Raw genomic sequence first — 71,928 nt, forward strand, 5'->3', positions numbered from 1 at the left:
CATTTTGGCCCTCCTTTGCTTTTCGCAGCAGCATGGAAGACGGGCAAGTCGGGCGGAGACGTTTGCTTCGGCCAGCCGAGTGCGAGGCGACTGCTGTCGTGTGTGGCGCCCCCTAGTGCTGCGCCAAAGAACACATATGAAACGGCTTCCACTTGTCTTGGACTTTACTTAGTTGCAAAATGTTTCCATTTGAGTCTTTCTTGACTCTGAGTCTTTTTTCAAGAAACAATTTTTCCGTCACGGCGACTTCGCTGTGTCATCGAGTCAAATTGACACGGTACTGTTTGCGAGTTGACCGTAATGCTGATTTGTTTCCGTAGGGGGCGGTCAAGATCAATGCGAGCGTCGAGACCAGAGGGAAGCAGAGGCGGAAGAAGAAGAAGCACATTTGAAGACGAGCCGGTATAAAGGACCGCTCTCCTTTCTCATTTGACGTTGGGCTTTGCACCACCTCGGCTAGCCCGTTTTGTTGTGTGGTCTTGACTGTGAGCTTGTGTTTGCGTGGACACGCGGCTTTGGTTTGCCGGCACGCCACCGGATGCTTCCTGCCCGTATGGCCGCTTGCGTGTTGTTCGCTGTCCAACTTGCCTGCGTTGTCTTGGATTTTTTCTAGCGCCACCTTTTGGTTGACACCTGGCAAGCATGTTTTGGCTTGTCCTCGTGGGAGCCTTTTCCCACGCCCCACCTGCTCCCGTCGCTGCCTCCTGGTCATCCCCGGAGACCGGCTGTGGTTTGGGGCCACGCCGCTGAGGTTCGGTCCCTCGCAAGTCTGGGAACGACCCGCCAGGATTTTCCCAGATGCTCGTTTGCGCGACCGGGGCGACACGCGAGAAGCTGGCGACCCGCCGGCCCGGCTCTGCAAGGGTCTCCAAGGCGCGGTGCGGCGCGGTGCGGCGCGGTGCGGCGCGGTGCGGCGCGGTGCGGCGCGGTGCGGCGCGTTGTGGCGCGTTGCAGCGCAATGCGGCGTCCGGGCATGAAGCTTTTTCAATTGTATTCAAGTTGTTGCCGAGTTCTTTGGCCTCCTTCGCTTCACATTTCTTCGTAAACACTGTGATGGGAACATAAAAGGATTCAAGCCAGAAGCAAAAAGCAGCAACGGGTGCAAAACCGACAAAAATCAAACAATTAATTGTATAATAATGATGTTTAATCGTGTCTTTTGTGGTGTCGGCATCTTATTACACGACTTCAACACTCACAGTAAACAATATCAATAATTCATCAGAAGCAGCAGTAATCAAACTTAATTTCATTTCCAATAATGCAAAGCTCCGCAAACCAGAGCTGATGAAATGTTGGAATTCCGGATTTCGCCTTCGTGTCTTATAAGTGAAGGTGCGGAGCGGGTGGCAGGCGAAACGTTCAACGTTGCCTTCGTCGAGGGTGGCTTGATGGGAACCGGAAAAGGGGGACTTCAAATTGCCTTTGAAAGTGGCTCGTGTGTGAGTGTGTACATTTAGGTGTATGATGTGCAGAACAGCATATTTATGTTTGACTTTAAAATAAGAACAATGACAAACAGAATCGAGAAAAGTTCATTTGTTCATCTACTCATCACGCACCAATCACCAATCAATCAAGAAGGTGAGAAGCGTGTGATAGTGGATGCCTGGCTGGGAGCAAACAATCCAAGGAATCCCCCCCCCGGCCATCCTTCTCTGCGGCGTCCCCTGCGGGTGGTGTGGGGATACCTGCTGGCTCCTCCCCCTTCTTCTTGATTGACAGATGGCTTCTTCATTAGATAAGAATGATAAGTGGCTCTCCATTGGAGGAAAGAGCTTCCTCTTGACCTCCGACCCTCCGCAACTGCAACTCTTGACCCCTCTTGAGGTGCCCCCCCCCCCCCGCTCAGTCCAGGAGAAGTGCAAAACTTTGTTGACCTTTGAGCGACACTTGCTTCTACCATCTCACAAAGAGGCTGATGAGCGCACAAGTGAGTGCAGCTTGGTGACGGCCTGCTGTAACAACCTCGCTTGCCGAAAGACTCGATGTCGGTCCGATCAGCGCGAGCGGTCGGAATGCTGAACGGGCGTGACCGCGCAACTTTGAAGGCAAAAGTAGCGCACCAGCGTCCCAGCGAAGGCTTTGCCACATCGCTTTTGTTTACGGTGTCTCGTGGTCTGTTTTCATGACGCCGCCGGCGGCCCGCTCCCTCACAGACTCGCTGCCAGCTGCTGCAAATCACACCTTCAATTACCGAGCTCTGCCTTCACCACACAAATCTTTAGTGCGCTTACCGCTGCCGTGACAAAACAACACCAGAATCATTATGGCGACGAGAAACTGGAGAAGATGCCGGGACTGTAAGGAGGGAAGGAAGGATGGAAGGGGGGGAGAGAAAGGAAGGAAGGAAGGAAGGAAGGAAGGAAGGAAGGAAGGAAGGAAGGAAGGAAGGAAGGAAGGAAGGAAGCCAAGGATTAAGAATTAATAGGTCGATTAAAACAAAGTAGAAATCTCCTGAAACAGAAAGCATTTGAAGAAAGGGAGTCAAAGGTGAGCACCGAAGCGGACGGCATCACCCTGCTGAGGGGTCAAAGGTTACATTGAGACAGGAAGTCCTTGTCTGCTGGCCGGGTGACATCAAGATGTTCCATTCAAACGCAGAAAGTCAGTCAAGAAAGTTTTGCTTTTGCCCCCTCAACGCACCCTGTGAGGGAGAAACCCCCGCCTCCTCTCCCATTAGCGGCAGCTTTGCCGGCGTAGCGAATCATTACTGCCACTGCGAGCCTCTCAGCTCCAAACATGGCCGCTTGTCATCGCCACGCTTGATTGGCAGCAGCCGGGGGGGGGGGGGGGGGGGGGTGATGGGAACACCACTCGAGATGTGAATTGGCTCGGCCACTCCAATCAGGCCGCTGGATGACAAATGAAGTGTGTCTACCCCCCTCCCCACAAACACACGCACACCTTCTTCTTCACACTTTTCGGCCGTCCGGACTAAAGAAGAAAAGGCGAGTTCATGCGGGAGTGCTTGACAGCAACACAATCACATTCCCTTTCAGACCCCCGCCTGCTGCTAGTCCGCTAGCACGCTAAGACGACGACAAGAAGGAACGGCGTGGCCCAATTAGAATCTGTGAAAGACACAAAAGGTCTTTAGAGGTTTGGACAGGTGTCTCATTTTGTCTCATTTGGCCGCAGGACACTTTGGCAGCTTTTTCAATCCCGTTTGTGGGCAGCCGGCGAGGAAAAGTGACGAGAAGGTTATTTGTCGCGCTGTCATGCTGCTTGTCTTCCTCGCTGGCCATGGGAAATGAAATCATCTCCGTCTTTGCGTCAGGTCACATTGCTTTGCTCCGCCAACGGAAAAAAGACAACCAGACGGAAAAGTCCTCACATTGGCACGAGTCACATGTTTTGCCACCTTCGCCTTTTGCTCACGTTCCAACCTCAACCTGATGGCGACAAGTCAAAAAAATCTCAAGAAGTAGAAAAGAAATAAAAGCGCCTCCAACGGGAAACAGAACCTCCTTAAACCAAAAGTTGAATGTTCCAGAAACAGGACGTTAAAGACCTTGAATCGGCAAATGAAACACAAAAGAAAAATAGGACAAATGTCTTTTCAAAAGAAGTGCAATGCTTCTTTTAAAACACATACACACGCACGCACACACACAGATGCACACACACGCACACACACACACACACACACACACACACACACGCAAGTAGGAGGTGGAAGCACCCCAAACAGGAAGTAGAACACTCCCAAATGAGGAAGTGGAGCAGAACAACATTCGATTCAAAAGATGGGCAATGAATCGTTTTTAGTCGTCATAGGTCGATTTAAAAAAAAGGGCAATGAATCATTTTTAGTCGTCGGAGGTCGTTTCAAAGGATGGGCAATGAATCGATTTTAGTCGTCGGAGGTCGATTCAAAAGATGGGCAATGAATCATTTTTAGTTGTCGGAGGTCTTAACCCCCCCACCTCTGCCTGCTCGCTTGCTCGCAACATGCACGACCAGGACAAAAGTAGTGATCTGGGAACTACTTCCCGGCTATTCGAGAAAAGTGGAAGAAGTTCAACTGCTTCTGTGTCACTTCCTGCCAAATAGTGATCCACGTCGCAAGAAATGGGAGTGGTCGCCATTTTGGAGGATGTGTGTGCACATGCAGGTAATTTGTGAGCCTCTGGCCAAGATGATGGCTGGGGGGGTCATGGCTGGGTGGGGGGTTGAGAGGAGGAAATGTGAGAACGCTGGAGGTGACAGGCTTTGTGTGAAGGTGTGAACGGTGGAGACAAGAGCACTGAAAGTTGTTCTTGTCCTGAGAGGAAGAGGACATTCACCCCCTTGGCAACCACCCACCCCAATTAGACAAACATTAAGGTCGATTAAGGGTCCTCACGGGAACGTTGGCTCTATATAATTACCTTAATGGGCGGACTCTTTCTCTCTTTGGGTCTCTTTCTTTGTACCCTCAATGTCTTAAACAAACTTGGAGGGCCCGATGGAGGGTGGGGGGGGGGGTCCTGGGGGGTCAGACAAACGTTGATGGGCAGCGGGGGTGTGGGCGGGGTGTCGGGAACCGGTTTCCCATTAGGCTTTGTGGCAGAACTTGCTCACAAAGGCCTCGCTTGAATCGAAGCTATTGGCCCACAAACAAGGAGCTGTTCTCACCGAGGGCGGGGGAGAGGGACAAAACAGACCCCCGACTGGGAGAGGACCAGGGGAGGGGGTGTGAGGACACTAGTGGGAGGGGAGAGGATGGGGGGATGACAATATCAGGGTCCATGGCGATGTCACATGGGATAGTTTTGACTTCCTGTCAGCCATTTTGCTTCCACTTTGCGATTCGTGATGTGCTCATGTCTCGTCGTGATGATGTCATCAGCATGTCTCACATTATGTCAGTTGCTCGCCTCGTTGCTTGTCAATTGCTTGCTCATGTCTGCTGTTTGAAATCATCCACTGGCCCAAAACGACGCAAGCGGGTGCCGCTGCCAACTCGCGTGAAAAAAAGCCGCGTCAATCCAGAACAAACAAACAAAAGCCTCTTTTTTGGTTTGCTGACAGCTTGCGTTTGCGGCGCGTCCAGGACCGAGCGGCCGGCAAGCGCATCGTCGCTGTCGCCTGATTGACGCGCCGCCATCCATTGTTGAGCCGCCAGCTGTGGCGGGAAAGCGAGCGCCAAGCTTAGGGTCGCTTCCTCCCGTTGGCGGAGGTGTGACATGTCAGCCGATCAGAGACCAGGACATAAAGTGGCAAGTTGGCTTAAAAGAGACACGCTAGCACCACCTGCGGTCAGTCAAACTGCTTGTGTAACGGAAAAGTGATTTTCTAACGTTTGTCATCAAATAATTAAAAAAAACATTTTAAAAATTCAAGCACAACTCTTTTTTTCAAACAGTGACTTCACAATTGGGCGAATTTGCATGACACTGCCCCTGTGCCACAGAGCTTCCCGGCCTAGGCTGGACGGCGTTCCAGAAAGGGAAAGGGGTCTCAAAGTTGGGCATCGCCGGATGAGCTGGCCTACTCGTCGTCATTCATGACAAAAGCGGGCTCGGTATCAGTGAAACGCCAGCGCTTCGCCAATAGGTGGCTGTTGGTCTATTTTGACGACGGCTCGCCACAGACGGATTAACGGGTGACTGTCGGGAAAGAAATTGGGGAAAAAAAACTACCGACGTTGGCGCTTTAACTGTCAGCGCGCTTTAACACTGCTTTTATGCTAATGCTGCTCTCACGCCGGCGCTTTTTGTGTGTGTGCACGCTGATGTGTGAGCATGAGCGTAATGAGACTTGTGCGCCAACAAAGGGCGCTGCTGACGGCCTACTTTGACACCACCCGGGGGGGGGTTTGACAGGAAGTGACGGCAGCACGTGGCCTTTTGTTATCCTTTAGCCATGTTCAAAGTCGATCCTCGATGAAAAAGTGTTTTTTGAGTGGAATGCAGACAAAACGAGCTCCTTAACGCAGCTTTCATATTTGTGGTTTTGCGTGGGGATGCGTCATGTTGTTGGTTGCCATCGTTTGTGATTAAATGTCCTTTTATTTAAAGGGCACATATCATGGAAAATCCACTTGTTTGGTTTTTAAAATAATTTCCGTGTGTATCTGGAGTATCCAGGAGTGTAAAAAAGTGTAATATATCCCTCCAGGTGCTGCAGAGACACTGTTATGATCGTTTTGGGGGGCTATTTTTTACTTTTCTCCGTTTTATATGACTTTTTTTTAATCTATCACATCAAATTCTACTGTTTTACATTTTACTCATTTAGTTGTGGTCTATATAAAGTGGAACAGCGATGCTTTTGTCTGAATTCCTTGTTTTGATACCATCACAGGTCCCTCTTTTCTACTTGTTCTGAGGTGTGGCTCAGAGCAAGCCGTTTCGGTGCGCTCATTAAATGCAAATTAGGTACTTCAAACCCCTCAGGCCGTAAGATGTGTGCCTCCCTTTCCGGTCGCCAATTGTACCTTTTTTAGCCGAGGTAGCGATTACCGTATTTTCACGATCAAAGGGCGCACCGTACTAAAAGGCGCAGTCTCAGTTATGTGTGCCATTCCTGTATTTAACACACACATAGAGCGCAAATCATAGGGTGCATGCATGCCATGATTTACGGTAAACATAAAAAAAACGTCACGGGAACATGAAAGTGAGTTCGGATGTACTTTATTCTACTGGTTAACCATGTACTCTACTGTACTCAAATTATTGTTGATCAATATTCATACGCAAATTCGTCTAAGTCTCCATCTTCTGTATCCAAATTAAACAGTTGGGCAAGTTCGCCATCTGACATACCAATTTCCTTCATCATTGTCTCATCATTGTCTCGTCGTTGTCACGTTGCTCTTCAGCAATGATCCCGGCTTTCCAGGAAGCCTCGTAAGCATGTCTCTTTGTCTCTGCAATTTTAGAGGGTCCTAATGCTGTTTTCTTTGCACAAACGATTGTATTTATTTATCAATGGTAGTGGAGGTACGTACTCTACGTCTTACGTGAAGTCCTCTGATTGGTTTACCGCCCCGATCTACGTAAAACGTAATGTCCTCTGATTGGTTCATCGGGTGCCTGTATATACATCTCTGTGTAGGGGAAGCCACACAAAACAATGGCGGCGAAGGTACGTTCTCATTTACGTGACGCGTCTAGTCCTGTGATTGTTTTTTTTTTGTCCCGGTCTATGTGGTGGAAGCCACACAAAAAAATGGCAGTGAAGGTACGTTCTCCTCTATGTGTTACGTCTAGTCCTCTGATTGTTTTGTTTGTCCCGCTCTACGTCTATGCCTGTATATTACGGAAGCCACACAAAACAACTTTACAGATTTTTGAATTTGGTCCACACCAAAGGCGCACCTTCGTTTTTTTTTAGAAAATTAAAGGCGTTTATGTGCGCCTTATGGTTGTGAAATTACGGTACTTTTTTCCGCTTAATTTAAACGAGGTAGCGTTCACTTGCGCAGCAAACTTTTTGATTGATTAAAAGATATCATCGACAGAAGACTTGTCCATACAACTAGTGATGGGCACATGAGGCTTCCTTGGGCTTTGAGGCTTTCCCACCAAACGGTTTGCAAATAGTTTCATTTCTCGAGGCTTCATGTGCACACAAACACCCCTGCTGGTCAAAAGGAGTAATTTATCCCATCCATCCATCCATCTTCTGTACCGCTTTGTCCCCACGGGGGCACGGGCGTGCTGGAGCCTATCCCAGCGGTCATCGGGCAGTAGGCGGGGGACACCCTGAACCGGTTGCCAGCCAATCGCAGGGCACACAGAGACGAACAACCGTCCGCACTTGCACTCACACCTAGGGGCAATTTAGAGTGCTCAATCGGCCTGTCAAGCATGTTTTTGGGATGTGGGAGGAAACCGGAGTGCCCGGAGAAAAGAAAATGCAAACTTCACACAGGGAGGGTCGGAGGTAGAATCAAACCGGCACCCTCCTAACTGTGAGGCAGACGTGCTAACCAGTGCGCCACCGAGACGCTGTGTAATTTATTCCATCCATCCATTTTCTGTACCGCTTAGTCCCCACGGGGGTCGCGGGCGTGCTGGAGCCTATCCCAGCCATCATCGGGCAGTAGGCGGGGGACACCCTGAACCGGTTGCCAGCCAATCACAGGGCACACAGAGACAAACAACCACACGCACTCACATCTAGGGACAATTTGGAGTGCTCAATCGGCCTACCAAGCATGTTTTTTGGGATGTGGGAGGAAACCGGAGTGCCCGGAGAAAACCCACGTGGGCCCGGGGAGAACATGCAAACTCCACACAGGGAGGGCCGGAGGTGGAATCGAACCCGCACCCTCCTAACTGTGAGGCGGACGTGCTACCCAGTGCCCCACCGAGCCACCTGTAATTTATTCCATTAATGAGAATTACATTCACCTTTATATTTTGCTTCATGTAGCCTGATCAAAATGAATAAAATTTCTTTCTGTATGTGCATTCACGTGTAACATTGTAGGAGGTGGAATATTGTGTTTCAATATGTAAATAAATACCATCAATGTCTACTAAGACACTAAATGTTGACAGAACACATTTTGTTTTGAAGGGCTGCTGTGTTTTAAAGCGTATGTTAAAGTTAAAGTCCCAATGATCGTCACACACACATCTGGGTGTGGTGAAATTTGTCCTCTGCATTTAACGCATCCCCGTGTGATTTTGATCCATCCCCTGGGGGAGAGGGGAGCAGTGAGCAGCAGCGGTGCCGCGCTCGGGAATCATTTGGTGATCTAACCCCCCAATTCCAACCCTTAATGCTGAGTGCCAAGCAGGGAGGCAATGGGTCCCATTTTTATAGTCTTTGGTATGACCCGGCCGGTATGTAAAGGCACCTTTAACATGCTCTAAAAACCACTCAGAATGTTCGATTATATTCACCTGTATCCAAATAATATTTAGAATTTGAAATAAAATTGCATTCGTGAGCCAAACGCAGTCAATTTGTGTGTATTTCTCGATCTTCCCCGCCCCTGTCATGAACCGCTCCATTCTGGATCACGTGGTACCGTGACGTAGATGATAGGACTCCCCCCATTGTTTACCAATTGATAGCGCAAAGAACTACACATTTTCCTGGTGTTTTGTCTCCAATACGTCACATATAAGCTTCATTTAGTTTACAAATTGGTGTTTAAACGTCTGTTCCACGATGGTGAAGGTCTGTGTTGTCGAATTTTGTAGCAATACGCACAAAACCCACAGTTTACATCATTTCCCAGCAACGAAATCTACGACGACAATGGGTTCGTTTTGTCCAAACAAAACGAGCCGATTTTAAGACCCCGCGGCCAGACTCTCAAGCTGTCATTTGTGGAGCTCATTTCACTCCGGAATGTTATCAGGGGTCAATGATGGAGCATCTTGGCTTCAAAACTAAGAAAGTACAATTTAAAATGACACTTTCGAAGTACCCAAAGTTAAACTTACAAAAGAAAAACCATAACAAATAAAACTTACACAAGAAGAGCCATAACGTGGCACTTGAAAGCTGTCAGTGACAAATGCAAAATGTAAACAAGGACCATGTGAAGATTAGGTCAATGCAATCTCCGGTTAGAATATCTTATTTTTTTCCATTTTGCGCGTAGGTATTAACAAGTAGAATAGTTTTAAATTATTCACAATTATTTAGGCAGTTAATTATGGGATATTTTGTTACAAACCAGTCAGTATTTCCAAGCCGATCCGCATTTTACTGACCATGGCCCTGCCCACGACCACGATGATCGCCATTTTCGGTTTGATTTTCTCCCGCTGGGGTACTTCTCACTGGTTCAAATTGGTACCCTTTTACCCCAGGAAAGAAATCCTACTCTTCTTCATTTTCATCTGAAGGTGAAGAATCATCTGAGGGAGATTCGTCAGACGACATCGCTTCCGCTGCTGTATCCGCCATTAGGTTTACATGGGCTAAGTAACTCGGCAACGCTCGGCGTCCTATAATCTACGTCACAGTCACTTCGGCAATTTCCGGGATGAACTTCAACGATCACATACAAACCATTGATTTTTCATCGATTACTCCTCAATTCGCAATTTTATTCAAAAATTAACAACAGTTTCCTAAAATACACGTCCATCTTTATCAAATACATTTTGGGACCCCATAGTGTCTTTACATGCCCTTTAACAAGGAAAGACTGATGTGATTATGGATGAAGATGACTTGTACTTGTGATTGTGCTTGTGAACTGTAAAGAGGAGTGCTTGTGCAGCTGAGGGGTATGGTTATTGGTTTAGTATAAAAAACAATAGTTTTTGCCAAATTACAATAGACTGACATGTGCTCCCCTATGGCTGTATATGGCTCCGTGACAGGGAATCGAAAACAGGCCGCGTGCAGTGAAAGCTCAGCATCCTAACCACTGGACCAGCAGGGACACCTTGGAAAAGAATGCAATACATAAATGCAAACGTCGATGAAATAGGGCACCATACGAACACCTTATTTGGGGAAATGAGATCAAAATGTTCCCACACTGGGGAATGTTTCCTTTTTCTCACAGGCTCCATGAAAACGGTTCGTTTGCAAAGAATCTCGTACTGTAGCACAGAAACTTGAATTGCGCGGGCAATACGCTTTTATCTGTCAGCCAATCACGGCACCCGTCAAGCAGACGAAGCTTCGTCTGTGTGTCAGCCAATCACGGCACCCGTCGAGCAGACGAAGCTCCTCTGTCACCGATGACGTCACTGCTCCCTAATGATACACGCCTCGATATGCCTTTACGCTCCACTAAACACTTCCTGGATTACTCGATACACGCTCCGAAGCATCGGAACCCCACGACCCAACACTACATACAACCATACATGACACGTAATAAAATAAATCCCCCCACAATATTTATGAACGTCTTGTAAACAAGCACTGTCAAGCTACAACGTAAGCTAATGCTAGTGCAGGGGTCGGCAACCCAAAATGTTCAAAGAGCCATATTGGCCCCAAATAAAATAACATACCTGTCTGGAGCCGCAAAAATCTAAAAGCCTTTTATAAGGCAACATAGACTGTCAATACATAAGCTGTATGCCTACTATTAAAATAAATAAGTAGTCTACAAATGCAAAGCGACAATAATGCCAGCAGACTTTGTTGTGCAGCAGGAGATCCGCATATTTGCTGTCAACTTCATCTAGCAATTCACGGAACTAGCGGTGGTTTAATGCTTTTGCGATTATTTTGCTCACAATATGGATGACAAGGTTCATTACCTCCATACACTCCGGTGGAAATGTTTGCGCACACAGAGCCTCTTGGTGCAATATGCAATGGAATGCAAGCAGATTTCGATCCACTGCTTTCTGTACTAAAGTCACAAACCCCTTTTGCGACCCTCTCATACTCGGTGCGCCATCTATAGCGACTGAAATCAGGTGGCCAGCGTGGATCTCTGTCATTTAAACACTGCAGCACAGCCTCGCAGATGTCCTCCCCCCGTGTTTGGTCTTTTAGTGGTATCAATTCGATAATTTCCTATTGCTGCCCATTAGAGTTCACGTACCTGCATAGCGGAGCTGTCTGTTCGATATCGGTCACGTCACACGACTCATCACAGGCAACTGAGAAAGCTGGAGCTGAATTGATATCCTTGATTTGCTGATCGGTTGCCAACTTGCCATTTTAATTTCCCTTTCCTTCACTGTTTTTGCGGAGAGAGGCATGTCTTTAATTTTCTGAATGATCTTGGTTTTGTTTTTGAAGTCCGAAAATAGGCACTCTGATATTTTAATGAATGAATCCTTCATGTACTCGCCATTGGTGAATGGTTTTCCGCGCTTTATTATCTCCCGGGCTGCAACAAAACTTGCAGCAGTAGTAGAGTTTGGAGATGCAATCCACTTCTTGAAACTGTTTTTTCGGTCCTCAAATTTGTCCACCAGCACTGCAATTGCACCTTTCGTCTCAGTTCCAACTGGGGGATCGGCAGCAAATTTAGCATGCTTTAGCTGAAAATGTCACTCCAAATTGCTCTTCTTGTTATTTGACAACTTCTCATTGCAAATCAAACATGCAGGCAATGAAAGCAAATAATTCAGTCCATTCTTTCTTAAACCCTCTGTTCTCATCAGCAATCTTTCTCTTTTTTCCTTTTGAATCCATGGCCCATCACTCACACACCTGTTTGTTTAAAACTCGCCTGTGCTGTGTTGCAGGCTATGACGCAATCTTGCTATTTGGCGCCATTCTGAAATTCTGTATTTTTAATATATTTACAACTACATACATTTTTACAGCATAAGAATGTTTTTGTCATCATCTAAAAATCATATTTAAAAAAACAACAAACAAAAACCTTTTCCATTTTCACGCATTTTTGCAAAAGCTCCAGGGAGCCGCTAGGGGCGTGCTAAAGAGCCGCATGCGGCTTTGGAGCCGTGGGTTGTCGACCCCTGTGCTAGCGCTAGCGTTAGCGAGAAGCTAACGAATGCATTGAACTCACCGATACTGTCACATCATAGATCAACTTTAAAATTTAAGTGGACCTCAGCGCCGGGCGCTCACTGTCGCATTGCTTTAAGAGCATCTTTGTGTTTTAGGATGGCTTTACTGCTCCCTCTTGTTTTCTTTGGAGGCATGATTAGGGGTTAATACAATCCTCAAAGTAACGAAAATACCAGAACGGACGGAGTCAGTCGGCATCCGGGCCGCGCGGTCGGGTTTTCTTGGGTCCTTTCGGCTCATCTCGCGAGGTTCGACCTCCGAATTTTGTTCGACAACCGAAGCAAAAAAAAAACGAGAACCGGGACGTTTGAAAACCGAGGTTTGACTGTAATTGTCAACTTTTGCACATGTCATCCTGAATGTTGTTAGCTCCCTAAATGTTGTACAGAAGCCGAGATCTACCAGACTCAAATTCCTTGTTTGGTATGCTCAAACTTCGCAAATAAAAGATTGATTGATTGACTGACTGACTGACTGACTGACTGATTGATTGATTGATTGATTAAACACATTGTGTTATCCAAGAATAAAACAGCATCTTCGATGCAATTCATCTGATACAACTACCGTATTTTTCGGACTAAAAGTCGCTCCGGAGTATAAAATGCACAATAACGTGAAAAAAACATATATAAGTCGCTTCGGAGTATAAGTCGCATTTCGGGGGAAATTTATTCGACAAAATCCAACGCCAAGAACAGACATGAACAGGCAACAACAGGCTAAACGATAGGTGACATAAACACAAACGAAGAGCTGAGAACGGGCCTGACGTAACATTCAGAGTTATTCAAATAACTATTACATGAATAACACGTTTATAAAACCATCTGTGTCACTCCAATTCATTAAATCCATCGATCGTCCTTTATGTCAACAATGCCGGCCGGGTGCGCGCCGCTGACGCCGCTTGCACTTCAAAATATTCCACAGGCCCATATAACAATATATAAATTATATATCAAATAACTATTATATAAGCAATAATATTATCAAACCCTGTGTCACTCCAAATCATTAAATCCATCGATCAAATTCCTCGTCCTTTGTCAACAACGCCGTGCGTGCGCCCTGACGTCAGCCTCGTCATTATTCCACAGATCTGGTATATAACTATATTTTAGCGTTAACAAAGTACAAGGAAAGATGTGGGTTTGGTAAACGGCGCTTTATTTAACAAAACAAGTTGCTACACGAAATAAAATATATCAAATAACTATAACATAAATAGTTCACCACCACACGGCCCCAAGCACCGCCGTCGACTTCCAGGCGTGTGGCGGCGTGGACTTCCATCCCCGAAGGTGGCACTTCCAGCCACGGAGTTGGAAGAGAGATCCATAGAATAGGACCGGGCGTGCGTAAAAGCCATGTCCGAGCCCCATCCACCGTCTCCGGACAGCCACCCAGCCGAGCGCCGGCCCCCGACTTCCATCCACGGAGGTGAAAGTGAGCTCCGTAGAGTAGGACCGGGCGTGCGTAAAACCCATGTCCGAGCCCCATCCACCATCCCCGGACAGCCACCCGGCCGAGCGCCGGCCCCCGACTTCCATCCACAAAGGTGAAAGAGAGCTCCGTAGAGTAGGACCGGGCATGCGTAAAAGCCATAATAGTTTTTCAAACCTTCTGTGTCACTCCAAATCATTAAATCCTTCAAACGCTTCGTCCGCCGTGTCACTTACAAACAAAGCCACTAAGGATGCCGGTAGTACGTGGGACCCTTTGTCATCTTCGTCATCCCGTGATCAAATCTTTGTCCTTTATGTAAACAACCGCTGCGCCGCTGGCGTCACTTGAAATTCAAATTACAGTAATCCCTTGCTACATCGCGGTTTGTTTATCGCGGTTTCCCTTTTTTTTTTTTTTTTTTAATTTTGAAAATTTGTGAAAAAATTCACATATGTCGCTCCTCAGTATAAGTCGCCCCCCCACCCAAACTGAAAAAAAAACGCGACTTATAGTCCGAAAAATACGGTACTCAAAATACACCCACAAGAAGTGAAAACATAGAGCACACAACTCCAAAATCAGCAGAAAGACGTAGACACAGAGTCCTGCTTGTTAAGGAGTGTTTCAGAAGAGTTGTTAGGATAGAGCAGATATGGCTCTTTTGGTGACTGCATCTGGCTCATGGACAAATCTGATATTTGTTTACTCAATTAAAGTCATAAATAATTTTGTTGTATTATCCAAGTAAAAAATAGACCTACTGAAATCATAATGTTAAATTGGCTTTCAAAATATAAAATATGATCACGTTTGCAATCCATCCCATTTGTTTTCTACCGCTGAAATCCACGGATGCGTCATATCAGCCAATCCCAGCTGCCCTTCGGTGTACAGAAGGGTGACGCCAGGTCGGACAAAAAAGCGCGATTTTTATTGGACAATACTCCACCTGTCACACACGCACGACCACACCCCTCCAATCTGGCTAGATCACGCACACCTGCTGCTGGTTAGTGGACGGAGCTATTTAAACCCTACCTGTGCTTCTTCTTTGTCAGTCTGTCCCGTGCACACTTTGGGTGTCATTGTCTCAGATTACCCCTAGATGGGACCGGCTCGTTTCTGAGAAACAAACTCAGTGCTCCCACTAATTCAACGTAATTGTGAGTTTTATTTTTAGGTCGTTTATACTTGTTTTTATGCCAGTCATATCATTTTATTTCATCGATTTATATATTCATTATTAATGTATTTATATAAATGTATTTATTTATATAGAGGCCGGTCCGCGAAAATGTTTCTGACACGTAACCGGTCCGTGGCGCAAAAAAGGTTGGGGACCACTGATTTAAACCCTACCTGTGCATTCTTCTTTGTCAGTCTGTCCCGTGATGCTACCCGTATGCTCACTGCTCTCTACCCGTCTGACTCCCGTTGCCGACCTGTTCCGTTCGCTGACTCGTCGACTCGTCTCGTTTTGCCTGCCGCGTGCCCTGACCATCTGCCCGTTGTTGACCACGTTCTGCTCGCCTCCCGTCCTGATCGATCGCTTGCTTCCGACCACTTCCTGCTCGCCGCCCGCCCCGACTCAACGCTCGACCACGACTTTGCTTTTCACAGGCACTTCCCCACGCTACGTGCCTGCCTCGCTGATGGCGAAGAGAAAAAGATCACGGTTACCGAACATTTCAGAGTGAGTGGACCGAAGAATTCGCATTTGTGGAGAGAGGAGGCTCTGCTACGTGCCTCATTTGCAATGACAAAATTTCATCAATGAAACGCTCCAATATCAAGCACCGCTGTGAGACACGACATGCTACATTTGCAACCAAATACCCAGCTGGGGACAGCAGAAAGAAAGCGTGTGAAGAGCTCCAGAGGAAGCTCCAAGCTAGTCAACATATGTATGGACCAGACAAGGTGACTTTAATTCAGCTAGTTTTGCTGGCGCCTTAGCAATTGTGAGGAACGGAAACCCATTCACGGATGGCGAGTATTTCAAAACATTTGCTTGATGTGTTTAATGAACTTTTTGACCAACCTATGGTCACGTCTAACTGATGAGAGCCTCAATGCCTGCAAGAAGCTCAACCTCACCACATATCAACCGGACTACAAAGCCATCAGCAAAACGATGCAGCCCCAGAGGTCTCATTAATGGTGTTTTTTTTGTTTGTTTTTTGTTTTTTTGTAAAAACGTTATTAAGAATACATTTGTACGCTCAAAATCGTTGGTCTTAATTAAAATACATGCATTTAATTGTATTTAGCCTATTGTTTTTTTTTTAAATGGTATGGGTCTTACGGGAAATTATTTTTAAAAAATGGGCATTTATGGCTCTGTCCGCCAAAAAGGTTCCTGACCCCTGGTATAGAGAAAGAATCACCAAAATACTTCATTTCGTTGATGGTTCACTTCCTTCAATCTATGGAAACAACGGACACAATAAAGCGGTAAGTTTGAGATGACAAAAATAATAAACTGTATTTCACTTTAATAATATTGTGTCTGCATCTTTCTGCTGATTTTGGAGCTGTGTTTTCTGTTTTCACTCCATGTGGCTTGACTGCAGTGCTTGTTTACAAGACGTTCATAAATATTGTGGGATTTCTTGTAACTGCATCTGAGGCAGTATTTCAGCTCAAAGTATTTTGGTTCATACATTAATAATTTATTTCCTACCTAGCGAATTTTGGTTCCTACCTATTAATGGTGATCAATGAGGCGGACCTTTGTTCTGTGTCGTTTCACACGGACCCGTTTTAGTGACTGACCACCGGCGAAAATCTCCGCGAGGAAAAGCCAGTTTTGCTAAGCTGTTGACTAGCAACTTATATAGTTTTTCTTAAGCCTTACTAACCACCTCTCACGCCCTACGGAAGAGGATTAGGGCCAGTGAAGAAAAAAAAAAACCGAGGGGTGACAGGATTCTGACGTTTTTCTCAGAATTCTGAGGAAAAAAAGAATTCTGAGGAAAAAAAAGTCAGAATTCTGTCACCCCTCGTTTTTTTTTTTTTTTTTTTTTTTTTTTTCTTCACTGGCCCTAATCCTCTTCCGTACACGCCTGTATATGCAGGTAATGAGGGTGACGTTTTTGTGTTGTTTCATTGCGGAAGTTTGCATTTGATTTATTTACCTTGTTTATCTGTAGCATTGAAGCTTACAGCTAATATAACCACTTGTTTGCTGCAGTATTGTAGTATTGAATATGTTTGCTAGTGGTGGTATATAGTATATGTATATTGTAATGATTATTGTGATGTTTAAAAGTGTATTTGTTTAATAGTCTTACAGGTATTATATGTTTTGTGATTAAGTTTATTAGCAGTAGTGCAATATGATGTGAAAAGAGACCAAAGGAGATTATTTTGAGCATATTTATTTATAGTTAAGAAATGCACTGTATGTTTGTTTTTGTTTGCACAGTTCTCACGGTCTGTAAAGGATGGTATGTATGGTCTGCCAAGTCAAGATAAATCAGATCAGAAACAAAAAGAACTTGAAGCTGTCTTTATAGCCGAGAGGGAGTTATAGTTCTTTTATTATGTGTTATGTATGGTTGTATGGACAAGCCTTCTGCCGTTATCTTTTAATCAGTCAAAAAGTTTGCGGCGCAAGTAAGCTACCTCGTTTAGATAAAGCAAAAAAAGCGCTAGTTCGGCTAAAAAAACTACAAATGTCGACCGGAATGGGAGGCGCACATCTTGTGGCCTGAGGGGTGTGGGGTGTGAAGTATCTCATTTGCATTTAAAGAGACCGCATCAAAACGGCTTGCTCTGAGCCGCACCTCAGAACACGTAGAAAAGAGTGACGGTATCAAAACGAGGAATTCAGACAAAAGCATCGCTGTTCCACTTTATATAGACCACAACTGAATAAGTAAAACGTTAAACAGTAGAATTTATCACCGTGATACTTGGGCTTTAAAGGCAAACAGTATCCCGACATGGACCTCTATGGCAGTTTGCCTTGTTTGTTAGCATTGAGCTGAACAGTCAAAAGTAAGTGGGTCAAGTTGACCCCCACTGACACCCCCCATCAGTGAAGGTTGGGAAAGAGCAAAAAGTTCCGATTTGATAAGTCTTCATGTCTCTTGTCTTACTTTGTCTCATTTTGTCTCGTTTCATCATATGTCATTTTTGCCTGTCATGTCCCTCATTTTTCATTCTGTCATGCCATTTCTCAACATGTCTCATCCCTTACGTGTTTTGTTTCATTTCGTCTCATACTTTTGGTGTCATGTTTCATGTCTGATGTCACCATGTCACTTCACACTCGACACTGCTGTCTCTTGTCCGACAATGTCCTTTGTTAGCCTCCCCCGCCCCCCCCGTGCCTCTACCTGAGTGTGGCTGTCACTCACCCTTGAGTGAAACGGGGTGGGGAGGGCGAGCACAGATGGAAGGTGAGCGAGATGCTGCCACTTGTCTATCTCGTCTGTCTATAAATACTCATCTATATGTACACGCGCCACGTAGATATGTAGACGCCTGCAGATGGAGAGCACGGCCGGGTCACGTTGCCATGGAGATGGAGCTCCATGCGGTGTGGAGGGTGTGTGCGCGTTTGTCGGTATGTCGGTATGGGTGTGTATGTGGGTCTTTCCGTGCCGTATGTGGGTGCACAAGGCGTGTGCATGCCTAAATCTGCGTGTCTTGCATGAATGTACACGTGAGATTGCATGCGTCCACTTGTGTGTGTGCGCGCGTGCATGTGCGTGTGTGCGCAACCCAACTACTAAGAAATACCTCAAGTCAAGCAAAGGAGCTTCCTTATTGATGACTGCATTTTCACCTTCTGTATTTGCCTCCATCGATAAGCGGCCCAACGGCCAAGTTTGAGAGGTTCCGAATACGGCCGTAACGCAAGAACACAAAGAAGTCAAAGAACAAGGCTACACGCACAAAAGTTCAACTTGCGCGCACGCACACGCAGCTGTCAAGTGAGGATTAATCATCACTTCCAGAGTTTGTTTTCTCAGCACAGATTCGATTGATGGACCGTTTGGATCAACATCCGCACGACCCGAAGTGTGCGCGTGCGTGCATGCGAGTGTGTGCAAGGCTACGTGAATGCGGTGTAAAATAAATACACGCGCGCAGAAACAGCTGGAAACGCGCACACATTGCAAGGAGTGACGACAGCTAAGAGAACATCTGCCGCAGGCTTCACAAAATGAGTTTCCCTGTAAGAGTATGCGTCTCCCTTCTGCGCAGATATATGCGAACTGGCGCAAATGCTAACTGGCACCAATGCGGCTCAAACAGCGTAGCTCCAAAACGTCCTCCGAGTTGGTCGTGAATCAAATTCAATGTCGTCAAGCAAGTCGTTGTCAGTGCTGCATTATGTTAGCATCAACATTGTGCTCATGCTAACTACTAATGCTAACATGAGCTGTGACACTAGGGGAGGAGTCCATGTTCCACAAGAGCCCGATTCTGCCTGTTTTCCCGCACGTATCCCCGCTGCAACACACCTGATTCAAGTGTTCGAGACCCTGTCGAGGTTGCAGCTCAGCCGACCATTTCAGTCAGGCGTGTCGGAGGAGAGTGAGGGACATGGCGAGGAGGCAGGTTAGGGCTCTCGGGCGACTCGAGTTCCCTAGCCCTGGACTAGGGCCTCACAGATGAAGAAGGGGTCCTTAACTTCTGGTGCAGAGGGATCGAAATCAAAAATGCTAGGTTAACTTTGTATCGCCAACAAGTACTGCTGATGCTAACTGGTAAATAAGTGGCACAAAGATAGCAAAACTGCGAATCTAAAACCTCCAATGTGTGATCCAAGTTGCTCTTTAGTGAACTTGAATTAAACTGTCAAGCACTCCACTTGACGCACTGGAGCGGTATTTGGGCAATGGCGTGTGGCTAGCTTGAAAGGCTAACCGCTAACATCAGGCGTGACAAGAGTGTTGAGCGCGAGTGTGTGTGTGTGTGTTCCTGCCTTGTGCCTGACCTGACTGCATAAACAAACTGCACATGCACGCACACACACATGCACACACAGTGATGAAGTGCACGTCACACAATGGCAGAACTCAAGTTCTCACTTCGCAAAGCAGTGGATGTGTGCGTGCGTGCGTTCGTGCGTGCATGCGATCTTATCACCTTTGCATCAAACACACCTCAAGGCTAACACGCACACAAGAAAAGCCCAGATGGCCTCACAATCCTGTCTCCTGCCAAACAGATGGACTTAGATGCATTCATTCAACGATGGACACACACACACACACACACGCACACACACACAGAGTAGCGGCCATGCAATCACAGTGCGCTCCGCACACGCAAACAAGTACACACAGACACAGTGGCTGGTGTCCAGCCGCCGTGACCTCGGTGCTTGCGTGTGTGCGTGCGCGTTACTTGCAAAGTCTCATTAGCAGATCAGCATCAATATTGATGAGGGCCATTTCATGACGGGACGTCAATTCGCACTTTACGAGCACTCCAATACTCCGTGCCGTGACACAGGTTCAAGCATTCGAGGAACTCAAATGCATCTCACGTATGCGAAACGCGCTTGAAGGCCGATCCTGTCGTGGCACAAAACATGACTTTGCTTTGTGCAAAGTCGAGCGAAGCCTGGGCGAGAATTAGGCGGGCTCGCAGCGAGCCAATAGCTTGGCGTTTTAAAGCCCACATATCACGGGAATAAATTCTACTGTTTTACATTTTACTCATTTAGTTGTGGTCTATATAAAGTGGAACAGCGATGCTTTTGTCTGAATTTCTCGTTTTGATATCATCGCAGGTCCCTCTTTTCTACTTGTTCTGAGGTGCAGCTCAGAGCAAGCCGTTTTTGCTCTTTCCCAATCTTCACTGATGGGGGGTGTCAGTGGGGGTCAACTTGACCCACTTACTTTTGACTGTTCAGCTCAATGCTAACAAACAAGGCAAACTGCCATAGAGGTCCATGTCGGGATACTGTTTGCCTTTAAAGCCCAAGTATCACGGTGATAAATTCTACTGTTTTACGTTTTACTTATTCAGTTGTGGTCTATATAAAGTGGAACAGCGATGCTTTTGTCTGAATTTCTCGTTTTGATATCATCGCAGGTCCCTCTTTTCTACTTGTTCTGAGGTGCAGCTCAGAGCAAGCCGTTTTGGTGCAGTCTCTTTAAATGCAAATGAGATACTTCACACCCTCCACGCCGCAAGATGTGCGCCTCCCTTTCCAGTCGACATATTTGTAGTTTTTTAGCCAAGGTAGCTTTTACTTACGCCGCAAACTTTTCGATTGATTAAAACAGTGGTCCCCAACCTTTTTTGCGCCACGGTATGAGAAATATTTTCGCGGACCGGCCTTTATATAAATAAATAATACATTTATATAAATAAATAATACATTTATAATAAATATATAAATACGATGAAATAAAATGATATGACTGGCATAAAAACAAGTATAAACGACAAAAATAAAACTCACCATTACGTTGAATTAGTGGGAGCACTGAGCTCGTTTCTCAGAAACGAGCCGGCCCCATCTAGGCGTAATCGGATACAATGACAACCGAAGTGGTTAAGGTTTGTCTTTTAATACAGGATGCTTGGTCTCCATGTGCTGAAGCAGTTTTGAAGGCTTCATTGCCTTGATAGCTAGCCTGTCGCCACATATTATGCATTATAAATCCATATTTTAAGTAGGACTCCAGAAATTTTCTTTTAAATGCAGCTTTCCTTTTCTTAGAAGTCGTAGCCTTTTCTTCTTCCGTCTCCTCATTGGGCTTTTTTCCCTTTCCGAAGAAGCTTTCCAAACATCTCTGTTTCTTGTTCATATTTGCTTGCTTCGTGGGCTCGACTGAGGTGGCATGTCACGTGACTGAGACAAGCGTCTTGACCTGAACCGACGGATGTAATTGGGAGAGAATCAAAAATGTTTTCATATTTTTCAAAATAATTTTTTACTCATTTTTGCTAGCTTTGCGGGCTCGACTGGGGAAACATGTCACATGACCGGGACGAGCGTCTTGACCTGAATTAATTGATCGTCGATTAAAAAAAGTTATTTCTGTGCGGCTTCGCGGCCTGGTACCAAGTGACCCACGGACCGGTACCAGCCCGCGGACCGGGGGTTGGGGACCCCTGGACTAAAAGATGTCAACGGAAGAAGACTTGTCCATAGATACGTAGCACGTAATAAATCCCCTCACAATATTTATGAACACGTCTTGTAAACAAGCACTGCAGTCAAGCTACGAAGTAAGCTAATGCTAGCTTGTTTGGTTTGTCCTGCCCTAATGGATGTGATGTAATAGATACATAAGACTCTCCAACAGCTTCATACTCCAGGCTGTTAGGATCCTGAACTCGCTCCCCCTTTCTGTGTAGCGTCCTGTTCGTTGCGCTATGCTTACTGTCTGCTGTATGCACACTGGCTCGGTTTTGCTCCTCTTATTTATTGGGTTGTTGGTTTATTCTTCTTGTTTTTATTTTGTGTCGTCTGCTTGTATGTCTCGTCACCGTGGGATAGAGGAAACGGAATTTCGGTTTCTTTGTGTGTCTTGACATGAAGGGATTGACAATAAAGCTGACTTTGACTTTGACATAATAGAAAACGGAGAAAACTGAACGGAGTAAAAAATAGCCCCCCCAAACAAATGTTAAAAGTATCTCTGCAGCACCTGGAGGGATATTTTTCACTTTTCTACACTCTACACAAGAAAAAGAATTTAAAAGCAAATAAAAGTGGATTTTCCATGACATGTCTCCGTTTGCCACACTGAGGCGTCGAGCTCGCTCGTCCGGCTTTGAGCTGTCGAGGCTTTGTCGTGACAACGCTTTGCCTGAAATCTGCACTCGTCCTTCGTCCGTCGGCGCCGCCGTCTCGCGGGACCCATGTGAAGTCACACAGTGTGACCAGGAATTAGCAACGTTTGTTTTTCTAGCCCATTGCTTCCACTTACTCACTGACTCACTGACTGACTTACTTACTGACTGAGTGACTCACTTACTCGCACGCACGCACGTACGCACACACTCGCTCGCACGCACGCACGCATGCACGCACACGCACACACGGCTGAAGGGTGTAGAACATTGTTCATACATTCTCTTAGCATTTGTACTTCTGATTGTGCGTTTGCAAATGTGTGTGTGTGTGCGTGCACAGGTGCGTGCGCGTGTGTAATTGCAGTTCGTTGAAAGATGAGAGTGTTCACTTTCAGGCAGGCGGACACAGGATCGCGGGGGCCGGGTCCAAAGGTCACCATCCATCCTTCAAGTGTACCTGCCGAATGCATCAGCTCTGACTAAACGCTGGAGGTCAGATTTTTCATTCTTTAACTTCACATGATTTTTTTTCTTATTTACTTATCCTTGGCTCCCCTGCCTGCATTTGGCTCCACCTCCAAGTCCCCCAGGGCATGCGATTGGTGAGCTGTGCTCAGATTAAAATGTCGCAGGAGAAAAGACGCGTTAATAAACACGTTCGGACTTAAGAGGATTAGGAGTCGCGCTCGCCTCTTCAACGCTCTTCACTCACACCAAGTAGACAAGGTCAACACAACCACAGCTAACGTGTTAACATGCTAACAAGCGGCATATGACTAGTTAAACAACCACAGGCAGTCGCCAAGCCAGTAGACAAGTTAGCTGTGATGCCAGCAGAAAGGCTAGTAGCGAGGCTAGCGGTGAGGTTAGCGGCCTAGCAGTTAGGCAAGGCAAGTAGCAAGGCTCGTGGAAAGCCTGAGTGCTTGTGTGTGTTAACATTAACATGTGAGAAAATGTTTGTTTCTCTGCTCACAATGTGTCTGAGTGGATGTGTTTTACTATTATGTGTTTGTCTATGTACTATGTATTAACATTTTAGCAAAGTTGTCATTAACCACTACGTGTGTGTGTGTGTGTGTGTGTGTGTGTGTGTGTGTGTGTGTGTGTGTGTGTGTGTGTGTGTGTGTGTGTGTGTGTGTGTGTGTGTGTGTGTGTGTGTGTGTGTGTGTGTGTGTGTGTGTGTGTGTGTGTGTGTGTGTGTGTGTGTGTGTGTGTGTGTGTGTGTGTGTGTGTGTGTGTGTGTGTGTGTGTGTGTGTGTTTTTAGCATTAGGTGGCAATAGCATGTTAGCACAGCATTCCTCATTTAGTGCAGCAGGGGTTGAACAAAAGCTAAGCTACGACTAATCTCTGGAGCGCCAATTAGCCTGCCGACGCAGTGACAACAAAATAACGTGGCCGCCTGCTGGCTCGCTTCCTGTCAGGGTCACCCGGGGTCAGGCATCGCAAGTCTACACTCTGTTCGGTGCCGTCGTCCGGGATCAGACCTGTTTCTTCCTTTTCATTTGTTCGGGCCGTTGTTTGGTTTTGGTTTGTTAGCCACCATTTGCATTGTTGTTGCTATTTTCCTTTTGAAGTTTATCATTGTGGAGATCTCGAATAATTATTGTCCTTTTTTTTTTTTTTCCATCTCTCTGTGTTCATTTTGCCTTCATTTTTTTTAATTTCTTTTCCCTATTTTCCCTCGTTGTCAGTCTTTGACAGCCGTGTACATTGTTTGTTGCGGTTGTTTTCCCGGGCCGTTTGTGTTTGTTGCCGGCCGTTGTTTCCCGGCTGTTGTCGGCGTCCGCTTCCCGGGTGTCGCCTTTCGCCGCGTTATGACGCCGCCGTCCGATTGGATCGTGCGGATCAAATGTTGCCGCCAAGGAGCCAATTAGCCGCCGACAGCGACCCAACGCTGACCGCCCTCACCCGCATCTGTTCGCGTATTAGCCGGCCGCCATTAAAAATGAATGCAGGCCTTTTAAAGAGGATGGCGAAGGGGCAAAATATTGTTATTGATCCAGAGTTCTTAGATGTAAGAGGATCTCGACGGCTTCCAAACATCCATCCCTACGAACACGACACCGCCGGAACATCCAGGCGTTCTGGGCGGGGCATGGCGAGGGGTGGGGGTACCGGGCATCCCGGGGGGTGGTCTGTTGTCGCGACAACAAGGACGATGAGTGCAGTTATGAAAATGAAGTGGGCCTAATTGATTGGCTTGGTTACGTTTTTATTCCTGCGTATTGACTGGACGGCCACGACAACAACAACATGGCTGCCGGCAGACCAACACGATGGAAAACATAAAAGTGGGTGGGCGGGCGTTGATGGGGGGGGTCACCGCAAACGAGAACTTGGAAAAAATCAATTAGAAATGAAATTTTACTTGATAAATAATCAAATTTTTCTTTTTTTTGTTTTTTTTTATATATTTTTTTTTACTGTTCGATTTTTCTTTGGGTTAATGACCAAATGAACTATTTCAACATCAGTAGACTTCCAACTCATCGCCTTGGTCGTTGTGTGTGCGTGTGTGATTACAGGTTAGGGTTACATCCTCCTGGCCGCGCCACGCCGAGCTGCACCGCGCTCACCATCTCGCCATCCTGTCAGCCAATAGCGGTGAGTTTGATGTTGTTCTTTGATGCTTTGAGTGTTTCTGCGCTCGATGCAAATCTCATCAGCGGGCTCGCACGCACGCACGCACGTGCGTGAGCACGCACCCGGACGCATTAGAACTTCTGGAAGGAAGCGAGGAGGAAGAGTAAATATGGCGTCAGGTTTCCGACGTTTGGAAATGTTGCAAAATTGGATCAAAAATGTGCAAAGTGACTCCCACAACAAGTTTATTTTATGCACACACACACACACACACACAGACACACGCACACACGTGAGTGCATGTCTGTGCGTGTGTGCGTGCGTGTCTTAAAGCAGCAGACAGACATTTGGTATCGAGTCGGACTCGGAACCTCCTCTTAAAGCGAGCTGGCAAATGAGGTTGCTGGCGTGTTAGCATATTCTTTTCGGCCCTCGGCGAAACGTCACGCTTCCTACTGAAGAGGGAGCAACAGCAATGTGTACATACTCTTATTAGTTTATACAAACTTATATACATTATCATATTGATTCTTATTAATTTATACAAACTAAGTTACTCAATCAGAACACTGACTGATTTTGTAACTTTGTCACACAGAGCTTTGTAACTTTCCATTACACATTGGCACAGAGCTCAGTATTTCTCCTTGACACATAGACACAAAACATTCAGTAGATAACAGAACATTCAGGTGATAACAGAACAGATGTTTACCTTATAAGGACATGTTTTCCCTCCCCTTCCCTTCACTTCCTAGTTCCTGCTCGCGGACAGTATAAAACCTTCTGATCTGGAGTATAACGTTGTTGTTTCATTTGCTGAAGTGCCTTGTGTACTGACCGCCATTAAACAACCCAAGATCTTGCAAGTAAAGAACCAACTGTACTGTGCGTGTGTGCGCGTGTGTGTATGCGTGTGTGTGTGCGCGCGCGCGCGCATAATGGACTCCCAGTATGACTAAGTAGTGTGTAAGTAGTGCGCATGGCGTGCGATGAAGTCGCCGCGGTCGATTTGCCAGCCGCACTGTTGACTTCCTGTCAGGGCTGCACAAGACATTTATTAAAGCGAGAGGGCTGGAAATCAATGCTAATCAATGCTAACGGCACTAGCGCCACATTACTGCCCGCCGTCTTGCTGTGCGTGTGCGCTCGCACACGCATGTGTTACAAGTGTCTCCGTACAGTTGGCAGCATCAATGTTGATGCGAAACTATGAAAATAAATGTTGACATTGTGTAGCTAAACATGCTGCTCGACTTAAAGCAAACAAATGAATGTGACTAAAACTATGAATCAAGCTGTTGTTTAAGATGCAAATAATCAAGCTAATAAACATGCTATTCAATGTGCCACTCTACATGCTACTAAAGATGCAAATAGTCCGCTTATGAAAAATGCAACTGCCCTTCCCGCCGCGCAGCAGCCAATTGTAGCGCAGCGGACGTGTGTCCCGCCTAGAAGTCAAGTGGGATCAGAATAACACATCCTTTTCTGTCACCAGCGTATTCAGGGTCCACTGGAAAACAAAAGCTTCCGCCCTTTCTCTTCTTTCTTTCTTTCTTTGTGTTTTTTTTCTTTGCTTTCTACACACACACAAGCACTCGGTAGCGGTCGCCTAGCAACAGAGTGGTCGTCCTCCTGTTTACTTGAGATGTTTGTTGTGGCGTGGCGGCGGGCGAGGACGGGCTGCTAAGCTATTAGCAGGTGACGGTGCGTTCAAGTGACCCACGCCCACAAATCTATTATTATCCAAAACAAAGCACTCTGCGGACACGCTACCCCCCCCTCCGAGGGACTCTTGGACCGGCAGTACCGTACACCTACCCCCACCACCCCACCCCCTGCCGTCGTCGGACCCCCAGCTGCGATTAAGTAGCATTCGCCAACAACTTGTGATAATTAGCACTCTGAAATGCCAGAGCGCGGCGGGGCGACGCTAGGGCGGCATGCTAGCGTTTGCTAATGGCTAAACAACATGATGAGTCCTTCAGGGGCTGCGCATAATTACAGCCTAGCGCACGCGGATGCCTAGCATGTACGCCAGCTGGTTAGCCATTAGCTCGGCCTTAAGGTGGTCATTAGCGCGTAGCGTTTTCTCCGTTAAGGTGGCGCGTTCGCATGATTGACGGCGTTGACCTCGTTAAAGAGCTGAACGTGGGAAGTGACCGCCACCGCCTGACCGTGTCGGCGTTGCAGAACAGGTATCAGGACTTTGTCATTACCTCCATCAAGGAAAACATTGTGTTGTAATGTTTGTTTTTGTTTTTTGAGCGTAAGCACATTCTTGGTGGAGGTGTTTTCCTCATTGTCAACATCAGCGTTTGCCTCAGCTGAATTTGCATCATGGTTCTGGTCCACGGTTGTGTTTGGTTCTTTGTTATGTTACTGGTGTATGTTTAGGGGCCATGTTTCTGGATTATAGTTCCATTGGTTCTGGATCTTAGTTATTGTGTTTGGTTGCGAGTCTTTATTCTGTTTGGTTCTGGATGTCGGTCACGGTTGTGTTGTCTTGTGTTGTGTTTGCTCGATTGGGTGTGTTCTTTTCCCGCCCACTCGCGTGTTTGGGTGCACCAGTCACTGTGTGCGTCCTCGCCATATTTATTTGATACGTGGCCATATTTGCGCGTGTGTGTGTGTGTGTGTGTGTGTGTGTGTGTGTGTGTGTGTGTGTGTGTGTGTGTGTGTGTGTGTGTGTGTGTGTGTGTGTGTGTGTGTGTGCGTGTGTGTGTGTGTGCGTGCGTGCGTGCGTGCGTGCGTGCGTGCGCGTGCGCGTGCGCGCGCGCGTGCGTGCGTGCGTGCGTGCGCGCGCGTGCCCGTCAATCTTTCCGGCGCATGTGTGTAAAGTGTGAATTGAAGGAGCCGCGAGCAGATGGGCTCTGGAGATCGGGTTACCTGTTTATAGAGCAGCATCTGTCCATCCTGTCAATCAAACGCAGACATGGGGGGGTGCACGCATTCAAGGTGGGTGGGAAAAGCAAAGAGGAGCGGGGGTGGCTTCTCTGGGTTAAGTGTTAAAATCTATAAGCAGTCACACTCCATGCCAGCAAGGGGCAGGATGTTTACTTTGAAAAGTACAGTCCACAACGAAGAACATGAAGCGCATCCACGTAATAGTAAACATACCATTTAAAGTGTTATCAAACATGCTACTTAACATGATCAAAACATGCTAAAATGCTGTCAATGTGCGTAAACATGAATGAACAGCACACTAAACACAACTCAACACAACATGTAATGACAAACATGAATAGATATTGAACATAATAGTTAACACGCTAAAAAGTGCCAACAAACGTACTACCAACCGTGCGACTTAACATTCAAGTTGAAGTGCACTGAAAGTAGATCAGTAACACACAAACAATGTACACAAATGCCAATGGCGCTAAAGTTGCACCAAGCCTGCATTTTAAGGTATGCAAAGCGTCTTCATCACAAGTTTATGTTCATATTTCCCATATTGATTTTCCACAATCGTGCATATATTGCCCCCCCACCCCCGTGGCGGAGTCCGTCATTATGCGGCTGATTGCTACGTTTAGGCTGGTAATTGAAATAATGAGAGTAGATCACCAGCACGCTTTTAGTCACCGCATCCAATCCACCAATCAGCTGTCGGACAGTGCGGCATGCGAGTGTGGAGCCCCCGAGCAGACAGCCGACCACATCATTAACACCTGCCCCCTATATAGACCACCCTCAGAGGCCGGCCTCTTCGACCTGGGACCAGAGATGCTGGCGTGGCTCCACGACACCAAGTTGGAGCTCTGACGTTACACGAGAGAGAGAGAGCTGTCGGCAGGTCAACATACAGCTTGCACAGCGCATGTGTGTGAGTTTGGTGTGTGTCATGTTAGGAGCTCGTGTTTGGCATGTTGGCGTGTGCAGCAGCCAGAGCAGAAAAAGAGGAAATCGATGCAGGCGTTCCCGATGAAACAAATCGACTGGGGGGGTGGGCAGCTGAATGTTCACACTATGGCTAGGCACATGGTCTCCTGCACAGTGAGATGATGAGCAGATGGACGGACGAACACTCATAAGTGAATGGATGGAGAGAAGGTTGAATGGATTTATGTAGCGTTTGCACCAAATTTCCCAAATAACCTTTTATTGGGTTAGTTGTCATCAAGTTGACAAAGGTTCCGCCAAAAACGTCACATTGAAAAACACAAACAAAAGCTTGACGCATGTTTGGGATTTATCTTCCACTTTGAACTTTGGCGTGTGGTCACGGCGTCCTTGCAAGCGGTGTCATCGGGCCGAAGGTTTTGCCTCCGGAAGCCGTCCCCGCGGGAGGAAGCTTTTAGCAGCGCGCTAGCTGCACGTGGCTAGCTGAGCGCCGGCGCCTCATAAAGGCTCCTGGCTGTTCCACCAAATGTCGACACACATAAGCGCATAATTAAGAGTGAACGACGCCCAATGTAAATGCGAAGCACTTTGAGGCGAGGCGAGAGCGCCCGGGAGCTTCAATCTAATTGAGCCATATCAATTTATTTCACATTTGCCAAATATCACGCCTTGATGTGAAGTCATTTGCATAAGAGCGCTGCGTGTTGTTAGCTCGCCGCCGCGTGTGGAGCAAATACGCCGCCTCAAATAAATAATGCCACAGCGCTAAGGCACTCGCTGAGTGCGTGCGTGCATGCGTGCACGCGAGTCAATTCTCAGCCGGCGTCTGGTGGCCGGCGTCCACGTCTGTCAATCAACCCCCACAACACTTCCTCCGGAGTACTGCGAGAGGCGCTGCAAAGGACAACACTAAAAGCCATAAGGAGAGCGACATGCGCACTCTGGCGCCCCAATATGCAAATCCCTGTGCAACGCCATGCAAGGATGCTAGCAAACATAGCAACTGCTACCTTTCCAGCTTTCGTCTTGCTATGTCAAGCTGCCACTTGACATCTCGGTCCGAGTTACATCTCTGGTTCCGCCTCCCGTCTCGGTCGCAGACAAGATAGCCGACAACAATCATGCGGACTCGCAAGTTATGTCATCGCTCGTACGAGTCAAATCTTCTCGAGAGAGTTCACCATCAACATCTACGAGCTCCGGGTGGTCCCGTGTGGTCGGAAGTGACAAGCGGCAACGGAGTTAGGCTTAGGTGGCTCGCTTAACTAACGTAAATTTCGGGCTATAAGCCGCACCGGACTATAAGCCGCTCCAGCTAAAATTCGTGATTTTTTTTGTTTGTTTTATACTTATATAAGCCGCACCGGACTATAAGCCGCACGTGCGCATGAGTTATTTACAAAGAAAGACAGTACACAGAAAGCCTTTTTAAAGTTTTAATCACACTAACAGCACTAACTAGACGGGTAAAAAAAAAAACATACCATTCAACAAAGTCACTGAGAGCCCTTTTTGTCTTCCTCCTGTCCACTGAAACCAGCAAAATCTTCCTCCTCCGTGTCCGATTGGAATAGCGCCAGATGTACGTCGCAACACTCTTTCTCATTCTCTCTTTCGTTGTCTTTCATCGTCACTCTCGTCCTGAGGCAAATTCACTCCTGAGCTTGTGCTCTCCTCTCCGTCACGCAGCAGACCGGCTTTTCGAAACCCGTTGGTGATGGTGGATTTTTTCACACTGCTCCACGCTGTCAGGATCCACTGGCAGACTTGTAAGAAAGTTGCTCTTCACATGCGTCCAGTTTTTGTAAACGATTTCTCCCCACTGGTCATCCAAGCCTCCCATTCAAGTCGGAGGGCCACTTCAAATCGATTCATTTATTCCAAGTTTACGTGCAACCGCTCTGTTCCCTTCTTTATCAGCCAGCTCAATGGCTTTTAACTTGAAAGCTGCGTCATACGCACGCCTTCCAGTGTCTTCCATCATTGGGCTCTGTTTACGCTCACTTTCCTCGTGCACAACGCGCCACTGCTGTCTTCCTCGACGCATATATTCCACCTCTCTCATTTTTACCTTTTCTGCTCAAGCCCCCCCTGATGGCCGTTAGAAAAAATGCTTGTAAAGTCGCCGCATGATCGCGTAAGGTTTTTAATGTTTAATTACCATTTGTAAAAGAATATACACAAAGATGATTGTCAGGAAAGAGACGATTATTTAGGGACACATAACTTTTATTGACATAACAGCACAACAGCGGTCCACAGCCTTTTTATGAGTGTATAAGTGTATTAGTCATGAGAAAAATCACGGAAAAAAACCTATATAAGCCGCACCGGACTATAAGCCGCAGGGTTAAAAATATGAGAAAAAAGTACCGCCTTATAGTCTGAAATTTACGGTAGTGAAACTAATCGACGGCTCACATTACGTCTCCGTTTATTCCTCTTTGCGCCTCTTGGTGTCGTCCTTGAGGCCACGTCGTAAAATCAATCCTGGGCCGCCGCCAGGAGGCCACTGCCGGCGACGCGCATGCGAACGCACGTTGCCGGGACAAATGTTCTTCTTCACATGTCGAGGACGTCAGGTTTGCATGGTTAGCCTCCTTGTTAGCATGGAGCTACACGCAGCTAACGATTCTGTCGGCGTGCGCTCGCACCTCCGGCTTTTTAGTTTCTTTGGGAATTCCGACAGTACACACGCACGCGCAGAAACGCACACACCTGTTGGCAGGCGGATCAGGTTCAGCTGTTGAGAAAGTCGACGTGTCAGATCTTTTATTCTTCCCCTCCCTCCGATTCATCCTTCAACTCTTTTGTTGTCCAACTTTCCTCCTCCAGCGCACACAAACATGACCCCTACACCACGCACGCACGCACGCACGCACGCACGCACGCACGCACGCACGCACGCACGCACGCACACACACAGTGTTACCCGAGTGGCTGTAATTACACGTGGAGTGCGAACAGCAGTTGTCTCACCTCAGCGGGATGCGGCCTGCAAATGCGCATGTGGCGCAATTGTTTCGACAAATTGCTTTTGTGCCTTTTGCACAACTTTTTCCTTGTCCAAAAACACACAAATCAAACCCTCCCGCCTGCAGAATGTGCAACCGCTTGGCGCTACCCGTTTGTTACGTGCAACGTGGTCACATGTCACCTTATTGACATCCTTGAGCGACACGCGTGTTGGCCTTGGAGCGAACAAGCGCTCTGCGTTGTCACGAATCACTCGACTCACCTCTGAGAAAATTTTGCCTCATTCATGCTGCCAACAACACAAAGGCTGAATAAGCGCTCCCTCATATGCGCTGCTCAGACATGCACGTGCGTTTGTGCTGACATACGACCTGACTCATACCCCCCTTTGCCTAAACCTCCCCCCCCACACATACACACTCAAACACATACACATGCACAAAACAAGTGCTCCCTCTCTTGTTCATCTTTCTCTGAAACACGCATGCATGTCTCTCGCTCTTTCACACTTTGGTATACACATGCACAGGAATCAGGTGAATTAATGACAGCAAGTGTCACAAGCATGCAGTTAAAAGGTCAAACGTTGTTGGAGGTCTGACTGAAGAGAATTAGCGAGAAGAAGCGCAGTCATCAGCACGCAGGCGTGCTTACAAATCCAAAGGATGCAAAAAAGGAGCGCTTGTTTTGTGTTGCGGCTGTTGGAGGTCGGAATCAGGTGAATTAGTCACAGGAAGTATGTCAGCACGCGCACGCACGCACGCACACACACACACACACACACACACACACACACACACACACACACACACACACACACACACACACACACACACACACACACACACACACACACACACACACACATACATACACACACACATGCAGGGACAAAGCTTGTGTTGCTTTTCAGGGTGAGTCCGAAGGTGCTCGTGTTACCTTCTTGTCTTCAAGTCATTTGTAAGTGCCCCCCCAAGCACCATCATTAACAGCTTAAGTTACTCCCCCCTCCCCCTCCCTCCCAGCTAAACACGCTCATCACTGTCCAGTGCACCATGTGCGTTCCGTGCCGCCATGCGAGCTAGTCTTTCCCTTTAAAAAATGCCATCTCACGAGAGCGAGGCGCATGTGCCCGCATTCGTATTCATGAGTGCGTGCCAATATTCGTCGGTGTGGTCGCCTTACATCAAAACAGGCTTCAAGATTTTCGTTTTGATTTTCAAACAACAACAAAAGAGGAACATAGGGTTCACTTTGCATCACGTACAAACATCTTGAACCCAAGGGCACACGCAAATGCACACTGCTGAAAGTCAGCTTTAATCTCTTGTTTTTCTTTTCTTCTTTGTTTTGACTGCGTTAATCCTCGACACCTGCAATGACACGACCACAACACACACACCTGACACACACTACACTGACTGTGACCACGCCTGCTGAACTCCGCCCATTCTGGGCGCTCGCTGTTTGCCACTCACATCTGTGTGTGTGCGTGTGTTATGTGTGTGATTGTAATGTATTGGTTGTTAATTTGCATTCTTCACTTGCTCGTGTCTTTGGGCCACAAAGTCAGGACATGATCATTAAGTGGGTTGCCAACTTCCTGTCCACGTGCATTTTGACACATCAGCGCGACGTGCTAAGCTGACAAACGCTCATCATGTGACGGCGTGCTCGGTGACCAGCTAATCTTTGGCCGCTAATTGTGTAATAAGCAGGCATGAATGGAGCAGCTCTTTGCCAATGAAAAGACTTTTGCAATGACTTTGAAAGTCTCGAGCCGCCCGCGGTCATCCCGCGTCGCTTCCCGCGTCGCTTCCCGCGTCGCACAGGAAGCCATCAATGCATGCGGCAAAGGAAACCTTGGCCTTTGAAAAGACTCATTTGAAAGCCCAAGCCGCGTCGAAAAGCCCATTCGAAAACCCAAAGCCTGACCTAAAACCCGACTTGGAAACCGAGTTTAAAGCCCTACTTGGAAAGTATAAAACTATTTGAATCGCTTACCCTGGCATTGAAACCTTAACCCAATTAAAAACTTATTTGGAAACACTGACCAAAGTTTAAACTTTTACTTTGAAATCTGACCCCAAGTTTAAAACCCCAATTTGGAAACTAAACCCAAATTTAAGGGCAACAATGTCTTGGGAACCCAAACCCGAGACCCTCATTTGAAACGTTGAGCTGCTTTGAAAGGAAGGTTGAAGGAAGATGATGGCCGTGACGACCAAAACGGGGATGACGATGATGGCGATCAGTGCCGGCTCTACGCAGGGGCAAGAGGGGGCAACGCCCCCTCAAACAGATGTCCAGCCCCCTCGAATCAAACTTTTAGAAGTGAAAAATCCGCTGATAGAAACACACGTTAATCAGCCCCCTCTCTTCTCTCATGTCGGTGCAGTGTGTGTCCTCACACAGCCTGCTGTCAGGACTCCGCGCCCCTCCGTAAACATCCAATCACTGTGAGTATGCAAATGAGGCAAGACGCAGCCAGAGAGTGTCAAGTTACAGTCAGCGCGATAGGAGTTGGAAGAAGCAGTAAAAACTCCACCAAACTCATCGTAATGACCCGTGATATAATTAATGATTAACGACAACTCAAATAATAGTTAATATAACATTCATATTATATGTTCCCCCCCCTGAGAGATTACCACCTTATTGTGGTCAGGGGGTTCGCGTGCCTCAGTGACCCTAAGAGCAATACCAGCAGAAGCTTTAATCTTCAGGTGGGACACCCAACCTGGACAGGTCTTAGTGTAGAGGCCTGACAGAGTGCAACCCACTTCTCCAGGTTGAGATCTGGACACACAGCTAACAATTGCCGTGAAGAAAACACTAGCAGTGTTAAAAATGTGTAAAAAATAAATAAATAATAAAGAACATGCCACCTTCACATTTCTGACTGCCCCCTCTTATGTGCATTCCTAGAACCGGCCCTGATGGCGATGAAGATGACTATGACAATTACGTTGACGCCGCCGACGAGGAGGAATACGATAACACACGTACGTTTTTGCGCGCGCTCGTGTGTGAGTGTCCACGACCGTTTGATTGACAGCTGTGTGACAAAAGGCGCACAAGAGCGATTTTGTTGGGGTTTTTTGCGCGCTGTCAGCCTCTCGCATGCGAAAGGAGTGAAGCATCTCAAGCGGCGCTAATGCATCAGCCCTCTGCCCCGTACGCCATCCAGCCCCCCCTACCCCCACCCCCAAGCGAGAGTGATCTGAATAGTTGTCGCATTGTGATGCAGCGGCGGCGAGGAAGAAAAGCGAAGAAATTCGGCGGCTAATGGCAGCGAGAAATAGCGAAACATGTTTAGCAGGACAAAAGGGGGGACGGCTGACAGACGACTCTCAGACATGCCAATTTTCTGCGTTTCGGATGGCGCCGTCGTTGTCACCACGGTCGTCATCGTCATCCTCGTTATCTTCATCATCCTCGACGTCTTCACGCGCACGACAAACAATGCAAAGTTTGAGGATGGCGGCGTGACCATGACGACGACGATAACGAAGATGATGATGACAAAGATGTCGTGCATTTTGCCACCGCATTTGCATTTGTGGGCATCTGTCCACAAGGGCGAGCCCCGCTTTCGAGCGACGTGACGCTCCGTCGTTCTGTTGCTGACGGACGCCCGTTTTGCTGGCGAATTACAAGAATGTTCCGAAGATGGCGGACTGGCTTTTGTCTTGCTTTTTTTGCCTGTTTTTTTGTTTTGGCGAACTCGCTTAATGGCAGAAGCGGTGACGGAACCGTCTGTCCTACTTTTTGCATTTCTGTAAAAGTGTGCGTCGTGTGTGTTTTTTAGCTGCTAACATGGCTAAAGGCTAACATGCCAGCATCTTGAACTTTCCAACAAAAAAGGACTCTTGTAGTTTTTTTTGTTTGGATGTGTTTGTGTTGTGACAAAAGCAGCACCGCGCCTCTCCCAAAGCATCATAGGACCGGCACCATATTTCCGGATACACTCATTTGTTTGTCCTTCCTCAATGAACCGTCCATCCGTCCTTACTTTTTGCATGTGTGTATACGTGTGCGTCGTATGTTTTTTAGCTGCTAACATGGCTGAAGGTTAACGTGCCAGCATCTTGAACTGTCCAACAAAAAAGGACTCTTGTTGTTTTTGTTTGTTTGGACGTGTTTGTGTTGTAACAAAAGCAGCACCGCGCCTCTCCCAAAGCATCATGGGAAGCGTGCACTGCGGCTTGTGAAAATTCACACAGTCACACAAACAACAGTGGCAAGATATAATATGGCGTTGGGGGTATTGAGGGTGTGGATGTGTGATTTACGGGGAGTGGGAAAGCACGCCGCCGCTGCCTCTGGTGGATTCGATCAGCAAGCATGCACATACACACACCCGCACGGTTGTTAGCGAGAGCAGGTACAGCTGGGACTTGAAAAGTCAACACCACCTGCCCTCATGCTTGTCACGCTGATTAACGCATGCACGCACACATAATGAACATGTTCAACTTGTTTTTTTCCCCCCAATACGACATCTGAGGTGGACTTTGACGTCTTCGTACAAGCTAAGTGGCTAAAATGCTACATCATTAAGATTCTAGCTGGCTCACGCGCTATGTGATTGAACTTTTCAGGCCCGAGCCATCACTTCAAACATTTTCAACCGTCGGCAAAGGTAGCGACACGCGTCACTTCGTCCGTTCGTTCAAGGGTGCAAACGTTCAACTAACGTATGCCAACCGTCTGAGCCCCTAACCACAAATGTTTTCGGGCATGCTAACGTTAGCTTAGCCAGCTGCGTGTGAGGAGAGGACACACATCCGCAAAGTGTACTAAATAATAAATAGCATGTGAGTGGTTGCCATTGCTAATGGGCTAGTTAGTTGTAGCTCGCATTAGCTGATATCGGACACTTGGCTCCTCCGTGCTAACTTTGACGTCTGGGCCCCACTTTGGGGGGGTTGCGGGGGGAATACTGTCATTTTCCGCTCCGCTGGCATGGAGGAGGAAGTGGGGGATGCAAAGGGGTTTTCGGAAGGGGGTGAACAAGTGGAAGCCTTTTCAGGTATCAAAGCATCCAAAGCGGAGTACAACGTGGGCAAAGTGTTTTGGCGGCGAGGGCTGAGGGGGCGGGGCTAAAACAGCCGAGGCTTTGTTTTGGGAGGGAGATCCTATCGAGACGGAGATCCTGTCAAGACCAGTTTTTCCTGCCGGCCGCCAGGAAGATCGCTTTCCCAAAACGAGACACTCCGACGCCCATGACAGACGGACGGCAAAATGACAAGAAACGACCAATGGGAAGTGTGTGTTGTGTGTGTCCGTGCATGAGTGCTGAGATTCGCGTCGGCTAGTGGCTCAGACATTCGGGTAGCTCAGTGCAGGTACGGTAGAATTAAGTTGAGTGTCGCGAGCGTTGCGCTTGTTGTGTTCAAATGGTCACCATAGAAACAGATGTCCAACATTTGATCTTGTGATTGGTCAGCAACCGGGACTGTGGTACATACCGAGGAGCTAAGATGCTAAGTGGCTGACAAGATAGGTGGCACGGTGACAAAATAAGCACAGGATGCGAGGGAGTAATGTGGCAAAGTCAATGAGTGATTCTAGGCGGTTATTAGCTTAGCTTCCCGCTGGCATGTCGGTGGCTAAGATTCCAAGGTAGCAAAAGCCCCGTTAGCACCAGTGGACCTATCTGCCCGTCTCTACTCTACCTTAATGCTTCTTTTTGGGACCTCCTCATTTGTGCTTGGATAAAAAGTAGCCTGGTTCTACAATGGGACTTAATAATTCTTGGTGGCCAAGCGTTGAAGTTGTCAATTCAAAACGGTGCTGCTGTTAAAACAGTGAGCATAAAAACAGACCAAACATGACAAATGTTTTGAAATTTGATGGACAAAGAATTGAGCGGCTCGATCGATCAAAGCGGGAAGTCCGGCGTGTGCTTGGACCGTCCCGGCCATGTGAGCGTGTGTCGTGACCGGACGTCACCGTGAGCCCCTTCTTCCCCCAGCCGGCCCCACTCTCAGGTCATGGGTCAAAGTTGAAGACGAGCCCTTGTTAGGGCTTCAAAGATGTCGGACGCGGCGTCAAGCGACTTCTGCGCTTCCCGTCCGGTCTGTCCAGGTCGAGACACCGCTTCCTTCTGGTGGACCCCAACGTGCTGAAGGCCACAAAGCAAAGTGGAAAAGGAGGAGTGAGAAGGTGCATGGGAGAGGTCACAGCATGCTGGTGCCTGCTCGCTTGGGAGCTTTGTGGAGGTGATGATGATGATAGAACTTTATTCATCCCACAGCGAGCTCGGGGCACCGCTCAAGGAGCTCAGCACAAGAGCGAGTTGAAGGCACTTGCCTTGCACGGGTGGAAGAGCGGGATGAGCAAGGAGCAAAAAGTAAGGGAGCAAGGAGCAAGGAAGAAAGGAGCGACGTCTGACAGGCAGCAGTGCTCAGCGGCAGCCACTACAGTTTGCATTCGGACAAAAGGAGTAGTTGAGTTTGTTTAACCAGACAGCTGCTTTTTTGCTCATTAAAAGCATTTTTCACGAGCCGTTGACTGTTTGCACGCACACGCACTCACGCACACACACACACACACACAAACACACACACACACACTTGCTCTATTAACGCACTTCCATACGACTGTTATATTCCTGTAGCACGCGCGTACGCAGTCACTAGTTGAACGTGTTAGCATCGTGCTAACTAGCTTCCTTTTTAGCATCCTTGTTAGCACTGAAGAAATGAAGTCGAAAACCAAAAAGTCCTGCCTAGCTACAAAAACAGATATGCTCACACCTCATTGAATAAAGCACATAAGCAGACAAGTATATTCACATATTAAATCAATAACAGAAACATTTTAAGCATATAATTGGTAATTATACCTACTACCAAATCAAAAGAGAAGACATAACTGGACATTTTTGATATGTGGTAATGACAAAGGTTTTTATAACTTCATGATCTGATATGTATTTCTGTGCACTTTGAAATAAATGTTTTTTGATATATTGCCTGAATAGCTTAACGACGCTTAAGGAACTGTTTAATGCATGCCTGATGTTTTTCTTAATCACGGACACTGCCAAAGGCGTCTAAGAATGTTCAGTACTTGATTATATCTTATGTTTTGATTAATGCTTGATGTGACGTCGTATGTCGCCTAATGCTAGACACCAGCTTTGGATTACTACTGAATGTTCTGGACAGGAGGAAATGTTTTGCCTAACAATGAAAAGATAGGGTTGGAAGCATGATTAAATGTGACGAAGTAAGCAAGTACATGGAGTGTCAAAAGAGCAAACAAACAAATACATGGTAAGTGGTGAGTAAGAACTTTGCATAGTCAGGGAACATTAACGAATTGATGATGTCACACCCAAAATTTCAAATAATTCCGTACAAAATGACAAAAGTGGAAGGACGATGAATGGACGGTGTGCGACAGTGGGTGAAGTGGATGTTTGTGCAAGAATGGAGGAAAATGTTTACAGGAAGGACACTTGGAGCAGGAGGAAAACAGCCAAGAACCCGGCCATAGGTGATCGCCAAGGCCGAAAGACGGGATGGAAAACAACAGCCCCCACACATATCAAATCGCCCATAATCAGCACCCAACCCCACGGAACCAGCTCACACCGAACCAGCACCCACTCCCGTGGAATCAAACTCTCCTGCGAACTTGCCCCACCCCCTGGACTCATCACCCATCAAACTCGGCCCACACCGGCATGTGCTACTGAATATAAGCTGACCAAAGAACCTTGAACGTTGCCTTTTCTGAATGGAGACTTTCTGCTCTTGAGCATTGTCGCACGAAAGGCCCAGCGCTGTTTTGTACTTTCCTGAAAACAGAGCTTTCTTAACAAGAATTGTGATTTAACTCAACCCACCTGTGTAAGTCTAAATTTTGTTTCGGTGTCTTAGTATTTTCCTAAAACTGAAGAAAGAAAACGAGCACGCAGTGAGTGAATTGGATAACAAGTGATTGGCTATGGCTTTTGTCTTGAGCCCCGGGGAGCACGCTTCCCAAATTGTGGATTAAATCCAACAGCACCCTTGTTAACCTTCCGGTGCTATCCTTCAGCCACGCACGCACACACACGCTAATATTTTCCCCGGATTTGCCTCTTTTGCGCAATTGGCTACGAGGAATCCCGACCTTCCTTTCCTCACCAGTCATTGGTTGATGACGTTTCTCGACCAATACCCACGGTTGGCGCAATGAGCTTCCTGTGCCAATCTTTATTTGAATTATTGTTGATGATGCAAAGCCATGTCGAATGTTCCTCACCTTTGCCGCTTCTTTAGTGGCTCTCTCGCTCACATGACATCAGTCAAATATGCAGCATGCTGATGTCGAGCAGGTTATGCTCATTTGCACGTTTTCCATGCATGCGCAACTTCACATGCATCCACTTCACATGCATCCACGCAATCATCATGTTGCTCTGACTTGGTTTATTTTTGCCCCCCAATTTTTTTCTTTGAGACAAAATGTGATAGGACAAATAGGAAATCCGTTAGCGTTCACAAATTCAAACGCTTGCCTTGTTGTTCGCATTCTGTCTGAGATGAATATAAATATTTTTCATCCTTTTCCTCATTCTTAAAAAACGTTCCACGTTGTTCCGACATTTGGGGACAAAATGTGGGATTGGGTACATTCACTCCATCAAAGAAATCTCAATCTGGCTCGCTCATTGTGACATCATACTCGCACACATCGGTTGTCTTTGTTTTCTTGCTTTGAGCTGGCATTGCATACGCGAAATTATCCAGCCGATTGGCCTCCTTACGTTCTGATGATTCTCATATTTGGACTCGTCGGGTGACATCACGCATAACACCGGCAACATTCGGAAGACGCCAACATCAGGAGATGGGGTGCACTTGTCTGTTTTGTGTGCCGACACCTTGAGTTCGATTCCCGCATATGATGGGATGTGTGTGTGTGTGTGTGTGTGTGTGTGTGTGTGTGTGTGTGTGCGTGTGCGCGCGCGTGTGTGTGTGTGACGAAAAAAAGACGCCGACGTCGCGGCCCGAGATCAAAATCCTCAAGGTGGTCGCTGTCGTCGACGTCCTCGTTGTTGTCTAACATCTTTCTCTGCTTCCAGTCTCAAACGTCATTACCAATTTCTGCCACCGCCAAAATATTCCAAGTCCGTAAAAGGCACAAATAAAACGGATGAAATGCTCACCTGCAAGAAAAACGTACAAACCGCGCATAAAAAATGTGTCACGGTCCAAAAACGTCCGCCCATGCAAGACCGCTTGCGGGCCTCAAAAAGGCTGGTTTGAAAAAACTCATTTTGGACATGCATGGGAAATTCAATACTGAGAAGAAAAAAAGAATGACGAGGAAGCAGCCAACAAGCTATATCGTGCACGTGCATGCGCAAAAAGAACTAAAAAAGATTTTGCAAGTTCATTTTTGAACGACAGACACTGAAAAAAAGATTTACTGATTGCAGGCGGGACAGGTGGCAAAGGAATTGAAATGATCGTGCTGATGAAGATGAAAACTGTAACTCAACTCAAAGTTGCCAGGCGAAAAGTTCAGCAGGAAGTCTGACCGCAACCTTTCACCCTCGCCATTTAACCTGTCACACCCCCACCAGGGAACACCTGAACCACCATGACACCCACAACAACACGCACACACATACATAAACTATGTTGTATACGCGTGTGTGTGTGTGTGTATATATATATATATATATATATACATATATACATATATACATATATATATATATATATATATATATATATATATATATATATATATATATATACATATATATATATATATTGTTTTGTTTACCTTGAGGTGAGGATTTGCATAAAAATCAGAAATAAGGGACGATTTGGTTGAAAGTTGAAAAAAAATCAAAAATTTTGAGCGATCAAAAAATACATTTGTTTTCAAATAGAATCTCGATCTGCTGCGCAAATAAATGCTCAACTTGTAAAGTGATTTTTTTCTGTGAAATGTTGATTTTTGTTTTTAATTTCCTTTACTTCATTTCCATTTCTTTTAAATTCTACTCTACTGCACATTTGATGCATGCACTTATGTATTTTGCTATTATGCACATTGAGTGTTCTGAATAAACATTGGCTTCTTATTGTGTGACCAATGAAGGTGATTTTATTCAACTTTCTTGCCCCCCCTCCATTTGTAATCCGTTCTATTGCAACTCAAAATGTTCAACGACTGCAAAGAACGACAAGAAGAACATGTTCTGCGCTTCTTCTTTCTCTTTGGGGCCACTTGACACCGGTTCGTCGGAACAAGGCACGCGCGCACACACACACACGTACACACACATACACGAGCAGGGTTGTGCTCGAGTCATTGTTCATCCAAGAATAGCAACAAATTCAGCACAAATTAGTATCTTTAGCTTCGGCACACAATCCAGAAATAAAATACTCACATACTCATTCCTTGCATTTTTTATTGTTATTATTATTATTGTTATCATTATTATAATTATTATCATTATTATTATTATTATTATTGTGTCTCATAAACATCTCGTTTCAAATTAGCTTACAAGATTTGATTTGATTTTGAGATTGAAAACATTTAGAAAAGGAAAATGATTGCATGAAGACATTTCGCCAAGCTGAAATCAACGAAAAACAAGAGGAATCCTCGCCTTCACATTCAAAACGCGCTTTTATTTTTTTATTACATCCAAAAGCGACAAAGAGAAGAAACGAAGGCATCTTCAACCATTTTACATCCCCTTCGCGTTTTTGTTGTTGTAGTTTTTTAGTTGTATTTGTCAGCAGCCCGCAAATTAATTTCTGCAGAGTTCAAATTTCTTTTGACATCAAAACATCACATTTAAACATTAATACGAACAAATATTTTCAATGAAGGAAAAAAGAAAGTCTTGAGTGCTTCAAATGTTTGTCATTTTGCCAATTTTCAAAATTACTTTAGTTCCTTTGTGCTTGTTTTTTTTCTAGTTCCTTTGTGCTTGTTTTTTTTCCTCTTGAACGTCTTTCGGATTTCTTCAATGCTTCACACAACTCACAACGAAGTTTTGCTTATGGCAAATTGTATTTTATGTTAAGTTTTTTTGGGTGGGCATTTTTTCTGGTCGCGCAAAGTGACAATAAAAAATAAAATCACTGCACTGAAAATGGCACAGTATGTTTTGGATTTTGTTTTTAATGTTTTGGTTTCCGAACGAACAAAATAATTTAGGGGTCATTTGTATTATTATTACCCCCCAAACATTTTTTTTCAAATAAGTTTACTAGAAATTTAAGAAGATATTCCTTTATTTGTCCCACACGGGGAAATTCCAGAATGCAGAATAATTCTAGAAGGAACTAATCTACTGGTTTTCTTTTTTCAAGATTAAAAAAAAAAACTATGTTGACATCTATAACAAAACAAAATTATTAACTAATTTAAAAAAAACACACTTTCTTTTTTTTTTTAAACAAATATAATACATTCCTGGCATTGCCAAAAAAAAACGACATCCTCACGCGGCCCAAATGCTCCTGTTCAATTTTATTTTCTTATCACCCATCATTATGCGTGCACGTTGTCCCTCAAAACAAAACGCGTGACACACTTATGTGCCGCAAACCAATACGTCGATGCGCATTGTTTATTTATTGTCAAATCTAAACAAAAATCGCGTGCACGCCAGCAGCAAGAGAAAAAAAGACAGAAAATGTTTAGCAAGATCAGCTAGCTTTATTTCGTCAAGACTGCAAAATTTTCCCCCCTTCGCACTCTTGTTTTATTTTTTAGGTCAAAGCGACACAAGAGGAAACAAATAAAGAAAAGAAGAAGACATTCCAAAACAAGTAGCAGAATATTTGCAGAGGACGAGTCGACATGTTGGCAACGGCAACAACAAAGGAGGAGAAAGGACGAACAAGCGGGTTGATGCGAGTCAGTCAACTTGTTTTACATTTCTTCGGTCAGATATGGAAAAAAAAATCCCCAAATAAGAATTCCGTGTCACGTTTAATACTGAAACATGTTCAAGTGAAAATGTTGACTAGAAAAAAATAAAAATAAAAATTTTGAACTAACATTCTAGTCGACGTGACACGCGCACGCACTATACACACGCGTGTGAGCGATAACACACACACACGCACACACACATACGCACACACAGAGCACGAAGAATAATATTAAGAATAACAATAATAATAATAATAATAAAAAATACCTGGAAACTTTCCGGTTGTCTTTTGCCTAGTTCTAATCTTTAAATTCTTTTTGTTAAATGTTCCACTTACAGTTGCGGAGTTTCGCAGTTGTCGGTTCCGTTAGTGGATGAGCGGATTGGGCGCAGAGGCCTGGTTCTGGTGCGTGAAATAGTCAGAAAGTCCGACGGACAGTCCAGACGAAAAGGACGGCAGAGAGGCGCCCATGGGGGGTCTCAGAGAGTCACATGTGGAAGCCTGCGAGGAGCCGGAGGCCGGGGCCCGGACGACGGGTTGGCCGCCGGCGCCGCCGCCTCCTCCGCCCGCACCACCGCCGCCGCCCGCGGTGCTCACCGGGACGTGCGGGAAGAAGTAGCTGGTTTGGCCGGACAGCAGGTTGACCGAGCACGGATTGAGGGAGTAGGTGGTGCCGGAGCAGGGCACCGACAGGCCGCAGGGCATCGCTGAGGCCGCCAGCGCCGCCGCCGTTAGATGGTGCGTGGCGTAGGGCAGCTCTCCACCGACCAGCCGCTCCATGCTCAGGCCGTTGGGCGACGGCGAGAACGGGTGCCCGGCGCCGTGGACGTTCTGGCCCAGCACGGCTCCGTAAGACACCGGGTGGGCAGGGTAGGCCGCGGCCGCTGCTGCCGCGGCCGCCGCCGCGGCGGCCGCTGCCGCCGCAGAGGCGGGCCCGTTGTAGCCCACGGCGGCGCCCGCCCTTGGGTGGTGCAGCGACAGGAAGGGCGACACGGGCCAGTAAAGCGAACCGGCCCGCTCCATAAAGGTGAGGCCGGAGGTGAGGCGCGCTCCACGCTTGAAAGCCAGCTTGGCTCGGGAGGTGGTGGAGCGCCGGCGCAACTTGCCGGTGGTGCCACCGATGAAGACGTCGTCGCTGCTGGGGTCCAGCATCCAGTAGTTGCCCTTGCCCGGGTCGTCGTAGTGGCGCGGCACCTTGACAAAGCACTTGTTGAGCGACAGGTTGTGGCGGATGGAGTTCTGCCAGCCCTGCTTGTTCTCGCGGTAGTAGGGGAAGTTCTTCATGATAAACTCGTAGATGCCGTTGAGCGTGAGCCGCTTCTCCGGGCTCTGGCGGATGGCCATCATGATGAGCGCGTTGTACGAGAACGGAGGCTTCTCGAACTTGCCGCCCTTCTTCTCAGCCTCCTTGCAGCCGGCGTCGCCGCCGCCAGCCGCTGCCTCGTCTTTGCCCTCCTTCTTGTCTTCGGGCTTCTCCGCCGCTGACGCCAAGGCCGCCAAGGGGGTTTCCTGGCCGCCGCCGGAGCCTTCGGGCCCTGGTGGATCGCTCTTGCCTTCCGTCTTGCTCGCATCCTGCTGCGCGGCAGCGGGCTTGAGCTCGTCGTTCTGGGGGTGGTGGTGGTAGTGGTGGTGGTTCTGGACGTGGTGGTGCTGGTGGTTGTTGCCTCCGCTGCCGTTGTGCGGGTGGTGACGGTGGCCGTGGCTGCGGTTGTCGCTCTGCGCGGCCTCGGGCACCAGGCTGTGGATGGTGAAGGACGACTTGGGGATCATTTTGAGCTCTTTGCGTTCGCCCATGTCCAACATCACCCAGCGGAGTCGCAAGTGTGCCGCCGAGCCGTTCGACGGGACGCACGGGAAAGGGAGCAAGGAGGCGAGGAAAGGGGGGGACGGGTGGATGGATGGATGGATGGATGGAGGAGAAGGAAAGTGTAGCCCAACAAACTAGTTCATGTTCGCTTTGGGGAGAAAAAGGCAAACACACGCGCGGCACGCAGCACGAACACACACTCGCGCGCACGCACACAAGGACAGGAGACAGATAGCAGCAATTAATTAGCGAGCCGCAGCGGCACAACACATTGGTCGGCCTTTCCTGCTCGTCGGCCAATCGGCGCCGCTTGAGTTCCAGCACGCAGCCAATCGCGTCGCGCCTGCAGCCACTAGCTTACGCGCACGCTCAAGGAAGTCGGCGCCCGGCGCGAGCATGCACCGTGAGGCCAAGTGTTTTCCAGGCTCTCGTTGCCATTCGCGACGCGTCTCAGCTGCACCCGTCGCACAAAATGGGGCGAAAACACGCGCGTGTGTGAGCGCGTGCGTGCGTGATTATGGAGAATCAGAGAGAATCAGAACGCTGCGTGGCATGTGACGTCGTCACGGAATTTCGCTTCGTGGAAAGAAACTGACCACCAAAACTGCGCTTTTTATTTCTTACGGTGGGGAAAACAACCGTTCTCTTTCCGCTGCATGCGCACGTGTATGCTCTGAGGCGTATAAATAAAATAGAAGAAGAATATTTGGGCCGCGTGACGTATCAAACACGCACTATTTTAAACAACTTTTAGTAACGATAGCAGTATATAGGAGTAACCTGACTCAGGCCGCCTATCAACAGAGGTGGCTAAAGTATTCGAGCCAGGAGTACTCAGATACTTGTGTGAAAAAGAAACAGTCAAAGCAGAAGTACTGAAATAAAGGACACATTTTGAAACATAAAAGAATGTTTTTTCCCCATCAGTGGAAAGAGGTCATCCAACTCCTTGACTTAAATAAAAATAAAAAGGTGCAACCCGAAATGTATTTAAGTAAAAAATAAAATAAATTGTTACTGTTAATGGAAAAAAAGTGGTGATTCAACTCGTGTTCAAATAAAAAGCACAAACTACAAATTTTGATCAAGTGCAAAATGAACAACTGAGCGCTTACCATTTCACTACAACCCGGGAGATGTAAAGAAGTAACCAGCCTATTTGAAATCATTTTTTAATAAATAAATGAGTCGAACATGTAAAGAGCCAATGAATATCTGTTTTACAGAGTTCAAGTAAAAAGTCTTGGGGGAGGGGGGGGGGGGGGGGAACTTGAGTAGAACACGGACACCCGAAGGATGTAAAAGTGCCAGTTGGAAGGACATGTTTTTCTTCGTTTGTGACCACGTCCTGCGTCCTGTTTGTCAAGTTCTGATGTTGTCATTTGAAGTGCCCATGCCGAGTAAGTTGCAGCTTCCCTTTTGAAGTTGTCCCGATTGAGTCACAGAGAAAACTTTGAGTTAATTCCTGCTGCAAAGTCTTCATATTAGGTATTGTGCTTCCTCGATATTTTGAGTGTGATTAGTACGTCAGATATTTGTAAGCGTTTGTGCTGTGCAAACGTTTGTATCAAGTCCTCATATGTGAAGTCTTTGTATTCATCATGCGTTCGAAGACAACGTCTTCATGTGAAGTCTTGCTGTCGACTCACAGTCATTCTTCAGTCTTCATGTCCACAATGTTGTGTTTGCAACATTCTCAGCCCCGATCTGGGCAATGATGCCGAGGGCCTGTGACAGGCCGTCGTCATAAGATCCGACGCCTTGCACCTCCATCAAATGAAAAGTTGATGCAAAGTTTGCTTCCCATTTTTCGTTTTCCAATTAAAGTGGGGCAACGGCGCCCCCAAGCGGCCCAAACATAAAAGTTCGCAATGTCGCTAATCTTGACGTTCAACGTTTCAAAAATATAAAATATTCTTCATGTTTACAGTCGATGTGAAGGTAACTTTTTGTTTTTTACAACCATAATTATCATCTGTAATACAAAAAATCTCGTTTTCGCTGTAGAGAAATAGCTTGTATTTTAGTGGTAGGAATGTACTGTCTGACTTGGATTGTCTAAAAACGATTTTTAAATCTCTACAACAAATGCAAGTACGTTTGACGACACTGACATCTTGTGGCCAAAAATTGAAAGCCGACGATGAAGCGTCTGATTTTTTTTTGCCTATCCTCTGTTATTTGCAGAAAATTCGAGATCACTTGTTTTTTTTTTTTTTTTTGCACCTGTGTCAAGGAAGTCAGTTGGGAGTTACTTTTATGCACATAGAGGCGCTTTGCCGCCATCTTCGGGCATCTCTGTGGCAAGAAACTATTTTCATTTAGACAAAAGTAGAGCTTTACTGCAAGTGGGGAACCACTATATTTACAGTGAACCCTACCGAATAGCAAAACTCCAGGGGCCCCTCAAAATGGGTTGTAACTGCCCACAAATCCACAAGGTGACGCCAAAGCATCCATCCATCCATCCATTTTCTATACTACCTGTCCCCGCAGGGGTCGTGGGGGTGCTGGAGCCTATCCCAGCAGTCATTCGGCAGTAGCCAGGAGACACCCTGAACCGGTTGCCGGCCAATCGCAGGGCACAGAGAGACGAACAACCATCCGCACTCGCACCTAATGGCAATTTTAGTGCTCAATCCGCCTACAAAGCATGTTTTTGGGATGTGGGAGGAAACCGGAGTGCCCGGAGAAAACCCACATGGGCACAGGGAGAACAAACTCCACACAAGGAGGGCTGGAGGTGGAATCGAACACGCACCCTCCTAACTGTAAGGTGGACGTGGTAACCAGTGCGCCACCGAGCTGCCTGACGTCAAAGCAATACGTCTACAGCAGGGGTCAGGAACCTTTTTGGCGGACAGCCATAAATGCCCATTTTTTAAAAATAATTTTCTGTAAGAGCCATGCCATTAAAAAAAAAAACGATAGGCTAAATACAATTAAATGCATGTGTTTTAATTAATTAAGAGTGTACAAATGTATTCTTTTTAATAACGTTTTTTACAACAACAACAAAATATACCAATAATGAGACTTCTGAAGCTGCATCGTTTTGCTGATGGCTTTGTAGTCTGGTTGAGGTTGAGCTTCATCCATGCGTTGAGGCTCTCATCAGTTAGACGTGACCTTGGGTTGGTCAAAAGGTTCATTAGCCACATCAAGCATAAATGTTTTGAAATACTCTCCATCCGTGAATGGCTTTCCGTTCCTCACAATTGCTAATGCGCCAGCAAAACTAGCTGAATTAAAGTCACCTTGTCTGGTCCATACACGGAGTTGCTGTTGACTAGCTCGGACCTTCCTCTGGAGCTCTTCACACGCTTTCTTTCTGCTGTCCCCAGCTGGGTATTTGGTTGCAAATGCAGCATGTCGTGTCTCACAGTGGTGCTTGATATTGGATCGTTTCATTGATGCAATTTTGTCTTTGCATATGAGGCACGTAGCAAAGCCTCCTCTCTCCACAAATGCAAATTCTTCGGTCCACTCACTCTGAAATGTTCGGTAACCGTCATCTTTTTTTCTCTTCGCCATCAGCGAGGCAGGCACGTAGCATGGGGAAGTGCCTGTGAAAAGCGAAGTCGTGGTCGAGCGTTGAGCCGGGGCGGGAGGCGAGCAGGACGTGGTCGGAAGCAAGCGATCGGTCAGGACAGGCGGCGAGCAGAACGTGGTCAACAACGGGCAGATGGTCAGGGCAGGCGGCAGGCAAAACGAGACGAGTCGAGTCAGCGAACGGAACAGGTCGGCAACGGGAGTCAGACGGGTAGAGAGCAGTGAGCATACGGATAGCATCACGGGACAGACTGCCCTCCAAATATGTTGAATATCCAAAGACAGTAAGCTCAACCACTTTCACTCATCAAGACTCTGAAGCAGAGGCGTAGCCAAGCCGGGGCGAGCCGGGGCGGTCCCCCGGTTAGGACTCCCTGCGCCCCGGTTGAAAAAAATCGAGCTTTTTCGATTCTTCATTTTCATGCCGTTTTTTTCTTTCGGTCTTGCGCGAATGTGCTTGCGCTATTCTATGTGCGCGATGTTATCCATTCACCGTTTGCCTCCCGGACCCGGATGTTGTTTTAGCGATCAGCGAACGGCGTGGGTGATGTTCGAATTTTTTTTCCTGTGGGCGTGCGCCCCTACTGGAAAAATTCCTGGCTACGCCTCTGCTCTGAAGGCCAGGTTGAAGGTTGACTCCAGGTTTAATAACAAGGGAAAGGGTGAAACTGGGAGAATACAAACCACATTGTATAATCAGTCATACGAACTAAATGAATTAAATCAATATGAGATCATTATTAACATATTTATTACACATGAACACATTGACTACGGCCACAATAGGGCTACGGCCACAATAGGGCGACAGGACTAACGTTAGCCATGAAACTCAATGATAACCGACATGACGTTAGCTTTCCCAACAGATCGTCTAACATCACAGAAAACTATAATAATAATAATTTCAGAACTCAAAGGATGTATTTCGATACATAATAACTTATACAAAGGTACATACCAACGATGCCTTGTATAACACAAAATGTAGGTAGTAGTTTTGCTGAACTGCAGGAGAGAATAGAACAAGCAGCGTTCGCTTTCAACACCGTACTCAGGTGCGCTACCTGCGTGAAGCTGGCCCCCCACCCCACGCAAAATTTAAGGAAAATAGTCTTTCGTTTGTGCTTCGTTTGTGCTGGTTTGTGCAGCAAAAATTTTCGTTTGTGCTGCTATGGTTTTTTAGTTATGAAAGATTATTTTATAGGTCATCCAGAGTTCACCCAGCCCCCCATCTGCTCCAAATGAACCCAAAATGGTACCGTTCGTTTGTGCTTCGTTTGTGCTGGTTTGTGCTGCAAACATTTTCGTTCGTGCTGCTACGGTTTCGTAGATATTACACATATATTTTATAGCGATGACGTCACCCAGCCCCCCATTTTCCTCCAAATGGACCCAAAATGGTACCGTTCGTCTGTGCTTCGTTTGTGCTGCAAAAATTTTCGTTTGTGCTGCTATGGCTTTTTAGTTATGAAAGATTATTTTATAGGTCATCCAGAGTTCACCCAGCCCCCCATCTGTTTCAAATGAACCCAAAATGGTACAGTTCGTTTGTGCTTCGTTTGTGCTGGTTTGTGCTGCAAAAATCTTCGTTTGTGCTGCTACGATTTCGTAGATATTACACATTTATTTTATAGCGATGACGTCACCCAGCCCCCCAGTTTCCTCCAAATGGACCCAAAATGGTACCGTTCGTTTGTGCTTCGTTTGTGCAGCAAAAAAAAATTCATTTGTGCTGCTTCGGTTTCGTAGATATTACACATTTATTTTATAGCGATGACGTCACCCAGCCCCCCATTTTCCTCCAAATGGACCCAAAATGGTACAGTTCGTTTGTGCTTCGTTTGTGCTGGTTTGTGCTGCAAAAATCTTCGTTTGTGCTGCTATGGTTTTTTAGTTATTGTGGTGAATGGTCTTTGTTGAAACGCTGGTCTTCAAAAAAACACTCGGTGGACGATGGCTGGCCCAGAGAAGGAACACTCCAGTGACACACGGCTGATTGGGAAAATATGTTATTCAACCGATGTCAGAGTGAAGTCTCTCCAAAAATTCGAGTGGCCCCAAAAGCAAAGATGTTAGCAGCCCCCCCTTCCTCTTCTCTCCTGTGAGGCCCCACATCTTTTATACCTGGCAAGACAACAGCTGCGGTTCGAGTCTCAGTCTACTGGTTGCTTTCGATGCCCCTAAAAGGGCATGAACTAGGGTCTTCCCTGGTCACGAACAAATGGCCCTTCCATATTCTAAGTACCTACACATTACTGAAACTAAAGCCTCTCTGCCCAGCAAAAATAGCTTATGGTAGTCTCACTGCTGCTAGTTGACCACCTAAGGCAACATACAAAGACGCATAGAATCCAAATTTTACAACATTCCCCCCTTCGGGACTATATAATTGTCCCGAAAACGGTCCAAAAAGAGATGACATCGGCAAACATCCAAAAATCTTCCCCCAACCAAATTTTATGGTCACGTCTACAATTTGGCCTATACCTGCACAGCCTAAATCACGCTCGAGGCATGCTACTTAAGGTTATTTTAACTAGGAAAGCTCAAACTATTTAGGTATCCAATTGCTCCCTGACAGCAATCTGAGGCCTCTCAGGAACCACAAGAAAAGATAATTGAAGTCCACATTATCCAAATGACGATTAGGTAATACCTCAACAACGTCGGTAATTTGTGAAGTAATGAATTTGGCGTGGCCCGTTAGAAGCCCCAAAAAGTTGCCGGCCCTCCCTCGAGAAAAAACCCTGCCAGTCTAATGACAAGGAAAAAGAGGGAGGCCCTTTCTAACATCCCCAGTGATTCCCTCCACCTGGCGTCAGCCAGGTACAAGGAGTCCTGGCACATATCACAATCCACAAAACAGTATGAGCTCTCAAAACAGTAAGGAAAAGAAATTACATGTCCACCGACCGCTAAACAGTCAAACTGCATTGTCATAATGTTAATATGTGACGAGGTAAACGAATGAGATAAAGTAATGCAGCACGTAGTCATCAGATAAAGTAATGAAGGATATAATATTGACGCAATATCACAGCATACTGCAAAGTTGAAGCGCCCTCAGTGTTGCCCCCCTTGCATTTGTAAGTGCCTGCCGATGTAAAGTCCAGTCCACTGAATGCTCAGTAGTGAATTGTGCCGGGATCACTGCCCAGGGCCTGCTGTCCATCCAAAATCTTTATATCCACTTCACCGTCCTCAGAGTCCCTTTCCAGGCCCCGGTCAGCGTCCAGGGGTTCTGCAATAATTGAGAGCCACTGCCAGTATTGAACGATGACAACAGCACAAAACCTTGAGATACAATGGAAAAAGCAGCAATGCCCAACGTAGGCCGGAAGTCCTCCCGGCCCCCTTCGGTCACCCCTAGTAAACGACATCTCCATAACCAGTCGTCAGCAAACAAAATCTTCTCTTTTGGGCTTGATTGGGGCACGGGGACGACTGGTGGCCGTCGTCTCATCGAAGTGCTCAGTGGAATCTCCGAGCGTTCCCGGCATCTACTCCTATGATCCAGAGGCCCACGTGATCCCTGAAACAAACAAACAAGCAAACAAACAAACAAACAAACAAGCAACCAAACAAACAAGCAACCAAACAAACAAACAAACAAACAAACAAACAAACACTCCCCAGGAGTTATGAATTATCCCCCTTATTTCTCGTCGTGCTGTCAGTCTCGCAAGATCCCTCCTGTAGCAGAGTAACTTCTACCTGTTCAAGTTAGCCTTTCCTGCTGCAGCTGTCACTGTCTGAAGTCCTGTCAATCACGTCTCGGCAATTTCAATATTTGTTATGCAAATTAACCCTCTTAAAATGTGTTCTTAAATACTTTCCCTTGAATAGCAGCTTTAATGCATTCATCCATCCATCCATTTTCTGAGCCGCTTAGTCCCCACGGGGGTCGCGGGCATGCTGGAGCCTATCCCAGCTGTCACCGGGCAGTAGGCGGGGGACACCCTGAACTGGTTGCCAGCCAATCGCAGGGCACACAGAGACAAACAACCATTTGCACTCGCACTCACACCTAGGGACAATTTGGAGTCTTCAATCGGCCTACCAAGCATGTTTTTGGGATGTGGGAGGAAACCGGAGTGCCCGGAGAAAACCCACGCGGGCCCGGGGAGAACATGCAAACTCCGCACAGGGAGGGCCGGAGGTGGAATCGAACCCGCACCCTCCTGTGAGGCGGACGTGCTACCCAGTGCGCCACCGAGCCGCCCTTAATTCATTCATATGTTAAGAAATTTTCCCTATTCCTTGTTTCTGGTCCAGTTTCCTATTTTATTTAATTACCTTCCAAACATTTGTTGTCTATTGTGCTACAGTCTAATCCCGATTAGCTGTATGATTTGTCATCATTCTGTCACGTGCTGGCGCCACCTGTGACAGGACCACGCCCCCCGTCAGTGGAATCGCCGCCACCTGCCACTGGCTCATGGACAGCGCTATATCAGCGCCGCCAGCGCAGACCCGAGTGTCAGTCTGTCCCGTGATGCTGCTCGCTCTTCTGTCCCTGGAAACTGACTCACTTGACGATTCGGAGATCCCGCAGAATCGCTTGTTCCCCCCAGCCAGATCGCCGCTCCAGCGCCAGCTGTTCCCATCTCACCCCCCCACAATAAAGTCTCTGTCGCTACGCACTTGGCTGTACTGTCCGATCCCTTACAGTACAGACTGAACAACGCTATGCAGCCAGCGAACGACGAGACGGCATTGAGCCGACTGGAGCGAGCCGAGACCGCAATCAGCAGCCTGTCCGCCGACATCCGGAATCTGATCGAGGTTGGTCAACAACAACAGCTACAGCAGCAGGAGATGGCCCAAGCCCTCCAGAGATTGTCGATGGCTGCGTCCCCGGCTGTCACGGCACCCCCGCACCGCCCGTCAACCGAGGCCAGGAGGCTCGTGGACGTCCCGGAGCCCCGCCTCGGCAACATCGAGAAGTTCAACGGAGATCCCAAGCATGTGAGGGCATTCGTGACTAACTGCCGTATAATGTTGCGTCGGAGTCTGCCAAGGTCGGGTTCGTCCTAACCCACCTCACGGGCGAGGCGCGGCTGTGGGGCCTGGCCGAATACGAGAGGATGGCTCCGGCTAGCGATTCGTTCGACGCATTCGCGGAGGAATTGCTCTGCCTGTTCGACCTGGGCTCGGCCGCTGAAGACGCCGCCGAGGAACTGGCGACGCTGCGTCAAGGTAGCCGATCGGTCGCACTTAAGTTTCAGACGTTGGCCGGCAGCAGCGGATGGAACGCGCCGGCGCTCGTTAGCACATTCCTCAACGGCCTCGCTGATTACATGAAAGACGAACTAGTGTCCTACGATCGCCCGCGAACCATGAAGGGCGCGATGGACTTGGCGGCCCGAATAGACCGGCGGATCCGGACGCGGCGGCGCGATCGGGAGCGGAGGTCCCTGCGGAACCCGTGTGGTCACCTTCCTCCGTCTGCTGGGGACCCGCCAACCACACCACCCGCCGAGCCCATGGATCTGGGAGGGGCTCGGGTTCCCTCAGAGGAGCACCGTCGACGCCTCTCACTGGGCTTGTGTTTTTACTGTGGGGAGGGGGGTCATCGAGTGGCGGGGTGCCCGTTAAAAGGCCGGAGCTCACGCGGCGTCGGGGGATCCGCGTGAGCTCGACCAGCACCGGCTCTCCCAATCCCAGCACGCTCACGCTACAGGCACGTGTCCAGCTTGCGGCGGGCGACCAGAACGTGGCAACCCTGGTGGACTCCGGGGCGGAGGGGAACATCATGGACATTTGCCTGGCACGTCAGTGGGGTATCGACTTCCTGCCTCTGAGCCCGTCCATTCCCGCACGTGCCATTGATGGCCGTCTGATCGGCGAGGTGGCTTTCGTGACGGAACCAGTTAAGTTACCGCTCTCCGGCAATCACAACGAGACCATCCAGTTTTTTCTTCTTTCCCTCCCAGGACAGCAGCTCATTCTGGGGCACCCTTGGTTGCGGCAGCACAACCCGGTGCTGGACTGGGAGGTGGGGGTGGTTCGGCAGTGGAGTGAACGCTACCATCGGACGTGCCTGAGGGCGGCCACCAGCCCACTCGGTAGAGCCCCGCCAAGGTACAGTCCCGACATCTCCACTGTACCAGCAGTGTATCACGAACTCAAAGAGGTTTTTAGTAAAGCCAGGGCCACTTCTCTTCCTCCACACCGGTCTTACGATTGCGCCATCGACCTGTTGCCCGGCACCTTCCCTCCCAAGGGACGCGTCTACTCCCTGTCCGCTCCTGAACGCCGGGCTATGGAGGAATACATCCGGGAGTCCCTGGCGGCCGGTATCATACGGCCGTCCTCTTCACCTGCGGGAGCGGGGTTTTTCTTCGTGAAGAAGAAGGAGGGCACGCTCGCCCGTGCGTCGACTACCGAGGAATAAACGAGATCACTGTAAAGAACCGATACCCTCTGCCTCTTCTTTCTTCCGCCTTCGAGAGCCTTCAGGGTGCCACCATCTTCACAAAGCTGGATCTTCGCAACGCCTACCACCTGATCTGCATCCGGGAGGGAGACGAGTGGAAGACGGCTTTCAACACCCCGAGCGGACACTACGAGTACTTGGTGGTTCCGTTTGGGCTCACCGACGCCCTAGCGGTTTTCCAGTCCTTGATAAATGACGTGCTACGAGACATGCTGGACAAATTCGTGTTCGTTTATTTGGACGACATCCTCATCTTCTCCCGCTCGCTCCCTGAGCACATCAAGCATGTTCGGGCGGTGCTGCGCCGCCTCCTGGAGAATTCGCTCTACGTGAAGGCAGAGAAGTGCGAGTTCCACGCCTCCTCTGTCAGATTCCTCGGCTACGTGGTGCGTGAGGGGTCCATCGAAATGGATCCTGGGAAGGTGCAAGCGGTCACGTCATGGCCTGTTCCCGAAACACGCAAGCGGCTGCAACAGTTCTTGGGTTTCGCGAACTTTTATCGCCGTTTTATCCGTGGATACAGCACGGTGGCCGCGCCCCTCACCGCCCTTACCAACCCCGCCTCCCCGTACAAATGGACGGAACGGGCAGAACAGGCATTTCAGGAGCTCAAGAGGAGGTTCACATTCGCTCCCATCCTCCGAGTCCCCGATCCCGACAGACAGTTCGTGGTCGAGGTGGACGCCTCGAACGTGGGTGTCGGGGCGGTGTTGTCCCAACGTAGCCGCCAGGACGATCGTCTCCACCCGTGCGCCTTTTTTTCTCGCCGCTTGTCAGCCTCAGAGCAGAACTATGACATCGGTAATCGGGAGCTCCTCGCCGTCAAGTTGGCCTTGGAGGAGTGGCGGCATTGGCTGGAGGGCGCCACCACTCCATTCATTGTCTGGACCGACCACCGCAACTTGGAGTATCTGAGATCGGCCAAGAGGCTGAATGCGAGACAAGCACGGTGGGCTCTGTTCTTTGACCGGTTTGAGTTCTCTCTTTCCTACAGACCGGGTTCCCGTAACGCGAAGGCGGACGCCCTGTCGCGTTTGTTTCCTGGTGGGGAGGAGGGACAGGATCCGCTTCCCACTATCCTCCCGAGCTCGGTTCGGGTGGCGGCTCTTTCATGGGAGATTGAACGCCAAGTGGAAGCCGCATCACGCGATCAACCCGGCCCCAGCAACTGCCCGGAGGGTCGCCTGTTCGTCCCCGAAGGCCTGCGGTCGTCCGTCCTGCAATGGGCGCACGACTCACGCCTGGCCTGTCATCCCGGAGCTGCACGCACGAGGTACGTGGTGGCACAGCGTTCCTGGTGGCCCACCTGGCAGGTGGACACCAGCGATTACGTCAAAGCCTGCTCGATTTGTAACCGCTGTAAGACGTCTACTCGTCCTCCGGCCGGGCTGCTCCAACCCTTGCCGGTTCCCCAGCGTCCCTGGTCTCACCTGTCAATCGACTTTGTCACGGGCCTCCCCCCCTCGGAGGGAAACACGGTGGTCCTCACGGTGGTGGACCGGTTCAGTAAGATGACGCACTTCATTCCTCTGCCTAAGCTTCCGTCTGCGAAGCAGACTGCGTCCATCATGGTGCGGGAGGTGTTTCGTCACCACGGTCTCCCACAGGACATCGTGTCAGACCGAGGTCCACAATTCGCTTCCACCTTCTGGGCGGAGTTCTGCCGACTCCTCGGCGCTACGGCCAGCCTCTCCTCGGGGTTTCACCCTCAGTCTAATGGTCAAGCGGCGCGCCTGAACCAGGAACTGGGCAGGTCCCTCCGATGCATGGCCGCCGGGGACCAGCGCGGGTGGGTCCAACAGCTTCCTTGGGTAGAGTACGCTCACAATTCCCTCCCCAGCTCGGCCACGGGACTTTCGCCTTTCCACTGCGTCTTCGGGTACCAGCCACCCTTGTTCGCCCACCAGGAACGTGGTACGGCGTGCCCGTCGGCCCAGGCTTGCGTCCGCCGTTGTCATCGAGCCTGGGCGAGGGCCCGGATCGCTCTTCTCCGCTCTGTTTCAGGCTACGCCCGCCAGGCGAACAAGCGCCGGACGCCGGCCCCGGAGTACAGAGTGGGGCAGCGGGTGTGGCTCTCGACACGGGATTTGCCGCTGCGAGCGGGATCCCGCAAGCTGGCGCCCCGCTTTGTTGGACCGTTCCCTATTCAAAAGGTGATTGGCCCGTCCGCCGTCCGTCTTCTCCTTCCTGAGTCCCTGAGGGTTCACCCCACGTTCCACGTGTCCCGTGTGCGGCCCTTCTTTGAGAGCGCGTTGGCGCCGGCGCCCGTTCCGCCGCCGCCGCCCCGGCTCGTCGATGGGGGTCCGACTTACGCTGTCCGATCCTTGCTCCGTTCGCGGCGGCGCGGTCGTGGCTTCCAATACCTCGTGGATTGGGAGGGTTATGACGACGCACACCGCTCCTGGGTTCCGAGCCGCTGGATACTCGACCGTTCGCTCATCACAGAGTTCCATCGCTGTCATCCGGACCAACCGGACGAGGGGTCCAGGGGTGAGGGTCCGGGGTGGTCTTGTCCGCCGGTACCGGGGTCTTCTGCCCCCGCGTCCGTCGATCCTGCGTCCGGCGAGGAGTCGGACGTTTCGGCGGAGTACTGACCCCCCCGCCTGGTCGTCCGGGGGGTTGCCTTCCTTTGTCTTCTGTTTCTTTTGTTGTTTTAGGTTCTGTCACGTGCTGGCGCCACCTGTGACAGGACCACGCCCCCCCCTGTCAGTGGAATCGCCGCCACCTGCTCGGACAGCGCTATATCAGCGCCGTCAGCGCAGACCCGAGTGTCAGTCTGTCCCGTGATGCTGCTCACTCTTCTGTCCCTGGAAACTGACTCACTTGACGATTCGGAGATCCCGCAGAATCGCTTGTTCCCCCCAGCCAGATCGCCGCTCCAGCGCCAGCTGTTCCCATCTCACCCCCCCACAATAAAGTCTCTGTCGCTACGCACTTGGCTGTACTGTCCGATCCCTTACACATTCGTGCTTTTCAGTTGAAACACCTTAACCGTTACTGTCGCTAGATTGTTACCACGCTTTGCATCCATTCCAGATTGTTGTCTCCCATTAACTCCTTACCTTTCGAGATGCTTCTTCTGCTCCTTCAATTACTGCCTGTTGAATTCTGGCACGTCCTGTTAAAGCCTCAAAAATAAGTGAATCCGAAAAAACATTGAATGTCACAATTACCGTTTTTTTCCGTGTATAATACGCAAAATTTAACTAATTTATTGTCCTAAAATCTGGGGTGCGCATTATACATGGGTACAATTTTATTTAATTTTTTTTTTTAAATTTTTTTTTTTTTTTTTTTAAGAAAATCATGGTACTGGTACGAGTATTGATTTATGTATTGTTCTCTTCTTGTCATGTTGTGAAAGAATGTGGGTTGAATAAATACCGAAAGAACAATAGTGTGTTTGTACTGTGCTCTGGTCATTTCGTCAAAGAAGGGATAATAGTCCTCTTCTCTTCTTGACTGACAATGAATGTGATAGTTTAATACAATCAGCAAATAACAAATGCGTATTACAGGTAATATTTTATTTCACAACACTTTGCCTTGTTCCTTTCGTCTCTGCTGTTCACTTCAAACACGCTCCATACGAACGCAATGCTCTCGTATCAGACGCTTGCTCGATCACCTGCTCGTTTGCTGTCACAATGTACCCTACACAAATCCGAAACATTTGTTGCGGCTCCGAGTCACGACGAGGGGCAAGTTTTGGTTTCCAAGGGTGTTTTTATTCCTCTTCAACGTCTCTCCCATACAGAGCCGCCTTTTTCACATGTCCGCACGTCACTTTCCTCTCTTTTCATCTGATCGCGGTGGTGCCTTTACGGGCAGTCGGAGAAATCAACGGCAACAAAAAAAAATACATCCAGCCTAGTTAAGACCATACCAAAGACTATAAAAATGGGACCCATTGCCTCCCTGCGTGTGTGACGATCATTGGGACTTAAAAAAAAAAAAAAGCAAAAAAAAAAGAAATTGGGTGCGTATTATACATGGGTACAGGCTTTTTTCCAGCATCAACATGCCATTGTTAGGGTGCGTATTATACATGGGGGCGCATTATACACGGAAAAAAACGGTATTCAAGCAATGAATCCTGATTATATTTATTTGTCCTTCAACTAGATGCCCAAACAACCAGCAGTAGACAATGATTTAATTGTTGCAGTTCTCTGCTCATCAAAAGAGGCCATACTTGAAAATGGTAACGTAGCAACTCCAAGCGCCACTGTGTGGACAGATCTGAGTAACCAATTGGAAAAGATGTCTGCAAAGGCTCTGTACACGATTGTAAAAACAAACAGACACAATATCTGGTCAGCTCTGGGATTCAGTCATGATAAAACTGATCCTGAAACTAGCAGTGAAGCAAGCTCGGAATCAGGCCCTGAACGGTCATTTCAGCTTCATATTCCTTTTGACAAGTGGATGGAATTAATTCCGGAAAAGGCTGAATACAAAGATAAGAACTGTCGAACCCGAAAAAGAGAATATACAATTTTGAAGCCTGGCACCTGGACCCACATCATAAATGAACAAATCTGGAAAACAGTCAAAATTCCTTGCACATTTGTTTTTAAAAGAGCCGAGGTCTATCCATTGGTCTCAAATAATTATATCGAAATCAGAGGATACTGCAAGAAGTGTCATGGCCTTCTCAACATTAATTGTGGCGGAGAGCCAGAAATTAACAGTCCAATAATATTGAACTGTTTCATTAAGAACAGTGACGACTCCCTACACACTGGTAGCTCAAAGCAGTTTCTATCTGGACAGTTGCGTGTGCAGGTAGCCAAGGAACTTTGTAAGGGCAGGATGGAACCACATATATGGCGAGCATCACAGGCAAATAAACTGATGGACTTCGGAGACCCTGAGCCAAGCCACCTGCCAAATTTGGCCACCCTGCGCAAGGCAAAGCAAGAGAAAAATGATTTGGCATTAGGTGACAAAAATCCAATTTTATCATTGCAGATGTTGAAATACAGTGCACCTCACAGTGACAGCATCAAAGACATTGGACTTGACAAGTTTTTCTGTCACTATTGGAGTCAAACACAAATGCATGTGTACAAGAGCTTAAAGAAATCTCACCCAATATTATGTGTTGATGCAACTGGCTCAATAGTTAAAAAACTGATGAGGCCGAATGGCATGTCTGGCCGAAACTTCCTGTATCAGGGTGTTATGACAGGGCATACCAGCTCCAGTGTCCCAGTCGTGCAGATGCTGTCAGAGAAGCATGATGTTAATGCTATCACACAGTGGCTGAAGGAATGGATCCATGCAGGTGCATCTGTTCCTAAAGAAGCAGTGAGTGACTTTTCTCTGGCAATTCTTGGAGCTCTAGTCAATAGCACAGATAGTCACAGTGTTTGCAACATGCAAAAGAACTTCTTCGTGGTATCACCATTGTGGCACTGAGTGAGACAGAGGGTGATGACAATTCTGGAGCCCCTATCCCCTCAGAAAAGTGCAAGAAATACTTGAGAGCGCAAATCGCAGAGGAATTTGTCCCCATTTCAGATGAGGAAGTTGAGGGACAAGAACCAGGTGATGCATTAGCACATCCAGACTAATGTCCGACAGTGGGTGACAGAAATATGTGAGGAGAGCAGGTCACTTGCCATGGCTGATGGGGATCGAGACAACATCCACTTCCTCCCTGAGATTATTCCCCAAATAACAAGACTTGGAAGTTACTTGCCACTCTGGACAGCAATAATGGTCCCTCTCTTCAAAAGCACCAGCATCACTGCAAGTTCCGCAGCTGTTGAAGCAGAGTTCAAAAACATAAAAAAAGGCCTTTTCAAGCATGAAAGCCTACCCATTCGTGTGGACCGGTTTGTTGCTCGTCATCTTTCCTTCATTGAGGGAAACATGCGGATTTGGTCTGCAAAACCAATAAGTGAAAAGGATGTGTGTGATGCCACGACTGTCAAAGAGCCTGACAATGTCTGCAGTACTTCTCAAACTAAAGTACCGTTTTTTTCCGTGTATAATGCGCCCCCATGTATAATACGCACCCTAACAATGGCATGTTGATGCTGGAAAAAAGCCTGTACCCATGTATAATACGCACCCAATTTCTTTTTTTTTTTCTTTTTTTTTTTTTTTCTTTTTTTTTTTTAAGTCCCAATGATCGTCACACACGCAGGGAGGCAATGGGTCCCATTTTTATAGTCTTTGGTATGGTAACTAGGCTGGATGTATTTTTTTTTGTTGGCGTTGATTTCTCCGACTGCCCGTAAAGGCACCACCGCGATCAGATGAAAAGAGAGGAAAGTGACGTGCGGACATGTGAAAAAGGCGGCTCTGTATGGGAGAGACGTTGAAGAGGAATAAAAACACCCTTGGAAACCAAAACTTGCCCCTCGTCGTGACTCGGAGCCGCAACAAATGTTTCGGATTTGTGTAGGGTACATTGTGACAGCAAACGAGCAGGTGATCGAGCAAGCGTCTGATACGAGAGCATTGCGTTCGTATGGAGCGTGTTTGAGGTGAACAGCAGAGACGAAAGGAACAAGGCAAAGTGTTGTGAAATAAAATATTACCTGTAATACGCATTTTGTTATTTGCTGATTGTATTAAACTATCACATTCATTGTCAGTCAAGAAGAGAAGAGGACTATTATCCCTTCTTTGACGAAATGACCAGAGCACAGTACAAACACATTATTGTTCTTTCGGTATTTATTCAACCCACATTCTTTCACAACATGACAAGAAGAGAACAATACATAAATCAATACTCGTACCAGTACCATGATTTTCTTAAAAAAAAAAAAAAAAAAATTTTTTTAAAAAAAAGAAATGTAAAAAAAATTGTACCCATGTATAATGCGCACCCCAGATTTTAGGACCGTCTCGGAGATGGGACGCTGGTACAGTTTTGTCCCGCCTGTCTTGGAGACCTTGACCTCGACTTTACGTACCATGCCATCGCTGCTGGGGAAGACCTGAGTAATCAGTCCAAGAGGCCACTCGTTTCTCACGAGCTGATTGTCTTTGAGAAGGACAATGCTCCCAGGCTGAATGCCTGGAGTGGGAGCCTGCCACTTCAGTCGCGGCTGAAGTGATGCGAGGTATTGCTTCTTCCATCTTTCCCAGAACGTTTGGGCCAGATGTTAGACTTGGCGCCACTGGGACTTGTGGAGGTCTTTGATCCAGTCACCGACTGGGGCTGAAGGTACATTCACCTTCTGGGTGAGTAAGGTTGTGTCGCTGTATAAGGTAGTCTCGTCTAGTTGCATGTCGATCTCTGAGGAGATGAGTTCAACAAGTTCCACTACAAGAACCGCTCCGCAAAGCTCGAGTCTTGGCACTGTGTGCTCGGGGATGGGGGCCAGCTTAGCCTTACCCATAACGAAGCCCACGTGGATGGTGTCCTCTGCATCTGTTAGCCTAAGATAGGCTACAGCAGTGGTCCCCAACCTTTTTTGCGCCACGGACCGGTTACGCGTCAGAAATATTTTTGCGGACCGGCCTTTATATAAATAAATAATAAATTTATATAAATAATACATGTATAATAAATATATAAATACGATGAAATAAAATGATGTGACTGGCATAAAAACAAGTATAAACGACATAAAAATAAAACTCACCATTACGTTGAATTAGTGGGAGCACTGAGCTCATTTCTCAGAAACGAGCCGGCCCCATCTAGGCGTATTCGGAAACAATGACACCCGAAGTGGTTCAGGTTTGTCTGTTAATGCAGGATGCTTGGTCTCCATTTGCTGAAGCAGTTTTGAAGGCTTCATTGCCTCGTTAGCTAGCCTGTCGCCATATATGCCGAGTGCGCTTGGCGCCTCAGAGTCACCTGTGGCGATAAATCCATATTTTAAGTACGACTCCAGAAATGTTCTTTTAAATGCAGCTTTCCTTTTCTTAGAAGTGGTAGCCTCTTCTTCTTCAGTCTCCTCATTGGGCTTTTTTCCCTTTTCCGAAGAAGCTTTCCAAACTTCTCTGCTTCTTTCTCATTTTTGCTTGCCTCGCGGGCTCGACTGGGGTGACATGTCACGTGACCGAGACGAGCGTCTTGTGTCAAGGGACACAGCGACTTTTTAAAAATATATATATATTTTTCAAAATAAATTCTTACTCATTTTTGCGGACTCGACTCGGAAAACATATCACGTGACCAGGACGAGTGTCTTGACCAGAATGAATTGATCATCGATAAATAAAAAATACGTTTTTTTTTTCCTGTGCGGTTTGGCGGCCGGGTACCTAGTGACCCACGGACCGGTACCGGTCCATGGACCGGGGTTGGGGACCCCTGGGCTACAGCACTTATTGCTTTTGTTGAGGTGTCGCAAAAGACGCATAACTCTCTGCGTGACATTGCTGAGAGAGATCTCTGCTTAGGTCCGTGGTATCTGGAGGGTGCCAAGGTCGTCCAAACACCGCCGTGTGATCCACATCTCTTCCATCTCTTGCGGGAGAGGGGAGTCCCAGTCACTATGATCCTTTGTTAGTTCACTGAGAATGTCTTTGCCTTGGATGGTGACTGGGGCGATGAATCCGAGAGGATCGTAAATGCTGTTCACGGTAGATAGGATGCCTCGGCGGGTGAAGGGTTTCTCTTCATTGCCTAACTTGAAGGTGAAGGTGTCGGACATTAGGTCCCAGTTGAGGCTCAAGCTGCGCTGCATGGGAAGCGCATCGGAACCGAGATCCAGGTCTTTGAAGTCTGTAGCGTGGTCTCGGGCTAGGAAGGCCTCCATTACTTCTCTATTGTTTGAGGCGATTTTATGCAGTCGCAAGTTTGATTCTGAGAGAGTGTCTTCCGTTCTCTTGAGCAGGTCCACTGCTGCTTCCACTATAGGGAACGACTTCAAGCTGTCATCCACATAAAAGTCCCGTTTGACAAACAGTTTGACGTCGGCGTCCCCGTTCTCTGTGCTCTGCCGGAAGCAGTAGATGGCTACCGCAGGGGAGAGACTATTCCCGAATACGTGGACCCTCATGCGGTACTCGATATGTTTTTTGATGGGTCGTTGTCCCGGAACCACAGGAACCTCAGGAAGTTGAGGTCCTCTTCCCTGACGAGGAAACTGGAACATTTGTTCGATGTCCGCTGTCACTGCCACAGCCTCCTTCCGGAACCTGAGAAGTACCCCGAGCAGGGTATTGTTAAGGTCAGGCCCGGTCAGCAGAACATTATTCAGTGAGACCCCTCCGTGCTGGGCGCTTGAGTCGAACACCACACGGATGTTGCCAGGCTTCTTTGGATGATAAACGCCGAAGGTTGGCAAGTACCAACGCTCTTCGTCCTCCTTCAGAGGAGGGGCCACTTCTGCGTGTTTGTTCCGAAAGACCTTCTCCATGAAGGTGCGGAAATGCTGTTTCATCGCTGGTTTCCTTTCAAGACTCCGTCTCAGTGATGAAAGTCGATTTGTGGCCTGGATTTCGTTGTCAGAGAGGCGACGCCTTGGTGACTTAAATGGAAGCGGGGCCACCCAGCTATTATCTTTGTCTTTCTTTAGGTTCCTTTCCATGATGTTCAGGAACGAGAGGTCGTCAATGCAGGGAGCCACCTTATTATCATCCTTTGTTTGTTGAAACACTGTAGAACCCAGCTGGTCGGTTTCTCCGTTGCCAGTAAGTTTCTCTGTCGACTGTAGTTTAGGATGATCGGTGCCTTGGAATTGACTGTACCTCTCTCTCACCTGAAAGACGTTCGGGCAGGGTTTGAAGATGGAGGGGCGTTTCTACTCTGTAGTCCTGGTATACAGGGCGTTTATGGTGTATGGCTTTTTGTGTATAGGGCACTGGCAATCGGGGCTCTCGGCTCCAGCGCTGCGCTCCGCAGCACCGACGTCCGTCTTGTGGACTGAGATCTCCCTTTGTCTGTGCATTTTCATGTTCTTGCTTAGTTCAGGAATGTCCGTTTAGCTAATAGCCTTGAAGCTCGTGTCATTCATGATTTTAGCCTGATAAAAGAGGAAATCCACGAAAATTCCGAAGGGGGGGAATGAAACTCCATAACGTTGTTTGTAGCTGAATCCGATAGTCCACCACTTCTCTTGCAGGCTAAAGGGCAGCCTTTGAACCAGGGGACTTATTCCTCTGGCTGTGTCTAGGCACTGAAGGCCTGGAAGGGTTCCGTCTGCCTTGGCTGCTCTTAATTCCATCAAGAGGTCACTGAGCTCATGGAGCTTTGCACAGTCTTTGTTGGTGATTTTTGGGAAATTGTTGATGCGTTGGAAGAAAGCCTCTTCGACTACTTCAGGGGCTCCGTAGCATGCGTCCAGTCAGTCCCATGTCATCTGGAGTCCTCGTTGGGGGTGATTGGCATTGACATCCCTGATACGCTTTGCATGCTCTCCCGACTCTTTCCCAAGCCACTTGACCAGTAGATCCATCGCCTTGCTGGGAGTGAGATTGAGTCCTCTCACTGCATTTTGAAAAGACAGTCGCCAAGCTCTGTAGCTTGCAGGCTTGTCGTTTAATTGAGTCATACTTGTAGTGACTAGTTCGCAACGGGCGAAGTATCTGACAATGTCGTTGATACCTGATTGGTCGTGCTGGTTGCTTTGGGGTGTGTAGTTGGGCACGGTAGGACGTGATGGACCCCGGTATCTGGGTGTAGCTGTAGATGTGCCCTGATGGCCCTGTGTATCTCTTGGGATAAGAGATGTGATAGGATGATGAGCTGGTAGTCTGTTCGCCGGTGTATAGGTGAGGTTGGCATCGGCCGGACCATTCTCTGATATGGGCCGTGGAGCTGTTACCTGGCACAGTATCTGCACGTAGATATAAATCGTCACCTTGCGGGGGAAGATAAGGTGCTGATGCAGACTCTACGTGTAGCCATCTTGCCTCGTCGTGAGAGTGTAGATGTGGTGCCATTGTTGGCTGTGTGAATCGCTGTCCAGGCTCGTCTTGAGAAAATGGTTGTGATGCCAAGGTTAGCTGAGTACTTAGCTGAACAGGCTCATCCTGGGAGAGTACACGTGGCAGCGCTGGGGGCTCTGTGTATAGCTGGTTAGTGTCACCCTGAGTGAGAAGGTGCGGAGGCGGGTTGGATAATATGTTTAGCGGGTCAGTTTCGGTAGGAGCGTATTCTTCCCGCGCGGCGGTTGAATGCTCCTTGGACTGCTGAGCAACATATTCTCTGGTCTGTTCCAGTGGGTTAAAGGGATTCTCATCGAGTTGACTCTTCCTGGTACCTCGCTCACTATGCTAGCCGCTGCATCTAGAGCCTCTGCTTTGGTCTCAGCCGCAGCCACATTTTTCTCTAATGATAGCTTCTCCATGCGTGCCACTAATTGTGCCTTTTCCATCTCCATGCGTGCCTCTAATTTTAACTAACATTCTTGTTAAAGATTAAGATTAAGATTAAAGTCCCAATGATTGTCACACACACATCTGGGTGTGGTGAAATTTGTCCTCTGCATTTAACCCATCCCCATGTGATTTTAATCCATCCCCTGGGGGAGAGGGGAGCAGTGAGCAGCAGCGGTGCCGCGCTCGGGAATCATTTGGCGATCTAACCCCCCAATTCCAACCCTTAATGCTGAGTGCCAAGCAGGGAGGCAATGGGTCCCATTTTTATAGTCTTTGGTATGACCCGGCCGGGGTTTGAACCCACAACCTTCCAGTCTCAGGGCGGACTCTCTACCACTAGGCCACTGAGCTTGTTACTCTGAGGAATGCATCAATTCTAATCATGCCTCCAAAGGAAGCAAGTGGGAGCAGTAAAGCCATCCTAAAACACAAAGACGCTCCTAAAGCAATGCGACAGTGAGCGCCCGAATTTTGGAAAGTACATCGGGAGTTTAAAAATATTTTCTAAATTTCAGCGACGGCTCTGTCACAATAATGCAACCAGCGCGGTGCAGTTGCGCGGTCGGCAACGCGCTACGGTTGCGCGGTCGGCGGTGCGCTGCAGTTGCGCGATCGTACAAAAATGCGCAAATGAAAAAATGCTTAAAGTCTTGGAACAGATTAAATATTTTCCATTATTTGTAATGGGAAAAATAGATTCGGAATTCGACCGATTCGCTTCTCGAACCACTTTCTGGAACGGATTGTGGTCGAAAACCGAGGCTTGACTGTATTATATTCACCTTGGTAGCCCACCAAGGTGTGTGTGTGTGCTTGCACACAGGGCGTTGTGATGCGAAGTGCAGTGGTGTTGGAGTAGTAGTGCTCGTAGTTAGTGCATGTTGCATGCTTCTTCCTGCTTGCTACCTTCTGCTTTCAGCTACTGCCGCCGGCTAGCCCCCTGTTTCCGGGGGCGAAAAGAGGAGCCGAGTGCGTAAGTCTCCTCAGCCGGTACATAGCCTCTCCACCGTCAAGACTTCTGCATGCCTCCTCGTGGCCACACATGGTAACTGGGTGCCTCACGGCTCCAGGACAAATTGCAGGGGATCGATCGGGGGAGCAACAGTGGGCCCCTAGGCGCAACGTACAGGCCCACCGGCGCGTGGATGTCCTGGCGCCCGCTAACCACTGTCCCAGCTATGGGGGAAATAGCACCCCCGCTGCCTTGTGGGTATCGTCTGGAACGAAAAGGCTAAGGGAGCAAACCCCGACAGGAAACCCGGCTCGGACTCCGTTAGGCAGACTCATGCTTTAAAAAAAGCATCGTTCTGGCAACTCCTGCAGCCAACCTGATGCCAAATGTATCGGTTCACCGTTCCTTTGGATGACAACAGGAAGGCCGAGAGGGAAGCCCTGATGCCTGGGAAACTCAAGGCTTCCATAAAAACTTGCCCAGGCTTCTTGCGCACTGGAGAGGACTCACCAGCCACAGCAGACGCTGTGCAAAGAGCACCTAACCTCCAGACACAAGAAATCTATGGTCTTTCGAGACTGTGATGCCGATGATGATGATGATGATGAGCCCACCAAGCAGGAATATTTTTTTAACAAAACTGTTGAAATTGAGTGATGAAATTCGTGGTTTTGGGGTTGCTACACTGCCAAAAACCAGGAGTTTCCAGGGAGCTTCTCCCCCTGAGCCCCCTCCGGGGCGTTGCCCCTGGCCCCCTGCCCATTGGGGCGGCCTGCGGCCCCTGGCCCCCTGCGGCTAGGGGGGGGGGGGGCACAGGCACCCCCAGTGGGGCATGCGGCCCCCAGACCCTGGCTACTTTTCAGTGTTTTTTTTCATTTGCTGTTCTCATCCCTGTTAATAACAAGGGAAAGGGTGAAACTGGGAGAATACAAACCACATTGTATAATCAGTCATACGAACTAAATGAATGAAATCAATATGAAATCTATGAATTTGTGAATCATTATTAACATATTTATTACACATGAACACATTGACTACGGCCACAATAGGGCGACAGGAGAATGACTAACGTTAGCCATAAAACTCAATGCTAACCGACATGACGTTAGCTTTCCCAACAGATCGTCTAACATCACAGAAAACTATAATAATAATAATAATTTCAGAACTCATAGGATGTATTTCGATACATAATAACTTATACAAAGGTACATACCAATGATGCCTTGTATAACACAAAATGTAGGTAGTAGTTTTGCCGAACTGCAGGAGAGAATAGAACAAGCAGCGTTCGCTTTCAACACCGTACTAACATGCGCTTACTTCCTGATTCTAGTCACGTGACCTACTCTATCGTAACACTGATCACAGACTCCAAAGACATGACACTGACAAAGAAGAATGCACAGGTAGGGTTTAAATCAAGTCAAGTCAAGTCAAGTTTATTTGTATAGCCCTAAATCACAAGCAGTCTCAAAGGGCTTCACATAGACAAACAATTGACAATTATTCTCAAAGCATCCCCTGATCTTAAGCTCCCAAAAGGGCAAGGAAAAACTAAAAAAAACCCTACCAGGGGAAAATTGAGAAACCTTGAGAAGGGACCACAGATGGAAGGATCCCCCTTTCAGGATCACCGGGCTGCAATGGATGCAGAGAGGGCACATAAAATACGTAATACGAAAATCAATGAAAAAGTGGATGTCCAAGTCAAAGCGAAGAGCTGCCGGAGGTGCCCTCGATTGTCCTGGCAGTGTCTTTGAGGAGGGTAAGCTGCAGTTCCCTCATCCTGAATTGGTCCACGAGAATCCAGATAGCCGCTGTCAGCTTGGTTGTCACCTAACCACCTCCCCAGCCGGGGAGGGGTGGGGATGGGGAGAGGAAGCGAAAACAAACTTCAGCCGAATCGGCCACTACAGGTTAATTCAACGCCATATCATAGAAATGTGTCTTTAAACGTGTCTTAAATGTTTCTACTGAGGTAGCAGTTCTAATAACCATTGGTAGGGCATTCCAAAGCTCTGGAGCCCGAATAGAAAATGCTCTAGACCCTGCAGACATTTTCTTGGCCCTCGGTGTCACTAAAAGACTAGCGTTTTGCGAACGAAGTTTACGAGACGGAACATAAGGAACAACTAGGTCGACGAGATATGAAGGCGCAAAGCCATGCAATGATTTATAGGTTAATAGAAGAACCTTGAAGTCACATCTTAAATGGACCGAGAGCCAATGTAAGTTGGCTAATATTGGGGTAATGTGATCGAATTTTCTTGTCCATGAGAGCAGCCTTGCAGCAGCATTTTGTACTAACTGTAGACTTTTGATGCTGGACTTAGGAAGACCAGAGAATAATGCATTACAGTAGTCCAGGTGCGACGTGATGAACGCATGTATAATAGTTTCCGCATCACCGGTCGAGAGGATCGGACGAATCTTAGCAATAATACGAAGGTGAAAAAACGCAATTCTGGTTATATTCTTAATGTGCTTTTGAAAGGAGAGCGTTTGGTCAAATATTACCCCGAGGTTAGTTACAGTATCGCTCTGAGTGATAGTACGGTTATCTATAGTTATAGTGGTTTCCTTAAATAAGTGTTGATAACGAGCTGGACCAATTATCAACATCTCAGATTTATCTGGGTTAAGACGAAGGAAGTTGAGAGACATCCGTTGCTTGATCTCCGCAAGGCACGCCTCAAGATTACAACAGTCCCGCGGATCTGTCATCGATAACGGCATATATAATTGGGTGTCATCCGCGTAACATTGAAAACTAATATTATATTTACGTATTATGTCCCCAAGCGGAATCATGTAAATATTAAATAGAATTGGTCCGAGTACCGATCCCTGTGGGACACCACACGTAACATTATAGAGCTCAGAGGACGTATTGCCATGGACCACTCGGTGTGTCCTGTCTGATAGATAGGAATAGAACCAGCCTAGTTAGTTAGTTAGTTAGGCCTTTTCATTCCTTTCGGAACATAGGCCATCGATGAAGAGTTTCCACCCTCGTCTGTCTTGTGCCATTTTCTCCAGCTGTTTCCACGACAGTCCCATCTTCTTGACGTCCAGCTCTGTGCTCCTTCTCCAGTTGTTTTTGGGTCTCCCTCTGCTTCTTTTGCCTTGTGGGTTCCATGTTAACGCCTGTTTGGTTATAGCCATGTTGTTTTTTCTCAGGGTATGTCCTATCCAGCTCCACTTCCTCCTCAAAACCTGTATCTCTATTGTTTCTTGTTTGGTGCGGTCCCATAGGCTGGTGTTGCTGATGCGGTTGGGCCAGAAGATCCTGAGGATGCGTCTTAGGCAATGGTTTGTGAAGGTTTGCAGTTTAGCGGTGATGTGTTTTGTGGTCCTCCATGTTTCTGATCCATATAGCAGCACTGTTTTGACGTTGGAGTTGAAGATTTTGAGTTTAGTATTGAGTGAAATGGTTTTGGTTTTCCAGATCTTATCTAATATGTTGAATGCTGTTCTTACTTTCCCTATTCTTGATTTCACATCTTCCTCCGTTCCACCGTCCACTGCAATTACACTTCCTAGGTATGTGAATTTGTCTACCTCTTCCAGTGGGCAGCCCCTGAGGTTGATGGGGTTTGTGTTTTTGTTGTTTACTCGCATTACTTTGGTTTTTGCTCCGTTTATTTTTAGTCCCAGTCCTGCTGCTGTTTTTTCGAGTAGTTGAGTTTTCTCCTGTATCTGTTGGTGGCTGTGTGAGAGTAGAGCAATATCGTCAGCAAAGTCCAGGTCTTCTAGTTGTTCTGTCAAAGTCCATTGGATGCCTGTCTTTTTATTGTGGGTAGTTTGTTTCATGATCCAGTCAATGCATAGGAGGAATAGAAAGGGGGAAAGTAGACATCCCTGTTTCACCCCAGTGAGCACGGTGAATGTTTTCTGTGT

At 47.7% G+C, this 71,928-nt stretch overlaps 1 protein-coding gene and 4 long non-coding RNA genes across 6 annotated transcripts; 2 read left to right on the forward strand and 3 right to left on the reverse strand.

Annotated features, from left to right (window-relative positions):
• Positions 1–19,663: 19,663 nt before the first annotated feature.
• LOC119116764 lies at positions 19,664–21,127 on the forward strand. The gene is made up of 3 exons (XR_005096353.1): positions 19,664–19,676; positions 20,552–20,556; positions 20,813–21,127. It is a non-coding gene; the product is annotated as an uncharacterized LOC119116764 (long non-coding RNA).
• A 14,812-nt stretch (positions 21,128–35,939) lies between these two features.
• Positions 35,940–52,638, forward strand: LOC119116757. Its single transcript, XR_005096346.1, has 3 exons — positions 35,940–35,952; positions 38,351–38,353; positions 52,463–52,638. It is a non-coding gene; the product is annotated as an uncharacterized LOC119116757 (long non-coding RNA).
• Positions 43,728–45,988, reverse strand: foxg1a (forkhead box G1a). The gene has a single exon (XM_037242378.1). It carries the CDS (start codon positions 45,769–45,771, stop codon positions 44,335–44,337), a length of 1,437 nt encoding a protein of 478 aa, XP_037098273.1. The 5' UTR covers positions 45,772–45,988; the 3' UTR covers positions 43,728–44,334.
• LOC119116762 lies at positions 49,953–50,378 on the reverse strand. The gene is made up of 2 exons (XR_005096351.1): positions 50,289–50,378; positions 49,953–49,995 (listed from the first exon to the last, which is right to left on the reverse strand). It is a non-coding gene; the product is annotated as an uncharacterized LOC119116762 (long non-coding RNA).
• Positions 52,026–53,116, reverse strand: LOC119116747. Of its 2 annotated transcripts, none has more exons than XR_005096332.1 (3): positions 52,934–53,116; positions 52,695–52,862; positions 52,026–52,571 (listed from the first exon to the last, which is right to left on the reverse strand). It is a non-coding gene; the product is annotated as an uncharacterized LOC119116747 (long non-coding RNA). The 2 variants fall into 2 exon arrangements; XR_005096331.1 differs by having other exon boundaries at positions 52,930–53,116.
• Between the last annotated feature and the right edge of the window lie 18,812 nt (positions 53,117–71,928).

This window comes from Syngnathus acus, chromosome 22 (assembly GCF_901709675.1).
Source record: "Syngnathus acus chromosome 22, fSynAcu1.2, whole genome shotgun sequence".
Taxonomy (NCBI): Eukaryota; Metazoa; Chordata; class Actinopteri; order Syngnathiformes; family Syngnathidae; genus Syngnathus; species Syngnathus acus.

Bases quoted from the DNA above. Each gene is read 5' to 3' on its own strand.
- foxg1a (XM_037242378.1), bottom strand. From the start codon at position 45,771: ATGTTGGACATGGGCGAACGCAAAGAGCTCAAAATGATCCCCAAGTCG.